At 41.3% G+C, this 72089-nt stretch overlaps 2 protein-coding genes across 5 annotated transcripts; one reads left to right on the forward strand and one right to left on the reverse strand.

The window, feature by feature from the left end:
• Positions 1-3036: 3036 nt before the first annotated feature.
• Positions 3037-10519, forward strand: LOC115108067 (lens fiber membrane intrinsic protein-like). Its single transcript, XM_029631998.2, has 5 exons — positions 3037-3126; positions 4462-4684; positions 7081-7221; positions 8067-8201; positions 10303-10519. The coding sequence occupies exons 2-5, from the start codon at positions 4507-4509 to the stop codon at positions 10368-10370; spliced, it is 522 nt and encodes a 173-aa protein (XP_029487858.1). The 5' UTR covers positions 3037-3126; positions 4462-4506; the 3' UTR covers positions 10371-10519.
• A 1718-nt stretch (positions 10520-12237) lies between these two features.
• On the reverse strand, positions 12238-46987 carry LOC115108068 (GRAM domain-containing protein 2B-like). 4 transcript variants are annotated; one of them, XM_065008936.1, is made up of 12 exons: positions 46875-46987; positions 20861-20995; positions 20524-20584; positions 20324-20396; positions 19944-20047; positions 19427-19525; positions 19018-19158; positions 18748-18832; positions 18133-18213; positions 17805-17904; positions 14934-15041; positions 12238-14393 (listed from the first exon to the last, which is right to left on the reverse strand). In XM_065008936.1, the coding sequence occupies exons 1-12, from the start codon at positions 46970-46972 to the stop codon at positions 14354-14356; spliced, it is 1125 nt and encodes a 374-aa protein (XP_064865008.1). In that variant the 5' UTR covers positions 46973-46987; the 3' UTR covers positions 12238-14353. The 4 variants fall into 4 exon arrangements, with proteins under 4 accessions (XP_064865008.1, XP_029487859.1, XP_029487860.1 ...); XM_029631999.2 differs by lacking the exon at positions 46875-46987 and adding an exon at positions 34167-34384; XM_029632000.2 differs by lacking the exon at positions 46875-46987 and adding an exon at positions 28386-28545.
• Between the last annotated feature and the right edge of the window lie 25102 nt (positions 46988-72089).

Consider the following 72089-nt stretch of genomic DNA (forward strand, 5'->3'; position numbering starts at 1 on the left):
ACTATGCATTCGGGCAGGTAGCATTCTCCTGGCATCCGCCAAACCCAGATTCGTCCGTCGGACTGCCAGATGGTAAAGCGTGATTCATCACTCCAGAGAACATGTTTCCACTGCTGCAGAGTCCAATGGCGGCGAGCTTTACACCACTCCAGCCGACGATTGGCATTGCGCATTGTGATCTTAGGCTTGTGTGCGGCTGTTCGGCCTTGGAAACCCATTTCATGAAGCACCCGACGAACAGTTCTTGTGTTGGCGTTGCTTCCAGAGGCCGTTTGTAACTCGGTAGTGAGTGTTGCAACTGAAGACAGACGATTTTTACACGCTTCAGCACTCAGCGGTCCCGTTTTTGAGGCTGAACCGTTGTTGCCCCCTAGATGTTGTCACTTTATACCAGCACTTACCGTTGACCTGGGCAGCTCTAGCAGGGCAGAAATTTGACAAACTGACTTGTTGGAAAGGCGGCATCCTATGATGGTGCCACATTGTCACTGAGCTCTTCAGTAAGGCCATTCTACTGCCAATGTTTGTCTATGGAGATTGCATGGATATGTGCTCAATTTTACATACCTGTCAGCAATGGGTGTGGCTTAAAAAGCCAAATCAATTCATTTGAAGTATCCACATACACTATATATATACAAAAGTACATGTTACCAACAGATGCATATCTGTATTCCCAGTTATGTGAAATCCGTAGATTAGGGCCTAATGAATTTATTTAAATTGACTGATTTCCTTAAATGATCTGTGACTCAGTAAAATCATTGAAATTGTTTAATGTTGCATTCATATTTTTGTTCAGTATAGATTGAAACAGCATAGTTGTAGAAACCTCATAGCAGCAATTAAAATCCAAAAAGGTGCTTCAGTACACAACAGAAATTAATAAGGAATTTTGGTCGTTCTACGGAAGCTCATATTCCTCTCAAGGGAAGCTCGACAAGCAAAAGCTGGAACGCTTTTTGACAAACTTAAAAACGACTTCATTTATCAGAAAAGGACAAAGCAATTCTAGAACAACCCATTGAGTTACAGGAGATCTTACTAGAGGTGTTCAAAGACTCCAACATGTCTTCAACACTTCCTCCCTCGATGCACATAGTCATTATTGCTTTAAATTCACAAGACCAGGACAGAACCTCTGGCTCCAGGCAACTATACCCAATTTCCCTCCTCCCCTCTGATGAAAAGGTGCTGGCTAAAGTACGTTCTAGTAGACTGTCTAAGGTAGTGGGTATTATCATTAACCCGTCCGAGTCTGGGTTCATACTACAAAGATTTTGTATCGACAAACATAGACGACTGGTCAACCTACAGTAGCCTATGCAGGACAACTTCTCCAAGTATTGCTCTCTCTCTCTCCATGCAAAAAAGGCGTTTGATGGTGTTGAATGGGAATATTTGATGTAGATAAACATATTTTGATTTTGTAATCATTGTATTTAATGGATTAAGACTTTATATGATGCCTCTTCATCCTCTGTGTTAACAGCCTCCTCTCAGAGCCCTTTGAGCTTCAACGTGGGACCAGAATAGGTTGCACATTGAGTCCACTAAATCAAAACCAATTTTTATTTGTCACATGCGCCGAATACAACAGGTAGTATTACAGTGAAATGCTTACTTACAAGCCCTTAAACAACAATGCAGTCAAGGGGGGAAAAACGTATGGAGCAACAATATAATAACAGTAGCGAGGCTATATACAGGAGGTTCCGGTGCAGTCAATGTGCAGGGGGTCACGGGTTAGTCGCGGTGATATGTACATGTAAGTGGAGGTAAAGTGACTATGTATGGATAATAAACAGAGTAGCAGCAGCGTAAAAATGGGGGGTGGGTTGGGGACAATGCAAATAGTACGGGTAGCCATTTGTTTAACTGTTCAAGAGTTTTATGGCTTGGGGGTAGAAGCTGTTAAAAAGCCAAATAAATAAATAAACTATATATTCAAAATAGCCAGCAATGCAGCGCCCCTGGATGGACAGCATGTTCTGATCTCACTCTTAGAATATACTATATTATTAGCCATGCTCCATGTAGAAATATGGTACCCTCTACAAAAGTGTTCCTCAGTTCAATGATTAGGCCAGGATTCAATACAACCGCAGTCACTGCGGTCTTAAAGGCATTAAAGGCAATGTTCCCGCATTCGCGGAGATCGCGTTCACAGTTAACAAAAGCCACATTGCCTGTTACCAGTGAGCGGATTTAATCCCGGTTTTACTCAATTTGGCTTGATGTTCAGAACACTGCAGATAGAAATACAAGGTGTACGCAACTCTCTACTCCACATGATATAGTCCATTTTATGCATTACATTTAGATCTGCAATACTCTGAGCTGCTCTGCATCCTAGCATTACTGCAGAACTGCAGGTGATGGACCATGGCAGGCATAAACCCAATTCATATTCTAACTGGGATATTCTCTGCATTGTCTGTTGGGGCAGTTGAGCCCTCCAAGACCTACCCTAGTGACCAGAGGGTTACCACTGACTAGTGCAGGGTTAGCCAAATCCGGTCCCAAAGAGCTTCTAGTTGTTCCAAGTGTTCAATCCAGCCCTGTTATAACACACCAGGTTAAAGTATTCCATATGAAACTATCAATCAGTGTTACTATAGGGCTGGACCCTGGACCAGTGAGTGACCATGTACTGTACAGCATGACATGCTGACCCTGGATGGTACCCACTACCCACTATGGCGGTAAGGACATGGTGAACCCAGCCCTGGCATGGCTGAATCCGGGTGGTGTTGTGGCCCTCTATCCACAAAAGAGTCCCGTGACGCCGAGGGCTGCCTGCCAGGGCAACCCAGCCACTCTCTAAGAGGAAGGCAGAATAGGTAAGGAGGAAGAGGCCATGAGTGAAGGTGTAAGAAATGCAGATGGAGAGAGCAAGCAAGTGTACAGCTTAGCGGGAGAGAGTGGAGGCAACGGGGTAACGGTGCGCGATAGAGGGATGGAGAGGGAGTGAACGAGAGAGAGAGAGGGATTACCATCATTCACGTTGCACTCGATCATTCCCTCTATTGTACAGGCAGACAATGGGGGCCATGGGTAGAGGGTTTAAAAAGGATAGACTCACGCAGACAGCAAACCACCCAGCACAGAGACAGCAACCAACAGGTATCTGCAAACTTTCCTTTTTTTTTTTACATGGATATAAATGGACTATATACAAAAACACATTATAGCAACAAGAATATGAGGGAACTGCTCTTTGGAGAAAACTCACTTTCTATATTTGGTCTGTTATTTCAGTTATTTCAATCAAAAGAACAAATATAATAAAGAGTATAAATGGGCCAGTTAACATTTGATTTAGCTTTTGGTCTTCGGATGCATTGAGGCTGCTGCAGGAATTGAAATGGCAACTATGGAATATTGTACCCTTCACCATCGTGCTGCCCCGAAGGGCTGGGATATTTCTTCACCATCGTGCTGCCCCGAAGGGCTTGGATATTTCTTCACACCAGATCTTTTCGCATTGCCCTTCCAGCAGGGTTCCAAGCAGCATATGGTGGATGGTTTGGTTCGGCTCAGTAGTTTGGAAAGGGTATTGGTACCCCATCACGCTGGTCACAGAGCAACATGCTGACAGATCTATTGCTCAGCATTAGAAGATTAGTTGTGATGCGCTGGGAGAATTAGTTGGAAACAATGGTTTGAAATCAGCCTGTTCAGCACTCTCATTGACATGCAGTCATTTTGGTTAAGTGCTTTGTTTGGTTTGGCAAAATGTGCAGGTTTTTGCTTTTGTTCTTGGTGGCTCTTGATCAGATAGGTGGAAATATGCATTCAATAATGTTTAAATGACATTTTAATGGATTGGAAATAGAGTTAACTTGAGCAATCTTTTTTGCAAAAAGCTTTGCATGGTGACTAGAAGTGCAGTTGTTGTTAGTGTGCTTATATTTGGGTAGGTGTCACAACCACATGCCATTAAAACTTGATGTGTCCGCTCTGAAGCCTAAAGGTGTTAGGGTTGACTTCCAAATGAAGGCCCTGCTTGAACTTCAAAAATGCATCCTTCCTTCAGTGCTTCCTTCAAGCCTAATCACAGATTAGACTAAACTGCTTTCGCCTATGAAAGGATGTCAGATAAGACCCAAGTAAAGATGCATTTCATAAAATTGAGCGCAAGGCTGTTTGCAATGCCACCGTTGTAATGTTCACCCCAACACATGTCCACCCGTGCCCCCCCCCGGCATTTTTGTTGTTGTTACTTCCTCACCCAGTCTTCTATCCAATGTATGCCATAAGTTCGAAGCGTGGTTCTTTCCTTCTGATCTGTTTCGACAAACAGGTGGTAAAAACTCAACACATCGTACACTTTTTAAAAGTAACAAATGTTATCCTCCACTTCGAGATGACTTTGTTCAAGCTTGTATTGGTTAGAGTGATACATAGTGATGAACTCTTTCAAATCTTCATTTATTTTTCATTTTTACCTCAAAACAGTTGCGGTGCATTTAGGAGGACTGTGCTATCCCAGGCTTCTCCTTGATGCTGTACACTTTAGCAGGAGGGGGCACACTCTGTGGTGTGGCCGCCCTCGTGCTCCTCATAGTCTCCACGGCAACCGACTTCTGGATGCAGTACCGCTACTCAGGCGCCTCGGCCAACCAGGGCCTCTGGAGGTTTTGCATCAATCACAAGTGCCATGCCCACACCATCACTGTGGGTGAGTAGTACAATCTACCTTTAACTAATAATTTAGGATCCACTATGAATTTTTCTTACTTTGAGGGAATTTTGGTGTGCAAATAAGAGCATGCTACCTGGGGTCCATTGACAACAAAAAAGCACTGAGAATCAATGCTAATGTGGCTAAGGCAGATAGTGGCTATGGTTACTTATAAGCTGGGTGGTTTTGAGCCCTGAATGCTGATTGGTTGACAGCCGTGGAATATGAGACCGCATACCACGGGTATGACGAAACATTTATTTTTACTGCTCTAATTATGTTGGAAACCAGTTTATAATAGCAATAAGGCACCTCGGGAATTTGTGGTATATTGCCAATATACCACGGCTAAGTGCCGTGTCCAGGGACTCCGCGTTGCTTCGTGCATATGAACAGTCCTTTGCCGTGGTATATTGGCCATATACCACATCTCCTCAGGCCTTATTGCTTAAATATACATTATTTTTCTTGGCCCATAAACTACTTTCAAGGTAAGGAACCTTACAAGTCATTTTGTATTTTTGGTGAACTACCCCTTTAACCTCAACTTGTGATCAAGAGTCTGTTTTTGGCCTAACCACTAAAACTGACCCTGAACGATAATGATTATGAATAGCCTATAGAGATACTGTAAGGTGAGTCAAATTATAGTTACATAAAACCGCTAACTATTTGGATTTTATGAATCACACATAATTATAGTTACATAAAACTGCTAACTATTTGGATTTTATGAATCACACATAATTATAGTTACATGAAACTGCTAACTATTTGGATTTTTTGAATCACACATAACTACAATACACATGTTGGCCTACATACCAACCTATAAATAAAACACTTTTGATAGCTACGAAGGAGATTTCTTACCAATGCTAATATACTAAAGTATTCAGACCCCTTGGCTTTTTACACATTTTGTTACTTTACAGCCTTATTATAAAATGTATTAAATAGTTTTCCCCCTCAGTCTACACACAATACCCCATAATGACAAAGCAAAAATAGGTTTAGAAATTTGCGAATATATTAAAAAAAGTGAAATATCACATTTACAATAATCAGACCCTTTACTCAGTACTTTGTTGAAGCACCTTTAGCAGCGATTACAGCCTCGAGGCTTCTTGGGTATGACGCTACAAGCTTGGCACACCTGTATTTGAGGAGTTTCTCCCATTCTTCTCTGCAGGTCCTTTCAAGCTCTGTCAGGTTGGATGGGGAGCGTCGCTGCACGGCTATTTTCAGGTTTCTCCAGAGATGTTCGATCGGGTTCAAGTCCGGGCTCTGGCTGGGCAACTCAAGGACATTGAGACTTGTCCCAAAGCCACTCCTGCATTGTCTTGGCTGCGTGCTTAGGGGTTGTTGTCCTGTTGGAAGGTGAACCTTCGCTCCAGTCTGGGGTCCTTAGTGCTCTGGAGCAGGTTTTCATCAAGGATCTCTCTGTATTTTGCTCTGTTTATATTTCCCTCAATCCTGACTAGTCTCCCTGCCACTGAAAAACATCCCCACAGCAGGATGCTGCCACCACCATGCTTCACCGTAGGGATGGTGCCAGGTTTCCTCCAGACGGTTTCATCAGACCAGAGAATCTTGTTTCTCATGGTCAGAGTCCTTTAGGTGCCTATTGGCAAACTCCAAGCGGGCTGTCATGTGCCTTTTACTGAGGAGTGGCTTCTGTCTGGCCATTCTACTATAAAAGGCCTGATTGGTGGAGTGTTACAGAGATGGTTGTCCTTCTGGAAGGTTCTGTCAGTGACCATCGGGTTCTTGCTCACCTCCATGACCAAGTCCTTCTCCCCCGATTGCTCAGTTTGGCCAGGCGGCCAGCTCTACGAAGAGTCACGGTGGTTCCAAACTTCTTCCATTTAAGAATGGTGGGGGCCACTATGTTCTTGGGTACCTTCAATGCTGCAGAAATGTTTTTGTACCCTACCCTAGATCTGTGCGTCGACAATCCTGTCTCGGAGCTCTACAGACAATTCCTTAGACCTCGTGGCTTGGTTTTTGCTCTGACATGCACTGTCAACTGTGGGACCTTATATAAACAGGTGTGCCTTTCCAAATCATGTACAATCAAACGAATTTACCACAGGTGGACTCCCAAGTTGTAGAAACGTCTCAAGGATGATCAATGAAAACAGGATGCACCGGAGCTCAATTTCAAGTCTCATAGCAAAGGGTCTGAATACTTATGTAAATAAGGTATATATATATATATTTTTTTTTTTGCTTAAAATATAAACCTGTTTTTGCTTATGGGGTGTGTAGATGGATGAGGAAAATAATTACATCTATTTTAGAATAAGGCTGTAATGTAACAAAATGTGGAATGTCAAGGGGTCTGAATACTTTCCGAATGCACTGTATATGACGCTGTCCTCTCTGCACAGCCTTCTGGGATGCGACGAGGGCCTTCATGCTGCTGGCCGTACTGAGCTGCTTCGCTGGCGTGGTGCTGGGCCTGAGTGCCTTCGCCAATGGCACCAAGAGCAGGAGGGTCCGGATGGGGGGTATCGCTCTGCTCCTCTCAGGTAAACACCAGGGGCCATATTCATAAAGCGTTGCAGAGTAGGAGTGCTGATATAGGATCTGTTTTGGATTTTTAGATCACAATGAATAACATTACATGGACATGGGGGACCTGATCCTAGATCAGCACCTACTTAGATGCTTTATGGATACCGGCCCTTATGTGAAAAGACAGGAAAGGAGAAAGCATGGAAGGCCAACAGGGGGTTTGCCTTGATCTGTCCAGTTCCTTCAAGGAGAATACACCAGTTTACACAATGGAAGTAGAAAGTATGGTATAGCGGACCAGTCAGGAAAAAATACATAGTGGGGAGAACAAGTATTTGATAACACTGCCGATTTTGCAGGTTTCCTACTTACAAAGCATGTAGAGGTCTGTAATTTTTATCATAGGTACACTTCAACTGTGAGAGACGGAATCTAAAACAAAAAATCCAGAAAATCACATTGTATGATTAAGTAATTAATTTGCATTTTATTGCATGACATAAGTATTTGATACATCAGAAAAGCAGAACTTAATATTTGGTACAGAAACCTTTATTTGCAATTACAGAGATCATACGTTTCCTGTAGTTCTTGACCAGGTTTGCACACACTGCAGCAGTTGGAGTGTACCTATGATAAAAATTTACAGACCTCTACATGCTTTGTAAGTAGGAAAACCTGCAAAATCGGCAGTGTATCAAATACTTGTTCTCCCCACTGTATAGATAATAAATCAGGAATTACATTTTGCAGAATTGTATAGACTTGAACAAACAACATTATTTAAAAAAAACTTCTGTCTTGGCCACATCGACATGTTTCTCTCTTTTGCCCCACCACATTTTCTTTCATCCCTCAGGTTTTCTTGCTCTGTTAGCTCTGGCCATCTACACGGGCGTGACTGTCAACTTTTTTGGCAAGCGCTTCATTGATTGGCGCTTCTCCTGGTCCTACATCTTAGGTTGGGTGGCCATCATCTTAACGTTCGTTGCTGGTAAACTCCTCTAATAAAACCTTTGGTCTTTAAAGGGATAGTTTGAGATTAAAAAACCCTCTGGAGTTTAAGCGGGGTGGGGGGCTAACATGGAATTGTTTTAAGTTGGTCATACCAAGAATCATTTAGCTATTTGATTTGGAGTTTTAGGACCCCTTAACTTATCAAATTGTTTATTTTATTTGGATTTACTGCTATTAGCCCATAGAAACACCGGTGGTGGAAAAAGTACCCAATTGTCATACTTGAGTAAAAGTAAAGATACCTTAACAGAAAATGACAAGTAAATGTAAAAATCACCAGTAAAATACCACTTGAGTAAAAGTCATTTGTTTTAAATAGACTTAAGTATCAAAAGTAAATGTAATTGCAAAAAATAAAAGTATAAATCATCCCATTCTTTATATTAACCAAACTGCACAATTTTCTTGTTAACTTTTTATGGATACCAGGGGCACACTCCAACACTCAGACATAATTTACGAACAAATCATGTGTTTAGTGGGTCTGCAAGATCAGAGGCAGTAGGGTTGACCAGGGACGTTCTTTTGATAAATGGTCCAATTCACGTACTTATGTCCTGCTAAGCATTCAAAATGTAACAAGTACTTTTGGGTGTCAGGAAGTAAAAGTTGTCAAAAATATAAATGGTAAAGTAATGTACAAATACTCCCAAACAACAACTTAAGTAAACTTTACACTACTGAGCAATACATTGAATAACAGCTTTGTACATGCATAATCAGATGGTCCCCAAAAACATTTTAAAGGAAGTTTGTTCTAGATCTGAGATATAAGATCAGGATTTTTTTTGTAATTTACATGCATTTACCCATTTTAGGAACAAAACTATATTCATATATACTTCCATTCATTTTATTTTTTTATCTGGTACCGTCTACCTCTTCCTAGGGCAAAATAACCGATAAGTATGTGTTAGTGTGTAGCCCAAATGGTTCAGACGCTACAGACAGATGTTGCAGATCGGATGTACGAACTTAGAAGAGTCCCATGTTCGTGAAAGTCTCACCTTTCCATATAGGGGTCATAATAGTTTGTGGGCCACACCGTCCAGACGTTTGTGAGAAGACCGATTTTCGGGACGTCTCATGGTCTGACAACACAGCTCTAGCTCTACCACATTTCACTGCAGATGTGGAGGGCGACGTCGGCGGATGCAGTGGATTGAGACGCAGCCCATGAAACAACATGACGCAGCCCATGCAACAACATGACGCAGCCCATGCAAAAAAAAAAAAATCTCTAGCTTAAACTGCTGGATTTTGATGTGGATATCCTTGTTATTATGCAAATTGGATTACTCAGAACCGCAGACAGACTAGGGGGTTAAGCACTTTTTTCTACTTATCCAGAGTGCGTGCAGTTTGAAGGATGTTGAAGGTAGCTTCCAGTAGGTGCTCCTATAGACTTCGTCATTGCGCCAATGCTAGTTAACAGTGGCTCCAGAAACTACCTTCAAACTGCACGCAGCCAGAAAAATGGTATCCATGAGTTCATCGAACTTTAATCTCAAACTATCCCTGTGTTTAAGATGTTTTTTGTTTTTTTTACATCAGCTACATTACAATATACAAGCTGGTTGAGAGAATGCCAAGTGTGTAAATCTGTCAACAAGGCAAAGGGTGATGACTTTGAAGAATTGTTTTAACACTTATGGTTACTACATGATTCCATGTGTGTCATTTCATAGTTGATGTCTTCTATTATGTAGAATTATAAAAATAAAAAAAACATTTTTCTATTTAAAAAAAAAACTTGAATGAGTAGGTTCCCAAACGTTTGACTGGTACTGTACAATCTGGTGTTACTGTTGTAGTGGGGTTAGGATCAGCTACAATCCATTGATTAGCAACACTCACGATCCTTCAACGTACATCTTCTGTAGTTCGGATGGATCCAACTTCTGCCACCAACGGACAGTGCTGTAGATATTGTGTTTAGGTCCCATGGGTTAGCTGGGTTGCAACTAGCTTCAGGCTGTCCAAATTCAGACTTTAAAAGAAGTCCCTCTCAGCACAGGCTCTTTGAAACTATTCCATGTTGTGACTCATCCATTTCATTGTTGCTTGATATATTTCAGGTGTGTTCCAACTCTGTGCCTACCAGAAGAACATTTCCGAACCACCTCCTAACATTCAAGAAAGCTAAATGGAGCACATCTTTTACTTGCACAAAACATAAAAACGATCAACCTCTAGTTTTAGCGTTATCATTGATAGCAATGTGACCACAAGGGAAACTACCGGTGTCCTTTGGCAAAATCTACTTAACAGAATAAATAGGAATATTTGACTGTGGCCTGGTCTCTTTACTTCATTGCTTATACATATCTTTTGATCTGTTTTCCACATCCATAAGCCCGGGGCATGGTTTCAAGCGATGTAATCTCAGGGGGAGGGGGGGGGGGGAGAGAGAAAGAAAGAAAAAAAAAGTCCCCTTTTCAAGTCCCTGTCTTTCAAAGATAATTCGTAAAAAATACAATTAACTTCACAGATCTTCATTGTAAAGTGTTTAAAAACACTTTCCCATGCTTGTTCAATGAACAATAAACAATTAATGAACACGCACCTGTGGAACGGTCGTTAAGACACCAACAACTTACAGACAGTAGGCAATTAAGGTCACAGTTATGAAAACCTAGGACACTCAAGAGGTCTTTCTACTGCCTCTGAAAAACACCAAAAGAAAGATGCCCAGGGTCCCAGCTTATCTGCGTGAACGTGCCTTAGGCATGCTGCAAGGAGGCATGAGAACTGCAGATGTGGCCAGGGTAATAAATTGCATTGCCCGTACTGTGAGAGGCCTAAGACAGCGCTACAGGGAGACAGGACGGACAGCTGATCATCCTCGCAGTGTCAGACCACGTGTAACACCTGCACAGGATCGGTATATCCAAACATCACAACTGCGGGACAGGTACAGGATGGGAACAACTGCCCGAGTTACACCAGGAACGCACAATCCCTCAATCACTGCTCAGACTGTCCGCAATAGGCTGAGAGAGGCTGGACTGAGGGCCTGTTGTAAAGGCAGGTCCTCACCAGACATCAACAACGTCACCTATGGGCACAAACCCACCATCTCTGGACCAGACAGGACTGGCAAAAAGTGCTCTTCACTGACGAGTCACATTTGTGTCTCACCAGGGGTGATGGTCGGCTTTGCGTTTATCGTTGAAGGAATGCGTGTTACACAGAGGCCTGTACTCTGGAGTGTGATCGATTTGGAGGTTTAGGGTCTGTCATGGTCTGGGGTGGTGTGTCACAGCATTATCGGACTGAGCTTGTCATTGCAGGCAATCTCAACGCTGTGCGTTACAGGGAAGCCATCCTCCGCCTTCCTGCCGGCTCATCCTGGCATGACAATGCCACCAGCTATACTGCTCGTGATTTCCTGCAAGACATGAATGTCAGTGTTCTGCCATGGCCAGCGAAGAGCCCGGATCACAATCCCATTGAGCACATCTGGGACCTGTTGGATTGGAGGGCGAGGGCCATTCCCCCCAGAAATGTCCAGGAACTTACTCTTCCACCAAGGCACCTGCGGGGGTAACATCTCACAGCAAGAACTGGCAATCTGGTGCAGTCCATGAGGAGATGCACTGCAGTACTTAATGCAGCTGGTGGCCACACCAGATACTCAGTTACTTTTGCACACCTCTTTGTTCAGGGACACATTATTCCATTTCTGTTAGTCACATGTCTGTTGTTGAATCTTATGTTCATACAAATATTTACACATTAAGTTTGCTGAAAATGAACACAGTTGACAGTGAGTACATTTCTTTTTTGCTGAGTTTATAACAAACATTGTATAGATGACAAAACAAAATAATTTGTCACAAGTACTTCACTCACCTCAGTGGTGCTTTAGTAATGTGTAAAGGCGATATTGGAGTGGTGCGACTATGAACAGAAAGGGAACACAGGAGCCATCAAATACTTTGCTACATTTCCAGGCCAGAAAAGGTTGCTTCCATGAATATGATATGCATGTAACTTCTTATAAAAAAGTACTCTGTGCAACATTTGATTTATTTGTTTAACAATACCAAAACAAAATCTCACGGAGACAAATACTTTGAATTACACAGAATGCAAATAAATACATGACCATAGAATTAAGGACATTACAATAATTTACACTACTTCAATAGTGCAAAACCACACATACTGCACTCTTCATTGGGATTCTTGCATTGTATCCGTTTGAAGAAGTGTGCTGTCTCCTGGTGGGGAAGTACAGGAACTGACAGTACTGCTTTATGGCATGAAGTTGAGCCCAACACCTGACTACAACTACCCAATCATTAGGACATAAGACGTCACTTCAACGCATTTAATGTCTCGTCAATAGAGAAAGTGTTTCAATTTTATGGATATTCTTTCATGTTTTTCGACCAATCATCCCATGTCACGAGAGAAGTTCAAACAAATCAGAGACTGACATATTGCAAAGTTACAAAGTGATGCTCAATGAAAAGTAGAGAACATTATCGCTCCAATGGACAAAGTAAATGGCGAAAGAAAAGCAGGGAACCTGAAACTGTGGCAGGTTGCCCCCACCCCTGAGAAGAACAAAAGTCCTTAGCGCCATAAAATACTAAAGAACAAACACCTGCTTCCCCACCATCTGTCAAATGTGATGTCTTTGGATTGACAGGTTCCCAACTTTTAAAGTGCGCTTGCTCGCTCGCTCACGAGCCATTCTTTTTGCTATATTTTTAAAAACAAATAATAACAATAAAAAATAAAAAAAAACTACAGGTTTGCCAATACATCTTTTTGCCTGCATATTTGTTTTTGCATGTTGAAATAAATTCGACCACATTTATTTCCTTCGTTGGAAATAGGACCTCCGTAACATCGCTTGATTAAAGTGTGCATAATATATCAGTCAAGTATCTGATGTTCCAGATACATGCAATAATATACAATACATTATGGCGCTTCTTAATCTAAATAGCCATTGAACAGTCCCTGAAACAGCCGAACCGGTAGGAACAAGCGTTTAGTCATTGACAGGCCTGTTGAGAACAGAGGTTTGATTCTTTGCTTTTACACATCATCAGTTCATTCTATACAGTACAGAAGTCATCAGATATTAATCTGAACAAGAATAGTATTGGTATATCAAAAACTACTTTGATGATCAAAGTAATAATAAAATAAAAAAAGTTGAACATTTCTACGGCTACAAATGCGACAACACTCAACCTGGTCGTACTTTTTTTTTGTGCATTGAAGATGCATACATCCAGTGAGACTGGAGGGAGTGGCCTCCAAAAGCATTGATCATTAAAACTGGTTTAAATCATGCGAATGCCAGGCTAAATACTGCTGATCTTTAAAAGAGAGGAGAGACCTTCAGGAGATAAGCTCAAAATGGCTGCTCGGCTGGCTGATCCGTGGAAGACAAGATAATTCATTGTTATCATTATGGCTGATTACAAGGAGAATCATTCAAGAGTACCCGCAGATGGCTTAGTAGTGAAAGAGTAAATACAGATAGACTTAACACCGTGATGAAATGCTGAGATAGGAGGTAAAGAATAAAATTAATCTCTGTGTACTCATGCCAAAGACGTGCATCTTTGGTTCTGCATAGCACTTGTACCTTACGGTAGGTGTTAAAAAAATTAAAAGAAGCAGCAAAACGTAGGACTACACTCAATTTGACTAGTCTGCACAGACCACATGCTCATGAAGAGAATACAGATTGGAGGCGCACACGCACGTTTCAGAGTTCTCTTGGAAATCAGAGAAATCGCTTCGTCAATATGATCTGAGAGCAGATGGAGTTGACTACCGCCTCCCTTCAGTTTATTCTGTTTGAGAGTTGGCTTTGGTTCCAAGTCACACAGCAGCTAATTTGTGTGCATATGTGTTGGCTTGGCTCCGCTTGCTGCGAGTTGTGGCTGGCCTGGGTCTAGCTCTCTTAAATATAGCCCTTTGAGTTTACCTGTCTGTGTTTGAACTCATACAGGGAGGTGCTCCAAAAGTCCTATATGCAAGAGGACGACGGGCCAACTCTGGAACACTTTCAAAATTGCTCCTAGTTCTTATAGGACAGAATATCTTCAACACGAGAGCTCCAGTTGGCGCTATATTGTCACGTCCTCCAAATATGAGTCAATCTCTCCTCTGGCCAATCATGGTTGTGTCTTTGTACCTAAAAAAAGAGAAAGGAGGCCATTGAGTATACTTCAAGAACGGTTTGAACACACAATACACCCCACGTGATACAAAAATATTTGGCTTTGAGTCAGCTGAGCTGCACCTCTTATGGGAATTTGAAAGTCACAACTCTGAAAGGGAGGGAGGCAATTTGCATAACCACAAAATATCGTAACTGACATCTTAAAATAATCAGATATCTCAGTTACGCCTGTATAGAACAGTCACACACACACAGATGAGGCATGTCTTCCAACGTGCAGAAGCCTGGTCCAAGATGTGTATATGGTTTAGCCAACTCCTCTGAATATAGCTGTCCTGCCATGAGCAAAGATATTCAGAGGGCTAAAACCCATCAGGATCTGTTGGCACGCAATGAAAATGGTTGTTGTGCTTACGTTCATACATCAAGGATGAGTTTAAATTAAGCAATTGTGGACAAGGCTTGCTTGAGACGTGACATGGTTGCTGGTTGTCCCGCGGTTGTGAACGTTTATGTGGAAGTTGTATTATGGTTGTTGTGGGGTTGTCATACCTGCTCTGTAGGGAGAATTCAGGGAGGGCGCCCAGAGAGGTCAACTGCTCCTCCAGAGCCACGATACGGAGGCCGATGTACCCGGATGATAGCAGCAGTAGTACCACCCTAAACACAAACAATGTTTAGTCACACCCGCATATGCAGCTTAAATTAAAACTCACGGTAAATATTGTCTCGCATCAAACAAAGTTTGCAACAGTCGGACGCAGGCGCAGCATGCAACGTGGGTTTTGTTTTGTTTTGAAACATGGCGGAAGGTAGTGACAGCGCTCAGCAGATTTTTATGTCTTCTAAGAGAACCAAATCTGAAGTGTGGTCGTATTTTGGATTTTACAAGAGTGCGGAGGGAAACTTAAAATCGAAGATGGTCACCCTGTCTGCAGAGCATGCAAAAATAAATATAGATGCGAAAGGGGGGTAACACTTCAAATCTTGAGTCATCTTCGTGACCACCACCCACTACTTTATAGCGAATGCAAGGTAAGTTCACTTTTATCTCAATGCATGATGTGGAGTCTTCAGAATGGGGGGGTCGTCATTGTCTAGCCAACTTGCCGCTTAGCTTATCAATAATGTAAACAAGCTTTCAGTGTTACCTACTCTTCTAAAAACACTACACGTTGTTTGCGTCGTGTCTGCAGACTATTCTCCCATTGCACATGATAACACGTTGTAGTTTAGTCACCCAACCAACATATTTGGTTCATTTAAAATCAGTCAGACGTCGACTTGGTTGTAAGTGCTCCAACAGGAGAAACACTATAGACTCCTATACAAGCCTCCTGTATAAATACTCATTGTATTTATGTAAATTGCGCATGGGATCATTGCATATACTCAAATGCAACACAGAAGATTGTGGGTGTGTAAGTGAATAATAATCATTATAATGTAACACATTACATTTGCTGTCCCCTTGTTGACAGAGTGGGCGTGCAGCAGGTAAACACAGTGATGCTTACTGGTCCCTTCATCATCTACAGTTGTGACAGACACTCCAGCAAGCGCTTAAAAAAAGGCAGGCTGCTTATGCACCCGCATCCAAATATGCTCAAGACCTCACTGCAGCCCTTTCATATTACATTGCAAAGGACATGATGCCATTTCAAATTGAGAGGCCTGGCTTTCTGAGGCTGTCGTGAGGCACGGCAACCTTTATCAAAAGTGAGTGCTGCTAATTTGATTTGTTTATTTATTTGATTTGCTTACTTTAAAAAAAAAGGTTGTGTTTATTTAAACCTGCACTGGGGAAACTTTTACCTCATGGCCACATGGTGCCATCTTTAATTGTTAATGTTTATGCACACAAAAAATGCATAGTGCTGCTAATTTTACGTTTGTTGGTTGTCAATATAAAACTTGGTGAAATGATTTCAATGTGTGTGTGACTACTTTCTGATCATTTCCAACACATTTTAACAATACCCTGATATGAAATGCTCATACTGTTTCATGTCTACCTGCAGAGCATAAGCCTAGAAACGCATTGAATAACAAATCACTAAATGGAACAGAATCCCAAAAACATTCTAAGGAAGTTTGTTCTGCAGTGTCTGTCATTCATTCATATATCTATATCTTACAGATAGAAGATCAGGATTTTAAAATATATTTTAAACTATTTAACCCTTTTTTGGCACTAAACTGTCTCCTTGTATACACACAAAAGTATGTGGACATCCCTTCAAATTAGTAGATCCGTCTATTTCAGCCACACCCGTTGTGGACAGGTGTATAAAAAAAAAATCAAGCACACAGCCATGCAATCTCCATAGCCAACCATTGGCAGTAGAATGGCCTTATTGAAGAGCTCAGTGATTTTTAACATGGCACCATCATAGGATGCCACCTTACCAACAAGTAGGTTCGTCAAATTTCTGTCCTACTAGAGCTGCCCCCCGGTCAACTGTAAGTGCTGTTAAGTTGAAAAGTCTAGGAGAAACAACGGCTGGCTCAGCTCACAGAACGGGACCGTTGAGTATTGGACGCATAAAAATAATCTGTCCTTGGTTGCAACTCATTACAGAGTTCCAAACTGCCTCTGGAAGCAACATCAGCTGTTCGTCGGGAGCTTCATGAAATGTTTCATGTTTCCATGGTCGAGCAGCTGCACACAAGCCTAAGATCCCCATGAGCAATGCCAAGGGTTGCTGGAGTGGTGTAAAGCTCATCGCCATTGGACTCTGGAGCAGTGGAAACACATTCTCTGGAGTGATGAATCCGCTTTGCATAGTGCAAATTGTAAAGTTTGGTGGAGGAATAATGGTCTGGGCATGTTTTTCATGGTTCGGGTTAGGCCTCTTAGTTCCAGTGAAGGGAAATCTTAACGCTACAGCATATTCTAGACGATTCTGTGCTTACAGCTTGGGGAAGGCCCTTTCCTGTTTCATCATAGGCCCTTTCCCGTTTCATCATGGCAATGTCCCCGTGCACAAAACGATGTCCGTACAGAAGTGGTTTGTCGAGATCGGTGTGGAAGACCTTTACTGTCCTGCACAGAGCCCTGACAACAATCCCATCATAAACGTTTGAACCGCTACAGCCGATTTTGTGAGAACGATTTTTGGGATGTCTCATGGTCTGACAAACACCGTTCTAGCTCTGTCACCTTTCACTGCAGATGCGGAAGTGGGACATAAGCGGATGCGGTGGATTGAGACGCATCCAATGCAAAAGAAATTGACATCTCTTGCTTAAACTGACAGATTTTGATGGGGCTTTTTATTATGCAAATTAGATTGGTGGGGGCATGGACAATCAACCTTAGGGGGGGGGGGGGGGGGGGTTAAACTGAGCAAATACAGAGTAAGTGTAGAGATAGGAAGTAGGATTCAGTAAATGAGTGTGGAGAGGTTAGAGGTCACTTACAGTATTAGGTAGATGAAGAGGAGCGTGTTGAGGCTGCTGGTCTCTCTGTGGATGAGAAGGGAGCGGGCTTTCTCCGTCACACTCCACACCCACGAGCCACCTGGCCAAGGAGAGAGGGAACGACAGGGAGTTGGGCGCAATGGGCAGCTTTATATGCATTTTCCATCGCCAAATAAAATCAAGCATTCCCACATGACTAACTGTGAAACGACTTGCTTGTCAGTGGCTCGCTGTAATAAAGCTTATTTTTGTACGGTCACGTGTGTTTCTGTTCGAGTGGGAAAAGGAGACAACCAGGCGCGTAGGCCTACGTTGTGTGTGTGTTTACCTGAGACGTTCTCTAAGGAGCCGTCACTCTGCTGCGTATGCGTGCTCCTATGGCTGGAGCTGCTCCCTTGAGGCACTAGGTCTGAAGAGTAGGAGAAATAACATACACATTAGTCACTCTAAAAAAACATTACCTTGGACTTTGCATGTGGAGGTCAGGCACGTACACAGGCAACAGATAACGGTCACGCGTAGCCGACTAAAACTTTGTTAGTCTACACAATGGGGGTACTTTCAGGGTAGGTAGAACAACGCACCATATCCCTTTAACCTAGACAATACACCATTCATTAGGAGAGAACACTCGCATGTAAAGCTGTATCAGTCTACACATTAGGGACTACAGGAGAGGTTGAACATAAGTCTTAAGATTAAGCACGCTCAAAAGGAAATTCTCCCTTGAAAGGGATTTTTTAATCTAGGACTAGGCTTACTGTGTCCAGGAAACCGGCCCCCAATAAAAATACAATTTGATTTGTGTAGACTTTACAGTGAAATGCTTACTTCACGAGCCCTTTCCCAACAACGCAGAGTTAAAAAGTACTAGTCCAGAGTAGAACCTCCAGACTAAAGGCTGATCTTCTTCCAGACTACTATTCCAGTTAGGTTCACTCACCTGTGTGTGGGTTGGGTGGGGGCGAGTCAAGGCATAGCTTGGGGTCTGACCCGTCCAGCTGGTCTAGACTGGACTGACTGGAGTTCTGGGGAGATGGAAAAAGACTGGGTTAAAACCAGCTTCAAAATGGAGGGAAAAACATCTACAGTAGAATATGAGGCAGTAACGTTAGGTTATGAAGGGCTGTTGTCGTATCTGCAGTATTTTCACTCAGGGATAAAAAAAAATAATTGAACTTTAGGAAGACAAATACTAGTGATTCTAACTTACCACTAGCTTGCCCTGATCAAAGCTATTGTCCGTAGAAGAGAATAAGGGACTGCTGTTGGCACTTCCATCCTCCAGTCGAGAACAAACGGACCGCAGGAGCTTGTAGCATGCCTCTCGGTTCCGCAAAGACACAAACAGGTACTAAAAATGCACACAGGAGCGAGAGAGAGACATTTCAGCTCGGATGCCCTTTCGTCAAACTGGAAAGTACAAGGCTGCAAACCTTTGCCCTTAAAATGAGCCCAGTTATTGAACAGATTAAAATTGTATATATCAGTGGTCAATGGGTGTTATGTAACTCATCGGTTGCCCTCTATTGAAGATTGATAATACAACCACCAGTGTAGATCTTATCATTTGATTAAAGGGATGGACTATGCAGTGTCAATGTGAGCAAGTGACCCCTGACCTTTTCCCCCTCGATGGTGCGGATAGACAGGGCGTTGGGCACCAGCAGGGCGGTGTTCTGCTTCTTCACAATGTGCACGCTGGTCACCGGGATAACCAACTGCAGAAACACACAGAGGAGCAACAGACCTTCACATTACACTAAGAAAAAGGCTTTTCAAACAATAATCAAGTCAGTAGATGTACAAAGTAAAATGCATATTAAGAAACTGTAGGGTTGGGCGGTATCCAGGTTTCCATACCATACCCCTACAGGCCACGCGGTGCAGGGGTGACCCTAACAGGTATTAATAAAAAAATCTGTCCGTTTTTCTAAAAATGTATCGTACACGTATTGCCCAAACCTAATAAACTGTGTGCTCAACTTTACACATAATTGGGAAAGAAAGCAGAGGTACAGGAATACATTTCTCCGTTAGCTACGATGGCCAAACCATCTATTCACAAGTAGGACCAAGTTCAAACCATGTTTTCAACTGAAAAACCTAGTCGCCAATCAAGGGGTCAGGTTTGCTTACCTTGGTGTCCTTGAGCAGCACGGAAGAGTGGAAGCACGCGTGGTGCTCGGTGACATAGAGCCTGCCGTGGTAGGGCACCTCCTTCTGCAGGGCACAGATGTAGGCTGGGGAGAAAGGGAGGACATGAGCATGTTAGTTACTTAAGGCCTTGCAGCGTGGTGACACAGCAAGCACAGGCTGTCGGTCTGACGGTGATGGCCGAAAAGGCTGCCAGATATAGTTTTGTGGCAACACGTGCCGCAGCGTCGCCGAACCATGCTATCGTTTTAACGATTAGCTTACAATATGTCACAGGTCAGGTATGTGATTTGACTGAGAAGCATGAATAGCTGTTTCCATGACATGAGTATTTCACCAATAATATTACAAACATCACTTACCATGTAGCAAGTCTTCACTCTCTGGAATGTCAGGAAACAGCTTGTGGAATGTTTTGTTGTGCTTTATAAAACTCTGTTGAACAGAAGAAAAAAAGCATGACTAAAACTGAAATGTGACGGTGGTTTGAGAAAGCAGTGCTTCATTATTTACGTAATATTCATAAACAAGGTTAAAAAAAAGTCAGAACGAGTGAACGTACACTTTGTGAACCACTGCCTTCAGTCTTCTCAAAACTTCTATCCGCGTCGAACGTCTGAGACCTTTGGAAGACAAAGCATCAGTATGACGTTACGTGAAGTCTGTGGGTTTAGCGAATCCTTGACAGATACTAACAGTCAAACACAGAAGCCTTAGGTGTGACACATTCACAAAAGAGAAAATAAGTGTGTTTAAGCATCTATGGTAAATCTTGAAATCCATATGGCTGCGTTTACACAGGCAGCCCATTTGATATCCTTTTTCCAATAATTGGGCAAAATATCTGAATTAGGCTGCTGGTGTAAATGCAGCCTAGCACAGTACGTCTGTGTGGTTACCTGACGGGGGCTTGTCTGGTGAGGTTTCTGTTCTGCTGGAGCTCCAGTTGGGCCTCCTCCAGACTGAAGGCTTTCCTGGTCTTCACCTTCTTGCTCTCCTTCTTCACCAATAGTCCCCCACTCTCCACCGGGTAGCTGGAAGAGAGAAAGAGGGGACGAGAAGGGTTCATTGACAGGGCAAAAACTGATAAACCGAAACACCCATCATTCTTACGGCCACTGAAGTTTGAGGAGATAGAGACAATAAATAAAATGTTTGGATTTATAGACTCGGCCAATGTCGAACCACGTACCGAATATGAATATTACGTAAATAATGAAGCACTGCTTTCCAAACACGCCGTGTAGCCTAATGCTTTCAGAGGGCTGCCTTAAGTACACACCATTCAGAAGGATATGAATATCACCACTGGCTCAAAGTCAAACCACCATCACATTTCAGCCCCTGCGATTACAAGCAAAATTGCAAAAGGAGTGAAAACCCATTATTTTGTCTTGCTGACACTTGTCACCATGTATAATTATTGTGTTATTGACTGTATGTTTGTTTATTCCATGTCTAACTCTGTTTTTTTGTGTCGCACTGCTTTGCTTTATCTTGGCCAGGTCACAGTTCTAAATGAGAACTTGTTCTTAACTGGCCTACCTGGTTAAATAAAGATGAAATAAAAATGTTAAAATAACAGATAGAGGTCTGGTCTAATAAGTGGAATAGAGTAGTATGTAAATGGTAGTTTGTGTGGACTTGCTGTAAACGTAGTACATTTCCTCAACTCTTGACTAGGTTAACTGCAATAAAGGATCAATGAAAAATGGACAGTTGGAGGCCAAAGGCTTATCTCTATGATTCACAGAAAAGTTGACCATTTGAGTAATCTGCCTTATGGTGACTGTAAAAAACTGCATCAACACATCCTGTGACAAGGCTGTAAACAGATCGTAAACCACATGCTTTCTTGACGATTAACTTACGTTTAGGCTCATCACATATACACTACCATTTAAAAGTTTGGGGTCACTTAGAAATGTCCTTGTTTTTGAAAGAAAGTCACATTCTCTGTCCATTAAAATAACATCAAATTGATAAGAAACACAGTGTAGACATTGTTAAGGTTGTAAATGACTATTGTAGCTGGAAACGGCATATCTTTTATGGAATATCTACATAGGCTTACAGAGGCCCATTATCAGCAACCATCACTCCTGTGTTCCAATGGCACATTGTGTTAGCTAATCCAAGTTTGTCATTTTAAAAGGCTTATTGATCATTAGAAGACGCTTTTGCAATTATGTTAGCACAGCTGAACTGTTGTCCTGATTAAAGAAGCAATAAAACAGGCCTTATTTAGACTAGTTGAGTATCTGGAGCATTTGTGGGTTCGATTACAGGCTCAGAATGGCCAGAAACAAAGAATGTTGTTCTGAAACTCGTCAGTCTATTCTTGTTCTGAGAAATGAAGGCTATTCCATACAACGCTGTGTTCTACTCCCTTCACAGAACAGTGTAAACTGGCTCTAACCAGAATAGAAAGAGTGGGAGTCCCCGTTGCACAACTCAGCAAGAGGACAAGTACATTAGTGTGTCTAGTTTGAGAAACAGACGCCTCACAAGTCCACAACTGGCAGCTTAATTAAATAGTACCCGCAAAACACGGGGCTCAACGTCAACAGTGAAGAGGCGGCTCCGGGATGCTGGCCTTCTAGGCACACACACACGTGATGAGCCTGCTATGGTGTAGATGAAGGCATGAAACATTCAAGCCCATGTCAAAACATACTAGCCCAAGTCATATCCAATAATGGCCATTTCTAGGCTACAAAGTGTAAGACATCATTAGACCTTTCACAGGACAAAAACATGCAACATAAAAGTGCAGAATGAATCTAAACTACAGACACACTACACAACAGGACAGTCTCAAACCTAGGTATTTAGCCTATTTGCACAGCTGTTCAAAGAACTTGCCTGAAAAGCAATCGACAACCAACTTAGCACAAACTGCCGTTTAAAGTCTTACCCGTTCAGATGCAGTCTCCTTGATGACCGAAAACTCATACCTGTTCATAGACCTTATCTGAATAAAAACACACTGTAGCAGCACTGATTTCAATCCATAATTTGCAGCCAGTCAAAAGAAAACCCAACCCGAAAACAGTTGAACAAAGGCCTTCAAGTCTGAACCTGCTACTGCATAATGATGGGTGCGAGTGACTTCTGAACGAGTTCAGCTCAGTATTGCCACATCCTTCCAGTGAAAGCTGATTTTTCTATTATCTAAAAGGAAGTGGCTTCGTGTTGAAATAGTGTGACACGTCATAGTGGGTGACGTAAGGGCACACGCCTTCTGCACTAACAGTCAGCGGAGCAATAAATCCTTTTCCCGTATTTAAAAACACAAGCTGAGAGTAGCTAGGCTAGACTGAAATGAAAGATACAGATCCTTTACATATGATCGTAGCTTGAAGACATAATTACATTACAGTGCAGAGAAAGTCTGAGAAGCCCAGGTGTGTGGTGATGCCAGAGCTGCTCAAACCCAGCCCATCGAGTGTTCTCAGACAGGGAGTAGAGGTTCAAACTTCCTATTCCCCCAAGGCTATGGATCCACAACAGTACAGATCACATGGTATGCCACTTGATGTTCAGCACAAGAATATACAAAATCAACACGTCATCGTTTGCGAAAGCTAGACTTGGGCTCAATCCCAATACCCACCCCAAACAAAGTGAAATGCAGACTTCCTATTCAAGGGGTGATCAAAAAGGCCCATAAAGCTCTGCGTCCCAAGGCTCTAAAGTTGCTTCAGGAAGATGGCTGACAAAAATGTAAGTTATTATAGCTTCATAACAAATCATGTAAAAAACTTTTAAAAAATAAAGTACAGTTCAGAGGAATATGTTAATTAACGTAAAGAAAAACAATGCATACATGTCAAATTTCCCAAAATCGCCATTTAACAAGCTAGCCAACTAGCTTGCTCTTTGGGCATATGCCATTTCTATGAATTGTAATTAGTCTTTGTTTTAGGGACTGCAGCAACCCAGCAAGTCATCTTGTGAAACCCAGAGGATGTAAATAATCTAACTAGCTAGCTAAAGGATTTAATGCAAATTGAATGTCCAATTATGTAAGCTTTCCATGCTGTTCATTAAAAAAATATTTCAAACTCAATAACTAGTCATGGTTCTTTATTTGTAGTGATTTTAGAGATTGAAGATATTTGCCAATGCAGGTAACGTAGCAGTAGCTAACTATTTTCATGCTTATTGTGCAGAGGTTAAAAATACCTGTATGCTATGGCTGTGTAGCCGATTGGTGTATGGACCTGAAAACATTTGGCATAAATAGCCTAGTTCAGAACAGGGGTTTTAATTGTTCTAACTACAATGCTTCCACTGGTTATGACTGAGTGAAGGAAATGTTACATGTCAAACAGCTATGGGATGAAAGTCCTGCTTCAGTACTACTCCACACCGAACCACAGCGAGAAGATGGGTACATTGGTACAGGCACATTGTTGTTTTGCTGTTCTCATTTGTTGCGCATATAGTAAATACGTATTTGTTCCATGGGAAATAAGGAAAGCTATTATTGCCACCACTACAGGCATTGTGAAAAACAAGGCTCGTCATCATTCAATTGTGGTATTCGTTCGTCCCATTAAGCCCAATTTTGCTCTCCCTACCACTAGTTGTTCCGTTTAAGTGCCACTCCCCCACAGAGGGACACTCGAGGGGGGGTTGCCAGAAGAACAGGCTCATGGTGAACAACTATAGTCAAGGTTTTCCCTAGTTAGTCCACTGTTCTATTTGAGATACTGCTGCGACAATCGTTAAAAAGACACTGGGATCCATTGCCCCTGGCAACAAAGGCAGGGCCACCCCCTTGACGGACACACACTTCATAAATCTAAGCCAATTTGATTTGTCACATGCGCCGAATACAACAGGTGTTGACATTACAGTGAAATGCTTACTTACAAGCCCTTAACATTTATTTTTCTTAACTGCATTGTTGGTTAAGTAAAAAAAAAAAAAAAAAAAAAGGAAAATAAGAAAGAAAACTAACAAATAATTAAAGAGCAGCAGTAAAATAACAATAGCGAGGCTGTATACAGGGGGGTACCGGTACAGAGTGAATGTGCGGGGGCACCGGTTAGTCAAGGTAATATGTACATGTAGGTAGGGGTAGAGTGACTATGCATGCATAAACAGAACAGCAGCAGCGTAAGAGGGGTAGCCATTTGATTAGAAGGTTCTATTTTTTTTGCCAAAATGGCAATGAATACACAAGCAACATTTCGAACTGGGATATGTTTTACGTTACACCAGCAAGTATAACTATTTGCCAGAGATATTTTTTCAATATTGTGTTATATCACATGTGGGAAGCTAAAAAAGGCTAGCTATCTTGCTATGTGTTTGCTAGCCACTACTAGCAAGGGAAGGTGACTCTTCGCAATCGCCCCCTTGTGAATGGGAGTGAGACCGGCGAGGATATCATGTTACCAAAAGGTGTCTGGTATTCCAAAAATCCCACTCAACAGATTAGAGCTTGTAGTAAACCTTTACATGATATACATGAGCTGCCACTAATTGTCAACATGCCACTCACAGCTGTACGAAGTTCCAATTACACCATAGCCCTTTCAAAAACCTAGGCCTGGGATATGTCAGTTAGACCAAGTCTCTTCAGAAATAAGGCGGTCTAAAACATCAGTCAAGGACGATTGAGAAATTTAAAGCGAAGTAGACTGGATAACTACTTGCATCACTCAAGCTGTGTAAGTTACTTCCCTGGATGCCATTATCTCACTTCAGTTGGCAAAACCTTCAAATAATAAAACACTTTACAGTTTCAGGAAGCCTGTACCAGTAAACAGGCCTATTAGTGTGGAGGGTTAGGTGATACATGTCCCAGTCATACTCACATGACTAAGCCTGGGTGGGGGAGGGGCTGATATAGGAGTATAAAACAATGAAAGCAGGGTAATGGGAGCTCTTGAAAGCCCTGTGAAATCCCATTCCTTCCTTAACATGTTAGTGTGCAGACCATTGGGCCTGGGAATACTTTGAGAAAAACTAACCTACTTTATTTACAGACAGATCTATAGCCTGACCAAATGTGTTAATGTAAACAGTTGTCTGCATCTGACCAGATCTTACTCTACATTGAATTTACATTTCTTTCATAATACACCTGGCATTGGGTTTCACCTCATGGAGGCATGTTTTTGACGGTTAGATCATGCCACTGTGCTTTTCTTTAATGAAGAGAATGAGAATCTGCCTGTTCTATCTACCCGTTACAGAAGAGAGGAAACATGGGACAGAATGTGTATGCTTAGACTGATGGTAGAACTCGCAGGCCCTGCCACGTAGCACACGAATATGCACAGATGTTGTAGTGTGTGCTTTTGAGCATTGCTTGCCAACCAGTCATACAGTACTGCAGGCTATCAGTTCAGTTTGCTTTCCCAAGTGACGCAGCGGTCTAACACGGAACCCAAACCGGCTGCGCGCGTGCGCCATCGTGCATGCATGTATTTTGTACCCCCCCACACCAAACGCGATCATGACACGCAGGTTAAAATATCAAAACAAACTCAACCAATTATATTAATTTGGGGACAGGTCGAAAAGCATTAAACAAGTATGGCAATTTAGCTAGCTAGCTTGCAGTTGCTAGCTAATTTGTCCTATTTAGACAGCTTGCTGTTGCTAGCTAATTTGTCCTATTTAGCTAGCTTGCTGTTGCTAGCTAATTAGTCCTGGGATAAACAGTGAGTTATTTTACCTGAAATGCACAAGGTCCTCTACCCCGTCAATTAATCCACACATAAAACGGTCAACCGAATCGTTTCTAGTCATCTCTCCTCCTTCCAGGCCTTTTCCTTCTCTTGACATTAGATTGCGATTGGCAACTTTCATAATAGAAGTGCATTACCGCCACTGAACTCGTTCGTCTTTCAGTCACCCACGTGGGTATAACCAATGAGGAGATGGCACCTGCTTCTATAAACCAAATGAGACGGGAGAGTCAGGACTTGCAGCGCAATCTGCTTCACAAATAGAACTGACTTCTCCGCGAGCAGTGTGGGTGCAATAATTGAATAATATAGATTTCTAAATGTATTTGCAACGCGAGCGGTGTAGTCAGCCTGTAAGGTACTGCATCTCAGTGATTGAGGCGTCACTACAGACACCCTGGTTCGATTCCAGGCTGCATCACAACCCGGCCGTGATTGGGAGTCCCATAGGGCGGCGCACAATTGGCCCAGCGTCGTCCGGGTTTGGCCGGTGTAGGCCGTCATTGTAAATATGAATTTGCTCTTAACCTAGTTAAATGAAAAATTAAATCCATCAGGAAAGAATTCTGGACCATCTCACCATCTCAGTCCACTGTACATGTTACATGGGGCTAGTGAGGCCCTAATCACATTTTTCTAATGCAACTGCACATGAAACGCTTGGGAATGACTCATATTCAAGCAACCAATTTGTTGCATGCTAGAAGTTGTTTAAGGGCAATTGTGTTCTACTGAAGTAATTCACATTGTTATACGACATTGTTCAAGGCCAATTGCCATTGAGGTCTGTGCCAGTACAGATTACATGTTCACCTTATTGCCAACACCGTCAGCCGATATTAAATCAGCTGGAATGTATTGTATAGACATGTGAATATCTGACAATCATGTCAACTCTAAGCAATAGGCCTACAACTTTCTATATGTTTCTCTCCATTGAAAGGGCTCAAGTTAACACTTGTCCCATCCTTTGTACAAACTCGTACTACTGGAACAAGGTCCGGACCCTTTGTGGCAGTGTCCCCACCTAGACAAACAAGGAAGTCAGTGCCCCAATTATTATTATTATTTTTTAGTCTCCTATATCTGCTGGCATAGCAGAGGCCTTGAACCTTGGCCCACTACCTACGTGCTGAGAAAAGTATCAGTTTCTTTTCACCCAACTCAGCTAGCCCAGCACTAGACAGATTGAAAAGAAAACAAGACCGGAACAATACCAGCACATCTGTGACATAAGCCTATACAATCTCTTAGGTTGTAAATCGATAGTATGATATGATATCGCTGAATGGTGATAGTAACTTGTCATGTTAATCTGTTCTGACCACAATGTACTGTCTACGAGCACAAGTCCACTGAACAAACAGTGATACCCTCAGTGGTTGTGAACCTGATAATCGTAGGCTAATAGATTGTCCATTTGATAAGCCTCACAGACAAACATGGTCACGACTCTTGAGACATTGAGGACGTGCTCTACTGACTCCCTCTGGTAATGGGGTTAGACAGAGACCTTGATGACTAATCCTGATGGGAGTCAACAGCAGGCTAAAATCAGCAGTCGATACATTGAGGACGTCTGTTGGCGTCATAGTCACAAATGATTCAGTATTGACATTCACTTAGGGTTAAACCCTAATCACTAGAAAATAGGCACTGAATAGGCTGTGGACAGGTGCAGATAAAAAGCAGTGGAAAGCCACGCTTGCCCTACCTCGCCTCATCCCCTGCCCGAGGAGGATCCGCAGGATCCTGGTTGTCCCACTGGCTCTTCCCCCTCTCCATGACCAGCCAAGCTTGTCCTAACCCGCTTCTTCAGTTGCTACAGAGAGTGCCGGTCTGAACACAAGCAGCGTTTGTGAAAAATAGTGAGCTTTTTGCCCTCTGCTCTGGACCCGGGAGCAATGGCAGGCAGTCAAAAGGGTGTAAAGGTCTTTCTAGCTTTTATTGATGCATTTCAAAACGTGGAAGGGTTAGAAGAGCAGCAGCACACAGAGTGGGTTTGAAAAAAAGAAAAAGAAAAGATGGCTGGGTTCCAAGAGGCACTGTCCCTCACGCTGCGTCATCCTCCGATATTTGGTCAACTGGCATTAGCTTGGAAACAGCTGACAGTGGGAAGTGGGGGAATAACACCAGCCTCTATTCTCACTACAGGAATAACACCAGCCTCTCTTCTCAACACAGCATGAAATGGCTTCAAATGACACTGTCAGCTGAATGGCAGTCAACTTCAGAATGCCTGAAGGGAAATGGCTACAAAGCAACGAGTACAATGAGCATATTAAATGGTTGACTTATCCTCTTTGTAGAGGTCATACACAGAACCAAAATACACATGGACAATGGCACCTGTTAAAAATGACACCTTTCAGGGTCAGGAGGTCAAATAAACCCCATAGGTTCATCCAATTTCAGTGCAAGGTCAATAGGTTAAATGCACTGTGTTTTACGACACAATTAGGGTCCTGAGGTAAATGGAAGGGCATTTCCACAGCATAAACCCGTATGCAAATGGCCAGCAGTCTTAAATAAACTCTTATGTAAATCCACATAAGACACCTATAATACAGGAGGTTACCAAACGGGCTGTGAAAAAGTGTCAAATGCAAAAGGATCACTTTTTTTAAGCATGTGTGTGGTTCACATTTCTTCAGGGTAATTACATAGGCTAAATAACATTGGCATGATCAAGCGAGTCGTCAAGACTTGGTGGTAGTGTGCAACAAAGACACAGATTTGCTAATGAGCTGATGAGGTCTTCCGCATCATCAGGCCCTTTTGCTGACCACGTCAATTCAATGACATTTGAAATTGAAATCACTTCACTTGCATGGCAAAAGGTGGATTAAAATATAGCTTAAAGACATCCAGTCAACTTTGTACTGTAATGCCGCCAAGTAGGCAAGAGGTCGCTACCAGCCACTTCTCTGCTGAAAAACCACAGTCCATTATGTAATGTCTGCACACACCATTTTACCTGTGCACGCATTGTATGAGCTTGGACCAACAATAACTCCCTATCGACTTGATGTCTCCCTTTATCCGCTTCAGGTTTAAAAATCACCGGATAACATTTATAGTGACTGCTATGGTCACATGGGGGTGCGAGGGCTTATCGCAAAAAGCTTTTACCAGTGCCATTCCTGAAAGAATCCCGACACCTAAAATACACTTCCTAGTATCAAACAAAACACCCAGCCTTCTAATAAGAGGCTGTCGTTGAGATGAGCATATCAGTTTGTACAGACGATGTGCGGCTGGGCACAGAGTTATGGAACTGGTAGTACACTGTACCCGCATTGAGCGGGTGTACAATATCATCAAGTCTGCAAAAGCAGCTGCATTGCATAAGCTAAAGGGCATTTATATGAGTGGACTAGATACCCCCCCTTCTATGGTAAACAGAGAGCAGTGGTGGGGAAACGGGTTACCCACTGGTCAGTTCTTGTGTTCCCAACATGGCATTTCAGAGCCCCGGGCTGAGAAATGGATCTTACAGCGCAAGGCAGTAAAAAAAACAGCTTGTGCTCCTGGACTTGACATTCTTGAGTCGTGTGTCTGTAATGCAAATTTCTGTTAATGCATATTATTCTAGGCACATGGCTCTGCACAGAATGTGTGCATCTGCCCTATAACTTCAACCTCAAAATGTTCTAACTTTTACATGTGTTATATTCACATGCAAAGACTGGCTTAATTGTTATGGGCCATGACAAATACATCAGTTCAATGAGGAGTATATTGTCCGGTTATGAACAGCATGAATGCACCATCTAGTGGACAACAGAAAAAGTTGTACAGCCCAGTCAGTCATGTGAACTGCAGATTTTCTATCGTCCAATCATATCGAGTTTAGTCATATGCAAAGATCAGATGACTAAGGCTGGGCTTTTTGGAGCTTTTTAAAAGAAAGACTTTTCAGTGCTCAGATTAAAAACAAGGGAAAGTACAGACTCCAAAGCATTCGCACATAGCCAAACCATACGTTAATATTTTTTACAGGGATTTTTCTTCCATATGAAATCCTTAGGTGAGATTTTTAAATTAATTTTAGGGATGAAAAAGTGTCAATTTAACCACAAAAATCAGATATAAATGTAGAAAGGACAAATGGACATATATCCTTTCAGAAATAACATTCACCAAAATAAATGCTAGTGTCAAGGAGAACTGAACATTTAAAAAAATGAGCAGTATTTTATTGTTTGAGCAAAAGAACAGCATTAGCCATGGCACAATTCAGAGAATTGCAGGAGATTTGCTTAAAAAACACCAACAATTTCTCTCAGCTCCATAGAAAATGTGTAGAATTGCGGGAAAGTGGCTTAAAATGCTAAATGTGTCTCTACACCGCCAAGAGGGGGGCCTCAAATTCAGACAGGCTGACAGGGTACACCACCCAAGTCGCCTTTTGATCCAGAAAAAAATCTATTGTACAAAATAACTCCAAGGCTAACAATAGAATCCAAAAAAACAAATCCAATATATCAACACAAGTTAACATCTCAGTAACAATTCCAAGTGACTATGCCAAATCAACTATAAGTCCCAGCAATGGGCTAGAACAAAATAAAGTCAGACACTCCAAGTGATTTGGCCTGTGAGGGAGTCGCTTTGCTCTGCAGCAGAGTGGTCAAGAAAAGACAAGTCACCAGAGACTGGGGCCAAACAACAACAAGCGGCTTGTGGCGTGCCGCCAGGCCCAGGGCTTGCAGAACAGTGTGCGTTTGTGAGAGTCATGTGGCCCATGCATGCAGGGCTCTCGCCACTTCCTCCACGTTCAGCTGACCGAGACAGAAGGCCTTTCTTCCACCATTGCCTCATGATAGTTCAACAGTAGGAAATTCAACAGCAGGAAATTCCCACCACCAGGCAGGAAATTCTCACCTGGCTCCTGGGTAAGCCAGTGTCCACCTTAATGTTCAGATGGTACTGTACAGATTAGTCACGTGAACAACAGTGTTTAAAGACTTGTGTATAGTTTGGAGAGACAGCTAGAACTATGAGGAATTTACCAGAAGTGAAAAGGTTCCCGGGTGAAAAAGGAAAGAACATTTCTTGACTTTGTGAACAAAGTCTAGGAGAGTGCTCATTAGCACTGTGCTGGGAGGCGACACACATGCCCCTTTAACCATAACCCTGACTTAACCATAACCTCAGGTTTAACTATAAACCCCACTCAAGCCTGCAGATGTGGCCCTCTCCCTTTAATTTAAAAAGTTAGGCCTACTCCCATTGGCATGCAAAACAGCTGGTAATTTAGGCCTTTCTTGGCCACTGGTTGTGCACTCCTTTCAAATGGACGCCGGCACTGCAGCCTCTCCCTGTCTATTCCTAGCTTCAATGTAGTACTACTAGACTTACAAAACTAGGTTTCCTTCAACAAGCTTCTCTCGTAGACAAGTCCGTACATGTTATCACTGTACATTAACAACCTGAGAGACGACCCCCATTAATGTCACATTCCATAGCTCGCTAAGAGCGGAGGAGATAGCGGCCCAGGGCTCATGGGGGGGGGGGGGGTGTAGCACGGTTCCTATTGGATGGGGCTTAAACAGCGATATGTTATGGCCTTTATATAACGAGAGACCCCCTGTGGGTGACCCAAGGAGACTAAAAATAGAGTTCTCAAAGAAAACGTGTCCCCGGTATGTCTCCCATACGTGTCCCCGACATGTCTCCTCTGCTGTAACACCGGTCTGTGGTTATTCTCAGAGCAGGATCATCCCTGCCATTAGGAGGATAAGTAAATAGTAGTCTCCTTCTGACCCACATGGAGGAGCAGGAGGACGATGAGGTAACGCATTTTCATCTGCGAGAGGCAATGATGAGATTAAGAACTGTCCAGAAGAACCCAAGCATTGGAACATGAAATGAGTTTCCATACAGCTCACCACACATCGCTTTCAGCTACTTGGTGGTGTAATGCCAATATTCTGGACCTGTTTTGAATGTAAAGAAAACACCTTTCCTTGACTGTAAGCATGTGTATACAAAAACATTGCCTGGATGTTTACCTAGCTGTTTTCCTTTACTCATAATTGACACATTTAAGAAAAAAGATGTTTAAAAAAATAAATAACAGCAACTCTGTGAAATTAATTCCTGATCTGTTGTACTCTGTATCATGACGTCAAAGCATCCTCTAGCTGTAGTACAGGAATACACTTGTCTAAATTGCGACCTAATTACAAAGTGTTACTCCCAAAACTAGCTAGCTAATTCTATAGGAAGTTCTATGCAATAAAATACATTGTTTAAATTAACTTAGGTCCAGCTGTTTGCACAATAATGTTCCTATTTGAGACACTTCTACTAGCTGACAAGCATTTGAGACAGCAGATAAATGATTACCTTTTACAATGTGGTCAATAACTTACATCTTTTACTAGACACAGGATGTCACCTAGGAGGCAGCTAGCTAACTAAACAAAAACATAAAATGCAACATGTAAAGTATTGGTCCCATGTTTCATAAGCTGAAATAAAAGATACCAGAAATGTTCCATCCGCACAAAAATTGTATGTCTAAATTTGTTTACATCTATTAGTGACCATTTCTCATTTGGCAAGATAATCCATACCCCTGTGTAGCATATCAAGAAGCTGATTAAACAGCATGATCATTACACAGGTACACCTTGTACTGTGGACAATAAAAGGCCACTAAAATGTGCAGTTTTGTCACAACACAATGTCACAGATCAAGTTTTGATGGAGCATGCAATTGGCATGCTGACTACAGGAATGTCCAACAGAGCTGTTGCCAGAGAATTCAATGATAATTTCTCTACAATAAGCCACCAACATATTTTAGAGAATTTGGCAGTACATTCAACCGGCCAACCACAGACCACATGTAGACGCCAGCCAAGGATCTCCACATCCAGCGCCTTCACCCGCAGGATAGTCTGAGGGCGAGGGCGTGCTGAGGAGCATTTCTGTTAGTAATAATGCACATTTCGAGATTAAAACGAATGCTGATTGGCTGGACATGGCTCCCAAATGAATGGGCCTATGCCGTCCCAGGCCCATGGCTACACCCCTGCCTAGTCATGTGAAATCCATAGTCTAATGCAGTCATTTCAATTGACTGATTTCCATCTATGAACTGCAACTCAGTAAAATCTTTGAAATTGTTCCGTTTATATTTGTGTTAAGTATAGTTCCCTAGTTGTGCTAGGTTTAACGTTAGCCAGTTCAATTCCAGCATGTTAACGTAGTCCCGCGAGAGTGCACAGAGCGACCCATTACAGTAGCCACCACTCGGAAGAACCTTAACGTCTCAAGTAATAACTATAAAAAGTTATTCAGGGCAAGTGCTTAATGCAACAATATAACGTAACTAATTGTATGTTGTATTGAATTCCAAACGTTGTTTCTTATAAGAAGCGAAAAGCCAGCTAGCCAAGTTAGCATCTCTATTAACACATCCACCCACTGCTAGAGGGCTCGCGGCGTGATAGTGGTTTAGGTAGAGAACAGTTATATTTACCTTTCTTTCATGAAGTGCTTGATTCTAAAGATTGCCTTTTCATCTATTTTTCTTATGAAGGTTTTCAACCTCTCTCGCTTGTTTTCGAGCATTCTTCTGCCAACCGGTGTTCGGGTATAAGACTCGAAACGCCGCTCCACCAGAAATATTGCACGCCGAGTCTTTGGATTTGTTTAGCTTCTGCTTTTTTTTCTTTCTCCAACTCCATCTAGCTATGCTGATAGGGGAAATGAGCTCAAATCGGACGAAGCCTATCGACCAATGGGAGGAGGCAACTTCTTTAAAAAAAAATGATCATGTCAGACCAATTCTCCAATCAAATCGCGGTACATGACTCCTCGTCTCCGCCCATTGCCTTTTATGGGACACCAAACCTGCGTCCTTCTGTTAATGGGTTATCAAATCGAGAGGGTGTGGTCCCTCGAGAGTTCGCCAGAGTCTTTGATGCTATTCCATCTGGAACTCTCATGTCGTTCAGAGATGTTACCAGACCTCACCTTCTTGACCTTCCCTCGCTTAATCCAGTTGACTCTCCAATAAGAGAAATGTGTTTCTCCTTGCTCCCTCAAAACAACATATCTGTATGTGCTTTAGTTCAAAGGGATATTGCATCTATTCCTTAAGTCACAACTTCCTGGAATACATTTGTCAATAATATCTGTTGTGAAAAAAGTCTGGTTATTACCACACAAATACCTGCTTGTTAACAAGGTCAAAGTGGTCTCTTTCAGAATGAACAGTTTTGCATTTATTTTGGCATTGTCTACATTATGGCAAAGATATTTATAGTTTTATAATTGTTAATATTCTTGATGACTTGTTTTTTTATGGGAGAATGTGCTGCTCGGTTTCCTTAACTATAATAAGGATAAAGAAAAACAATTTTACCTCGTGAATCTAATTGTGCAATGGCAAATGTAAAGTTAAATTCACTAATAAAAAAAACACTCTTCCGTGTTTTCTATAAGGAATTTGAGCAGTACATTAAGACCATTCTACATTATTCTAATAAGAAAGCTGATAAAACAATCAATGTGTGTGTATCTTTTAAGGTCATGTATAATCTGTAATTTGTTGTATCCCCTAGCATATGTTATCATCATCTGTTTGTATACTTCTTGTATGTATACTGGTGTTAAAAAAATAAATAAACACATGCTGGCCCTGTATCCAGCGATTGTACCAGCGAGGTTGCTTCAATTAATGATTTTAAAAAGACAGATGTAGCCTATGACAACATACAGTATATAGCCTAGAAAACCACACTTTCGCTTATCAGCAATATTGTGCTGCACGTGTTACATGACATTTCATATAATTAAGTACATATATTTGGTTGTTAAAAAAACAAAAAATGTTTGAAAAAAATATCCTGTCAAGAGGACTGTAATTACAGGTAGTAAGTAGACTATTTTATGACTAATTATGACTTATTACTGCTACTAAGGGCTATGAACCTGGGTTGACCAGCGCTGCTACAGGTCGTTTTTTAATGTGCAAATTCCCAAAACATTCAAATACATTCAAGAACATACCGGCCCTACAGTATATTATGTGCATCCTATGTAGACTGGCTTCTGCTTATACATTGTTGTGGATGTTATTTAAGGGCACTACAGTGTATTCCGAAAGTATTCTGACCCCTTCCCTTTTTTCCCTCCAATTTCTTACGTTACAGCCTTATTCTACAATGGATGAAATATGTTTCCTAATCAATCTACACACAATACCCCATAATGTCAAAGCGAAAACAGGTTTTTAGAAGTTTTTGCTAATTTAATACAAATAAAAAACAGAAATACCTTATTTACATAAGTATTCAGACCCTTTGCTATGAGACTCAAATTTGAGCTCTGGTGCATCCTGTTTCCATTGATCATCCTTGAGATGTTTCTACAACTTTATTGGAGTCCTGTGGAGAAGAATGGGAGAAACTCCAAATTGACAGGTGTGCCAAGCATGTAGCGTCATACCCAAGAAGACTCATGGCTGTAATCGCTGCCAAAGGCGCTTCAACAAAGCACTGAGTAAAGGGTCTGAAAACTTATGTAAATGTGATATTTCATTTTTTAATTTGTAATATATGTGCTTTTTTCTCGTTCATTATGGAGTATTGTGTGTAGATTGATGAAAACTAAAACAATTTAATAAATTTTAGAAAAACGCTGTAACTTAAAAAAAAAATGAAAATTCAAGGGGTCGTAATACTTTCCAAATGCACTGTATCTAACGGGGGCACAACTTTGACTTGGGAATCATGTCCCCCCCACATTCTCAAATTGCATTTTTATCCTCCCCAGTTTTATCGTTGCAATGTGATACAAAAAGCTTTAGGACCATGCGGACTCCTCTGAGCAGTCGGGTAGGCTGTTTGGAGTGTTCAGCAGACTAGATTTAGGACTGCGTGGACACCACAGAGTGGGCTGACAGGCTGTGCGATGGCAAAGCTTCTGGAAGGCTGGCTGGATCAGCACGGTTGAGTTGAGCATAGTTCAGTGTGTATGTGTGGTGCTTTTTCACCGAGCTGTAAAAGCAAGCATGGCAGAAACTGGCTACTCTTTAGTTGGCTGATGTAGCTGGCAAGGTAACTGCTATTTAACTTAAAAAATAAATAATTTAATAGTATTTATTCGCAGTGCTGAGCTAGTATTGTAATTGACAAGTAACATTAGCTAATGTCTCACCCCCTCTCGAATGATGTGAATGAAAAAGATACTCTTGCTAGTAGCTACCACAGCCAGATCAGTGCTAGCCTCTGTCAAGTATCGATATAAATGAACTTGACTAGCTTTCACCAGTTGATGTACTGTTAGAGAGCTTGCCAAAAGTTGGCTAACGTTAGCTATTCTTTACCTCAATCACACTAGACCTGAATCAAAACGATTGATATTCTGATGTTTTTTGTGCAATGTGAGTTTTATTCGTCAGTATGGCAAAATAGCGTTATTGATCTGTCAGTTTCCCTAGCCAATTCCCTACTTTTCACACTGACATAGTAATAAACAGCTGTTCGAATCCCTCCCACTACCACAAGAACTGGTCCCAAACCCAACCGTCCTGCAATGTTATTTTAGGCATGTGAGACGCAGCTCACTTGCCAGCCATGGTGCCAGCAATCTTGTGCCCTATAGGCAATATCAAATGCGCAAAAATAACTTAAATAGGTTAAATGACCAGGGATTCTCACATGGCCTGTAATGGTTTTCCTCCTCTTCGTCTGAAGAGGAGGTGTAGCAAGGATCGGACCAAGATGCGGCGTGGTAAGTGTCCATGGTTGTTTATTTAAAAACATGAACTGAACACTCAATGAATACAAAACAATAACCGTGAACAAAACCGAAACAGTACCGTGTGGCGAACAAACACAGACACGGAAACAATCACCCACAAACACACAGTGAAACCCAGGCTACCTAAGTATGATTCTCAATCAGAGACAACTAATGACACCTGCCTCTGATTGAGAACCATACTAGGCCGAAACATAGAAATCCCCAAATCATAGAAAAACAAACAGACTGCCCACCCCAACTCATACCCTGTCCATACTAAATAATGACAAAACAAAGGAAATAAAGGTCAGAACGTGACATTTACAGACACTGTAGTAAACTACGGTCTAAATCATTTAAAATTGAATTTCATATTCAAGTTAACTGCCACTTGATTCTACACTCATGTAGGCAGCCTACTCTATTTCAATGAGACCACACATTCTAGGCGAACTTGAACTCTCACGTCCAACTAGGAGAGGTAGGCTACTGAATTCTGTTTGAATAATGCAAAAAAAGATGTACTTTTAATAAAAATAGGTAGGTCAAAGTATACAAAGAAGAAAGGAGTGTTTCCAAATGATCTGTAATAACCAAATAAGCTGCCTGCATGCCCGACCCCCACCAGTCTAGTCAATAAGTCAACTCTCTCCCAATACAATTTACTTCCCAATTCACACCTTTAATTTTTTTTAACTCCCCCACACCCCCTGCCAGGTTATGTCCCCCCACTTCTAAAGACAAAGTGGCTCCTCCACTATCTAGTATGTTTAATCTGTATGTGAGAAGTTCAATAGCTTTAAAAGCATTCACTTATGGTAATGTATTTCAACATAACAACCTCTAAAACAGTGGCTCCAAAAGCAATTACATGATGCCCTAAAAAAATGTGGCTAAAAGCAAATAGAGTCAGCTGCATCGAGTCTTAATAGCTCATGAATTCAAATAATTAACTTCAATGGTTATGAATGGATCAAAAAGACTAGTGATTCACAAGACTGCAGAGGCAGTCAAAATGTCAGTTGGTGACTTTTGTCTTTCGACCACAGGATATTTACAGCCACACTGGACTGTGGCCAGTGACCACTGTCCGTTGCTCTCCCTTCCCCCACTTCCTGTGGAGACAGCAACTGCAGCACCAAATGGTCATGATACACTTTTTCTTCTGACCCATAGCAATTCACAGTACTTGCTATTTCACCCTAATTTCTCAACTTTGTAATCCCCTGAGAGCTTTCCTATAGCCTAATACAGGAAGTCCATCTGTCTCCTTATAAAAATGCTGAGATTTTTTACAAAAACCAGCTATGACTCAAACAGACAGTGAAAAGGTTTTCGTGGCAGGCCAGCTCATATGACTGTATTTAGGAACCATCTCCCCAGCCAGCATATAACGTTCTGAGAACCATATGTTTCTTACAGCTTGGTGAGAGTGTGGTTGTCCTGTGGTTATTTTACATACAACCTTCCCAACTTTCTGGAAATGGTGCAGGATAGTTGCTTGGCTTTGGATCATTCTAAGCATATTTAAGGACTTGACATTTGACACTGACTTGACATTTAATTGTCTTATTGGAAATGTTCTAGGATCGTTCTCCAAATAGCTTCACCTTGGGAATGTTCTCAAATGGTTCCCAGAACGTTAAGGAAAAACATTCTTCGGTTATCCAAATGGCTACACCTTGGGAATGTTCTCAAAGTAGCCACCATTTGCCTTGATGACAGCTTTGCCCAGTCTTGGCATTTTCTCAACCAGATTCATGAGGTAGTCACCTAGAATGCTTTTCCAACAGTCTTGAAGGAGTTCTTACATATGCTGAGCACTTGTTGGCTGCTTTTCCTTCACTCTGCAGTCCAACTCATCCCAAACCATCTCAATTGGGTTGAGGTCAGGTGATTGTCGAGGCCAGGTCATATGATGCAGCACTTCATCACTCTTATTCTTGGTCAAATAGCCCTTACACAGCCTGGAGGTGGGTTTTGGGTTGTTGTCCTGTTGAAAATGAAATGATAGTGGGACTAAGCGTAAACCAGATGGGATGGCGTATCGCTGCAGAATGCTGTGTTAGCCATGCTGGTTAACAGTGCCTTGAATTCAAAATAAATCAAATACAGTGTCACCAGCAAAGCACCCCCACACCATCACACCTCCTCCTTCATGCTTCACGGTGGGAACCACACATGCGGAGATCATTCGTTCACCTACTCTGCGTCTCACAAAGACATGGTGCTTGGAACCAAAAATCTCAAATTTGGACTCATCAGACCAAGGACAGATTTCCACGGTCAGTCTAATGTCCATTGCTCCTGTTTCTTCTTATTATTGGTGTCCTTTATTAGTGTTTTCTTTGCAGCAATTCAACTATGAAGGCCTGATTCACGCAGTCTCCTTTGAACAGTTGATGTTGAAATGTGTCTGTTACTTGAACTTTTTTTGGGCTGCAATCTGAGGTGCAGTTAATTGCCGATTTCTGAGGCTGGTAACTAACAAACTTATCCTCTGCAGCAGAGGTAACTCTGGATCTAATTTGCAATCTTTCCAGCTTCAGTTTGAAATTATTGTGTTCCTCTTGCTGTGGTACGTACTCTGAACAACAGTGTCCTGACGATTGAGTGCATTTTCTATGCCAGGTGAATAAGCTCATTGTTATGGATGTATCCAAATAAATAACTTTCACTTGAAAACAACTTAAACAAATGCAAATGCAGCTACTTTGCTGTTATTCTTGCTGCACTTGTTTTTGTTTGAATGTGACTAAGTTAGCCGTGGTTGGCTTGATAGCAAGCGAGGGATAAGAGCGTTGCCAGCCAGTATGGCAGTGGAACATTTAGAATGAACGACTGGGTTGCGTCCATAGATACAGAACAAAAATACTGAACGACTGGGCCGCGTCTCTAGCAACCCTAGATTTGTGTCGGTACTATATATTTTGGAAGGATGAAATGGTATGAATAAATGAATCAAAATAAAGTTGAATGAAAATACATCAATCATTATTTGAATGTGTTGGTAACCCGTTGTATAGTGATAATGCCCTCTAAGCCGTGTTTGGAGGATATATTGGCACGGTGTGCCTGCCCTCGATGAACAACACGTGCCAATATATCCTCCAAACACCGGCTTCTCTGGCATTATCACTTAATTTTTGTATATGCATGCAGCCTACTCAGTCTTACAGAGACTGGACTCTGTTTATCACGTTGATTACGCATCCTTGTGCTTTATTACAAATGCCAAGTCACTTACCCACTATTGCACCTTGTAACAAATGGTGGGTTGGACCTCACTTTATATGCGCATAAAGCTACATTTGTATGTGTTCTACAAAGACTACAAAGACCTTTTGGGTAAACTCCCTCTTTACCTCTGTAGTCTAGTCTCCTTTACCACCAGCAATTACCATACCCGGTCTGCTAGGTGGTTGCTACTTAAAGTCCCCAGGACATTTACAGTATTAGGCAAGACTGCTTTCTCATCTTGTGCACCAGAGGCATGCAATAGTCTACAATCCATGCTTCATCTAGATACGTTAGTATCATGGAATTAATAAAACAATTTGATAGGAGACTGTTACAGAGGAGTGTAAATGCTTTTTTTAGGCTGGATCATGTATTGTTGTTTGTTTTAATTATGTATTGTATTGATTGTTGATGCCTTCTTGGCCAGGACTCCCTTGAAAATGAGACTATGGGTCACAATAGGCTTTTCATGGTTAAATATAAAATAAAAAGAGAACAGAAGAAATTTTTTTTTTTTTAAATCCAGAAAATCACATTGTAGGATTTTTTATGAATTTATTTGCAAATTATGGTGGAAAATACGTATTTGGTCAATAACAAAAGTTTATCTCAATACTTTGTTATATACCCTTTGTTGGCAATGACAGAGGTCAAACGTTTTCTGTAAGTCTTCACAAGGTTTTCACACACTGTTGCTGGTATTTTGGCCCATTCCTCCCATGCAGATCTCCTCTAGAGCAGTGATGTTTTGGGGCTGTTGCTGGGCAACACGGACTTTCAACTCCCTCCAAAGATTTTCTATAGGGTTGAGATCTGGAGACTGGCTAGGCCACTCCAGGACCTTGAAATGCTTCTTACGAAGCCACTCCTTCGTTGCCCTGGCGGTGTGTTTGGGATCATTGTCATGCTGAAAGACTCAGCCACGTTTCATCTTCAATGCCCTTGCTGATGGAAGGTTTTCACTCAAAATCTCACGATACATGGCCCCATTCATTCTTTCTTTTACACGGATCAGTCATCCTGGTCCCTTTGCAGAAAAACAGCCCCAAAGCATGATGTTTCCACCCCCATGCTTCACAGTAGGTATGGTGTTCTTTGGATGCAACTCAGCATTCTTTGTCCTCCAAACACGACGAGTTGAGTTTTTACCAAAAAGTTATATTTTGGTTTAATCTGACCATATGACATTCTCCCAATCTTCTTCTGGATCATCCAAATGCTCTCTTGCAAACTTCAGACGGGCCTGGACATGTACTGGCTTAAGCAGGGGGACACATCTGTCACTGCAGCATTTGAGTCCCTGGCGGCGTAGTGTGTTACTGATGATAGGCTTTGTTACTTTGGTCCCAGCTCTCTGCAGGTCATTCACTAGGTCCCCCCCGTGTGGTTCTGGGATTTTTGCTCACCGTTCTTGTGATCATTTTGACCCCACGGGGTGAGATCTTGCGTGGAGCCCCAGATCGAGGGAGATTATCAGTGGTCTTGTATGTCTTCCATTTCCTAATAATTGCTCCCACCGTTGATTTCTTCAAACCAAGCTGCTTACCTATTGCAGATTCAGTCTTCCCAGCCTGGTGCAGGTCTACAATTTTGTTTCTGGTACTTTGACAGCTCTTTGTTCTTGGCCATAGTGGAGTTTGGAGTGTGACTGTTTAAGGTTGTGGACAGGTGTCTTTTATACTGATAACAAGTTCAAACAGGTGCCATTAATACAGGTAACGAGTGGAGGACAGAGGAGCCTCTTAAAGAAGAAGTTACAGGTCTGTGAGAGCCAGAAATCTTGCTTGTTTGTAGGTGACCAAATACTTATTTTCCACCACAATTTGCAAATAAATTCATAAAAGAATGATGATTTTTTGGATTTTTTCCTTCTCATTTTGTCTGTCATAGTTGAAGTGTACCAATGATGAAAATTACAGGCCTCTCTCATCTTTTTAAGTGGGAGAACATGCACAATTGGTGGCTGACTAAATACTTTTTTGCCCCACTGTAGTTCTTAGAATTAAGAAAACTTTCATACCATTTAATGTTATTATTTCATTATCTTCAAATAACATAAAATATCCATTCTCAGAGTGTTAATCGCCCAGTGCAGTCGAAAACATGATTTTCCTGTTTTATATAAACTCACTAGCAAGTTTATGAAGTACACCACCCCATTCACCAAAATGGATCGCTCCTAGAGACAGTGAGTCATGTGGCCGTGGCTTGTTATATAAAGTAAGCAGGCAGGCAGGGATCCAGTTACTGTTCGATTGAACGTTAGAACGGGCGGAACGAGTAAACCACGTGACTCAGAGCGGGATAATCATCGGCGTCAGGCACACCGAATGTAGTATCTCAGAAACAGCAGCCCTCCTGAGCTTTTCACACACACACACGACAGCATCTAAGGTTTACCGAGAATGGTGCGACAAACAAAACATCCAGTCAGCGGCAGTCCTGTCGGTGAAAACAGCTCATTGATGAAAGAGGTCGATGGAGAATAGCAAGATACCTGCACGCTAACAATAATGGTGTGGTAATGGTAATAATTATGGTGTGAATAATGGCAGCTCGGAACGCACAACTTGTCGATCCTTGTCACGGATGCGCTATTGCAGCAGACGTCCACCCCGGGTTCCACTCCTATCAGCTAAAAATAATAATAAGCGACTCCAGTGGACACACGATGACCAACACTGGACAATTGAGAAGTAGAAAAACATTGCCTGGAACATAACAGCGAGTTCAGTTTACTTAAGTGGCCTGCGCAGTCCCCAGACCTCAACCCAATAGAATATCTTTGGGCTGAGATGGAACGGGCTGTTCGCAGCATGACTGTACCGCCGTCAGATCTGCAGCAACTGTGTTATGCCGTCATTTCAGCATGGACCAACATCCCTGCGGAACGTTTCCGACACCTTGTAGAATGCCCCAAATAATTCAGGTTGTTCTGAAGGCAAAAGGGGGTCCAATCCTGTACTAGATGGGTGTACCTAATGAAATATATTTCCACAATATGAGGTTGGAATAATACTGTAAAATTGTAAAGATTATGACAATGCCCTTATAATTTGGTGTAATGTGCTGACCAGAACGCTCAGGTGCATCCGCGTGCGCCATCACGCTCATGCTGATTTTGTCTTCCCACACCAGACGAGATCAGGAGACGCAGGTTGAAATATAAAAACGAACTCTGAACCAACTATATTAATTTGGGGACAGGTTGAAAAGCATTAAACATTTAAGGCAATTTAGCTAGCTAGCTTGCTGTTGCTAGTTAATTTGTCCTGGGATATAAACATTGGGTTGTTATTTTACCTGAAATGTACAAGGTCCTCTATTCTGACAATTAAACCACGGATAAAAGGGTCAACCTAGTTAGTTTCTAGTAATCTCTCCTCCTTCCAGCTTCTTCTTCTTTGGACTTTATATGGCAGTTGGCAACCAACTTTAAGGTGCATTACCACCACCAACTGGACTGGAGTGTGAACCTCACTTCATCTTTCAATCACCCACGTGGGTATATGCTAAAAAAAACAATGAGGAGATGGGAGAGGCGGGAGTTGCAACGTTTCAAACGTCACAAGCGTCACAAATAGAACCAAGTTCTATTTTAGCAGTGTGGGCGCAATGATTGAATAACATGTATGTGTACATTTATTTTTGCAACGCTCACGCATGCAACGCGAGTGGTGTGGCCAGCATGTAAGAGCGGTTTGAAAAGACGACCTGAAATTTCAGCCTGTTTTGATGGGATGGCATTTTGGCCTGCCTGGTGACATGACCAGGTGGTAAACTAGACAAAAAGAGTTCCAAAGCTCTCTGCCAACAACAGATCGTTTTTCAGTTTTCCCTTCCCACTCAGACCACTCCTAGACAGTTGTAACTAAATTGTTGTTTGAGAAATTGCTCTTTGCTTAAAAGCTATTTGTTTCTTTTTCACAATTTTTATGAAAAACAATCACAATAAGGTACTTAAAGATACAATATGCAACTTCTTGGGTAAGCTGGCCAAATGCAGTTAGAAAGGTGAGTTATAGATCTGCCATTATCATTTAAAGCAAGTCTAAGAAGTGGTAGATTTGTTCTGTGAGCGCTATTTTTTTGTTTTGTACACCAGCTCCAAGCAGCTGAAAATACTGTATTTCATGTTATGGAAAATATATTTCATGGTTTAGATGGTAGTATAATTCTCTATTCACGTTTACTGCTTGTTTTGTTACATAAACTGAAATCAGGCTAACTTTTAGCGACCAGGAAATGGCGGAGCGATTTATGCATATTGCACCTTTAATTGTTACTCAGAAATTATATCATTGAGATAAAAACAACTGCATTGGAGCTTTAAATAAAACCTCCCAGGAAAACTTAAGGAACCAGAGTAAAACATTCTCAGAACTCCCTAAAACCTAAAAATAAAGTTAGGTTGTAGGGAGACTAAATGTTCACTTCTGTTCTCATAATGTAAAACAATTTATAAAATCAGTTTTACCAGTCAGGAAACGTATGGCTTCGTTCCCACAACCAATGTGAAACCAAAAACACATGTTCCCACAACTTCCAACGAACTAAATGTGCTAGCTGTGTCTTCACATAAGGAACAGAGGAGGCACTGTAATGCCACATGACACAGCAAACACTCCACACTCTAGCAATCTGGATGTCCGGCTGACAGGAAAACAAAGAGGGTGCTTGCAGTAGAGGATTAGGAAACAAGGCTTATAATAGAGCTGGGAGAGGTTGATGGGGATATGTTGAGGATATTGTGAAAAGGCATATAATGAAAATAAAGATCAGTTTTCATATGGGCGTAGTGGGGATTTTTGATAATTGCTCAGTGGAGTGGGTTCTTATGAAACATGGGGATATATTGTAATTTTCATTACATTTATATTCTTGTTCAGTGTTTTGGGCCTTACACATTTGATATCTATTTTTCCTACAGCACCAGTCATATTCTAGTAACGGTCAGGGCACAGTTCATCCCAGGCATTTGATTGGATAGGAACAACTGAGGAACTATGTTGCACCAACATGATAGAAAACAAAATACCATGGTAATAGCTCTATAAGACTTTGTTAGTATACAATAAACTGTATAGTCTATCAATATTGACCATGTGAGTCATAAAAATTTACATGCTCATATGATTTTGGCCTACGCAAATAATATTCACGATTTCAAGGAGGAAATAGCATGGGCACTCAGAGAAGGCCAATAGTTTAAAAAAAATATTTTAAACATGTACACTACATGACCAAAAGTATGTGGACACCTGCTCATCGAACATCTCATTCCAAAATCATGGGCATTAATATGGACTTGGTCCCCCCCTTTGCTGCTATAACAGCCTCCACTCTTCTGGCAAGGCTTTCCACTCGATGTTGGAACTTTGCTGCGGGGACTTGCTTCCATTCAACCACAAGAGCATTAGTGAGGTTGGGCACTGATGTTGGGCGATTAGGCCTGGCTCGCAGTTGGCGTTCCAATTCATCCCAGATGTTTGATGGGGTTGAGGTCAGGGCTCTGTGCAGGCCAGTCAAGTTCTTCCCTTCACTGGATCTAAGAGGCCTAGCCCGAACCATGAAAGACACCACGCCATTGGGGCGGCAGGGTAGCCTAGGGGTTAGAGCATTGGGCTATTAACCGAAAGGTTGCAAGTTCAAATCCCCGAGCTGACAAGGTACAAAATCTGTCATTCTGCCCCTGAACTTTCAGTTAACCCACTGTTCCTAGGCCGTCATTGAAAATAAGAATTTGTTCTTAACTGACTTGCCTAGTTAAATAAAGGTAAAAAAATATATAAAAATATTGATGGTGTGGAAAGGAACCCATGCAGGTGCCCACAAAGTTGTCAAAGCCACTAGTAAGGGGTTCTAAAAGACAGCCACCATGGATGCCCACTAGGTTTCCCTCTGAAAAAAACAAACTAAAAGAAAAACACCCAACAACTTAGGATAGGAAGTAAAAATAACATGGAGCAAAATGAACAGGGAAAACTCAGGCTTCTTTCAAACTTAAATAGGCTGCGCTTCAACTCTCAGCTCAGCTGCCGTGAAGCGTAGCTTTCCCCACATCTCTCAAGCTCAAATTGAGCACTGGGCCAGCCACTCTTAAATATCACCTGGGCCAGCACAGGTGAAAAACCTTCAGACCAACGAGATGACAAGCCAGAACAGGTGCAACAAATACTCACCAACGAATACTCACCAACGAAGTGAAACCAATCGGTGCGCCTCATGTGCCACCTCGAAATACAAATAGAAAAAACAAAACCTGTTACAATATGACCCTAAAGGGTCTGGCATGTAGTAGTCAATGACATTTCAGATTTATATATGTGTCACGCCCTGACCTTAGAGAGCTTTTTATACTCTATGTTGGTTAGGTCGGGGTGGGACATCTAGGTGATTATATTTCTATGTTGGCCTGGTATGGTTCCCAATCAGCTCCAATCAGTTCCCAATCAGCTGTTTATCGTTGTCTCTGATTGGGGATCACTATTTTGGCAGCCATTTCCCCTTTGTGGGATCTTGACTATGTATGCTATGTAGACTATGAGAGCCAGAAATCTTGCTTGTTTGTAGGTGACCAAATACTTATTTTCCACCATAATTTGCAAATAAATTCATTACAAATCCTACAATGTGATTTTCTAGATTTTTTTTCTCATTTTGTCTGTCATAGTTGAAGTGTACCTAAGATGAAAATTACAGGCCTCTCTCATCCTTTTTAAGTGGGAGAACTTGCACAATTGGTGGCTGACTAAATACTTTTTTGCCCCACTGTATAGGACAATTTTTTGGAAATTCTGAAACAACATAGTTTGACATTTGTTCACTTCGAAATATAACAGCCTCATTTCAATATTATTAAAAATAGTTTAAAACGAAATGTGTCATACTTGCTTCCGGCATAGTAAAACGGTCTGAGCCTTTGCAACGCTTTGAGGGGATTTCTCATTTCCCAAATTTCCAGAGCATGAATGCTCAAGATTCTCTGCAGTAAAATATTGGACAGCATTATGGCAATTCTTAGTACAATTAGAATACCTTTACCGAATACATTGATCTAGAATAAGAATAAGGGGTTGGCTGACGTTGTAAGGGTCCTCCTCACTATAATCACTTGAAGGCTTGCGTGGTGTTTTAGTTTGCCATTTCCCCTCACCACCAATACTTAGTGGATTGCAGGGCGTTTTAGCCTTTTGCTTCTTAGTGGCATTGGCACAGGTTTTCTGGCACTTCCGAGCAGATTTTAGTTGAGGCTTGGGGAAGGCCAAAAAAACAGCAATATGCAAGTGTAAAATAACATCCAGCATTTTTCTACACACAAACACAATATAAACACAATATAATTTCTACCAAACTTGAAACCAAAATTCTAAATGGAGAGTTTCATACAGGAAAATGTTCTGATCCTTTGCAATGATTCTGTGAGGGGGAAATCGCTCAATTAAGAAGAGAGAAGGAGCCTTGAGCCCTCCTGCTCCAGGGTAAATCCATGTGAGAGACCAAGATGATTATCTGCAATAAAAGATTGGACATGTCAATTGTTTTTACAATAATGTATTTCTCAAATACAATGATCCAGAATAAAGAGATCGAAGGGTGTTCCTCACCAGCATTAGGCTACTTGGTGGCTTGTGCTGCATTTGAGCCTTTTTAGCCTAAATCATTGGGTACAGTGCAAGAAAAAAGTCAGAGTAATCTTAATAAATGGGGGCATTAATTCATGTTCACATTTACAACATAATATACATAGGCATTTTATCATTAAGACATTTAGAAAAATGTGTGTAGGGTGAAAATCCCCCAAAATATTTTGCATTATTTAAATCACCTCCCCTGTCAAATATCTTCATTTTCTCTATGCCACAAAATCTAAAAGGTAGAAATGTCATGTTTTGATCATTAAAATGTACCGCCACTGGATAATCAATGCCATTTCACCTAATGTAACTTTTATGTTCACTAATTTTCTGCAGAGAAGGAGAGATTTTGACCTACATAACACAGCCCACATAGACATTTAATCACGTAGATAACATGGGTGGTGGAGCACGTAATAATGTCATTTATTTGGCCAGCCGGGGTTTGTCCTTGTTCCATCACGCTGTAGTGACTCCTGTGGCGGGCCAGGCGCATGCACACTGGTGTTTCCTCCGACACATTGGTGCGGCTGGCTTCTGGGTTAAGCGTGCATTGTGTCAAGAAGCAGCTTGGCGGGATTGTGTTTTGGAGGACATACGGCTCTCGACCTTTGCCTCTCCCGAGGCCGTACGGGAGTTGTAGCGATGGGACAAGACAATTGAATATAACGAAAAGGGGGTAAAAAGAAAAATTGTGGATGGGTATAATTTGTATGTTTAAAATGTATAATAGTAACTTCGTGTAATTTTGTATACATTTATTGAAAATTGCCCGATGTACTTGGGCCGATTCTGGGCAGTCACTCATTTTGAACATAGGCCGAACCCGAAACCCGATTCCAGGCCGATTCAATCAGTTATGGCTGGGTAGGCCTGCTACGCTATGAAACCACACACTATTGCAGAGACTTTGATATTAATCGCCGCAAATGATATGGTGAAAACAAGGTGTGGGGAGGCAAAGGCACATCAATACCTTTTGTCAGTTAACACTGTTAATCAAAAAACACTGTTGCTAGTAATCAAGAGGAAAATGACTGAACGACTCAAAAACTCCCCAGCTTAAGCTCTCCAAATGGAAATTAGCGGTGAGGGCCGAAATGCCCATGCATTGACTTTTGTTGCTTTACATGTTGGGGGATGCTATTCACGAGGACATATTGTTGTGTTTCACGATTCCCGAGCATGAAATGTCACAGGCTATGTTCAGTGTGTTGCGTATCTATATTGACGGAAAACAGATTCCATGGGATTGAATGGTGGGCGTTTTGCACAGATGGGTCTCCATCTATGGCGGGAAAGAGGGCAGGCCTCTGCATGTGAATGTGTCTCCCTCTGCCATATGGACTCTTTGTATGATACATGAAGAGAAACTGGCGTCAAGAGAGCTAGCACAGAACTCGAAGACATACTGCAGTAGGGTAACTTTGATTGTAAACTACATCAAATTACATCCATTGTGCGCACGCCTGTTCGCAAAACTATGTGGAGATATGGGATCAGAGCATGACGATGTTCTATTTCACACCAAGGCTTGGTGGTTATCGAGGGGGAGTGTTGTAAAGATTTTTTCTCATTGAGAGAGGAACTGTTTTCATTCAAAATGGACGTTAAAAAACAGACTTGGTTGACTTTGTGTAATGAAAAGAAAATGTTTCTCATTGCCTATGTAATAGACATATTTGTGAAACTGAACGAACGCAACACAAGCACGCAGGGGAAATACAAAAACATTCTACAGATGAGTGACCGAATCAGGGGTTTCAGAGGGAATTATTATTATTATTGGAAATAGTCTTTCAAAAGCTAACCATGCCCCCTTCCCTTGGTTGTGCATGTTTCTAACAGAAAACAGCATCAAGCATCAAGTGAGTGTCCCACACAGGTGATGATCGCTCTCCTCCAACGCTTGGAAGAGCACTTTTGGACCTACTTCCCAATCTGTTTGACTGTGATCCTGGCCCAGTTGACATGCCGGTAAGTGAAATTGAACAGCTGATCGAGCTGCCATGTGACCGAATGCATTCACGGGGCACTACGGATAAGAGATGTAATAATGTTTCCTTGAACAAAGGGGGTGGGTGGGGGGATCAAAATCAAAAGTAAAAGTCTGTATCTGGCCTCATTAAGTACTGCAGTGCATCTCCTCCTCATGGACTGTGCCCGATTTGCCAGTTCTTGCTGTGAGATGTTACCCCACTCTTCCACCAAGGCACCAGCAAGTTCACAGATATTTCTGGGGGGGAATGGCCCTAGCCCTCACCCTCCGATCCCAACAGGTCCTAGACGTGATCAATGGGATTGAGATCCGGGGCTCTTCGCTGGCCTTGGCAGAACACTGACATTCCTGTCTTACAAGAAATCACACACAGAATGAGCAGTATGGCTGGTGTCATTGTCATGCTAGAGGGTCATGTCAGGATGAGCCTGCAGGAAGGGTACCACATGAGGGAGGAGGATGTCTTCCCTGTAATGCACAGCGCTGAGATTGCCTGCAATGACAACAAGCTCAGTCCGATGATGCTATGACACACTGCCCCAGACCATGACGTACCCTCCACCTCCAAATCGATCCCGCTCCAGAGTACAGGCCTCGGTGTAAAGTCAGTCACGTGTACTTTCTGTTTAGGGCCACATAGTATTCTAGTATGCTCACTTTTTTTGTAAATTCTTTCCAATGTGTCAAGTAATTATCTTTTTCGCTTTCTCATGATTTGGTTGGGTCTAATTATGTTGCTGTCCTGGGGCTCTGTTTTTGTGAACAGAGCCCCAGGACCTGCTTGTTATGGATGGTTTGGAAATCACTTCCTTTTTAGGTGGTTGTAGAATTTAACGTCTCTTTTCTGGATTTTGATCATTAGCGGGTATCGGCCTAATTCTAGTCTGCATTCATTATTTGGTATTTTACGTTGTACACAGAGGATATTTTTTTGCAGAAAACTGCATGCAGTCTCAATTAGGTGTTTTCCCCATTTTGTGAATTCTTGGTTGGTGAGCGGACCCCAGACATCCATTAATGGCAATGGGTTCTGTAACTGATTCAAGTTTTTTTGCCAGATCCTAGTTGGTATGTCAAATTTTATGTTCCTTTTGATTGCATAGAAGGCCCTTCTTGCCTTCTCTGTCAGCACGTTCACAGCTTTGTGGAAGTTACCTGTGGCGCTGATGTTTAGGCCGAGGTATGTAAAGTTTGTGTGCTGTAGGGCAACGGTGTCTAGATGGAATTTGTATTCGTGGTCCTGGCAACTGGACCTTTTTTGCAACATCATTATTTAAAAAAAATCTTACTGAGATTTACTGTCAGGGCCCAAGTCTGACAGAATCTGTGCAGAAGATCTAGGTGCTGCTGTAAGCCCTCCTTGGTTGGGGAGAGAAGCCCCAGATCATTAGCAAACAGTATACATTTGACTTCAGATTCTAGTCGGGTGAAGCCAGGTGCTGTAGACTGTTCTAGTGCCCTCGCCAATTTGTTGATATATATGTTGAACAGGGTGGGGCTTAAGCTGCATCCCTGTCTCACCTCCTGGCCCGGTGGAAAGAAATGTGTGTTTTTTGCCAATTTTAACTGCACACTTTGTTGTATATTTGTCCACCAACACCACTTCCCAAAAATGTGTATAGCAGGCCCTCATTCCAAATTGAGTCAAACTTTTTTGAAATCAACAAAGAATGAGAAGACTGCCTTTGTTTTGGTTTGTTTGTTTGTCAATTAGGGTGTGCAGGGTGAATATGTGGTCTGCCGTACAGTAATTTGGTAAAAAGGCTATTTGACATTTGCTCAGAACATTGTTTTCACAGAGGAAATGTATGAGTCTGCTGTTAATGATAATGCAGAGGATTTCCCCAAGGCTCCAAATATCGGGAAATATGCCAGAGCTGAGGATGATGTTAAAGAGTTTAAGTATAGCCAATTGGAATTTGTGGTCTCTAAATTTTACAATTTCTTTTAGGATACCATCAACCCCACAGGCATTTTTGGGTTGGGAAGGTTGTATTTTGTCCTGTAGTTCATTCAATGTAATTGGAGAATCCAGTGTGTTCTGGTACTCTTTAATAGTTGATTCTTAGATTTGTATTTGATCATGGATATGTTTTTGTTCTTTGTTCTTTGTTATAGAGGCAAAAAGATTGGAGAAGTGGTTTATCCACATATCTCTGTTTTGGATATATAACTCTTCGTGTTGTTTGTTTAGAGTTTTCCAATTTTCCCAGAAGTGGTTAGATTCTATGGATTTTTCAATTACATTGAGCTTATTTCTGACGTGCTGTTCCTTCTTTTTCGGTAGTGTATTTTTGTATTGTTTTAGTGATTCACCATAGTATAGGCTCAGGTTTTCTAGGTCTCTATGTTTTTGGTTGGATAGGTTTCTCAATTTCTTTCTTAGGTTTTTGCATTTTTCACCAAACCATTTGTTGCTAATTTTCTTAGGTTGTCTGCTTGAATTTTTTTGATTTGATAGGGAGGCTGAGTTGTCAAATATATTGAACTCTCTGACTTCCGACAACAGTGCGTTCAAGACAACAAGGAACTTGGAAATAAACATGCTCCGACTGGTAAAAATAGTTTTGGATGGTCATCCAACTCGGAATCTCGGGGCTCTTTCTAGAGCGCCGACTTTCCGACCTGAAGATCACTGACGTCATGATTTGACCTCGTATTTGTCTGGGTTCCCAGTTGTCTTGAAAGCACCATCACTGCTCTTGTCTGCTTTAAAACCAAAAATCAATCCAAGTTGGATGTGACAGCAGAGATGAGGTGCGCGCTGTCGACCACGCCCCATGGCTTTGAGAAGCTCAGAGGTGACTGTTAATTACAGAATTGTTTTCACATGGCTGGGGTTGCAAGAATTTTCAGATATCAAAAATAAGTTTGGGAACCCCCATGGGATACAGTATAATCAACAAAAGATAGAGTCATTTGCTGGTATTTCCTGATTCACGAGGGGGATAGAAGACCATTGTGTCTTCATCCCTGGGGATCTTGGGAAAAGCCCAGACATGTCAGGGACCACTGGACATGCTGCATCATAGTCCCATTATATTTGATTCATCTTTAAATAAGGCAATTAAATGAATCAATTAGATACACCACTAATGACAAAATAAGTGCTATTCTTGTACCAGTTGGGTGTAGTGGAAACACTAACCAACACACATGCCTCCAGGCGAGGGGGGTTCGAGCCCCGCTTGGCCACTGCCAGTGCCCTTCCTTTCTGTGGCTTTCTTGAGATCTGTCTCCCTCTGTCCTGACTATCCAGTCAAAATGTGTCCTAAAAAAAGTAGATGACTTGTTTCCTAAATTTAGGGAATATCCTGTTCTTTCGGAAGCATACATCATTTTGCAGGACTGGTTCAAAGTTTTGTGAATAAAATGGTAGGTCTTACTGTGATCTATATTTACACCATAATATACAGTGGCAATAAAAAGTATGTGAACCATTTAGAATTACCTGGATTTCTGCATAAATTGGTCATCAAATTTGATCTAATATTAATCTAAGTCACAACAATAGACAAACACAGTGTGCTCCCAAGCGCCCAAGTATAAAGTCTCAAATTAGTATGATATATTACACAAAGACGTGCTCAAGATCATGTTCAGAATTGGAAGGACTTTGATCATTTTGACTTTTGATCGATTGTTACGTACTAAAAAAGCAAGATTGAAAATAATTCATTCAACATTTCCAGAACATTCCAGGCCTGATTTCTGATTGACAGATCCTCAGTTTACTGACCTGTCTTGATAGTAACTGCGAATGAATGCTTTTAACATTGAACAACTCCAATGTGTGGATGAACTTCTAGTAATGTCATAAAAACAGCTGGAAGAACATACAAAATGTCCTTGAGAGAAATCTACTGATCTGGCCTAATGGAGAACCGTTTAGTGGGTCATGGCCGTCCACACTGCAACCTGTTGCTGTCTCAATGCCATCACAGATGACATAAAGATAGGGATTATCTAAAGGGAGGTGCGTATAATTATATAATATAGTTTTAAGAACACCTTTGAACAGATACTATAATATAGAATTTTCCTTTCTTGGGCGGTACAGTTTTTTGTCTTGTAAATGTTCCTAATAATGCTGTTGTTTGTGTACAGTGGGGCAAAAAAGTATTTCGTCAGCCACCAATTGTGCAAGTTCTCCCACTTAAAAATATGAGAGAGGCCTGTAATTTTCATCATATGTACACTTCAACTATGACAGACAAAATGAGAGAAAAAAATCCTGAAAATCACATTGTATGATTTTTAATGAATTTATTTGCAAATTATGGTGGAAAATAAGTATTTGGTCAATAACAAAAGTTTGTCTCAATACTTTGTTATATACCCTTTGTTGGCAATGACAGAGGTCAAACGTTTTCTGTAAGTCTTCACAAGGTTTTCACACACTGTTGCTGGTATTTTGGCCCATTCCTCCATGCAGATCTCCTCTAGAGCAGTGATGTTTTGGGGCTGTTGCTGGGCAACACAGACTTTCAACTCCCACCAAAGAGTTTCTATGGGGTTGAGATCTGGAGACTGGCTAGGCCACTCCAGGACCTTGAAATGCTTCTTACGAAGCCACTCCTTCGTTGCCCGGGCGGTGTGTTTGGGATCATTGTCATTCTGAAAGACCCAGCCACGTTTCATCTTCAATGCCCTTGCTGATGGAAGGTTTTCACTCAAAATCTCACGATACATGGCCCCATTCATTCTTTCTTTTACACGGATCAGTCGTCCTGGTCCCTTTGCAGAAAAACAGCCCCAAAGCATGATGTTTCCACCCCCATGCTTCACAGTAGGTATGGTGTTCTTTGGATGCAACTCAGCATTCTTTGTCCTCCAAACACGACGAGTTGATTTTTTACCAAAAAGTTATATTTTGGTTTAATCTGACCATATGACATTCTCCCAATCTTCTTCTGGATCATCCAAATGCTCTCTAGCAAACTTCAGATGGGCCTGGACATGTACTGGCTTAAGCAGGGGGACACGTCTGGCACTGCAGGATTTGAGTCTCTGGCGGCGTAGTGTGTTACTGATGGTAGGCTTTGTTACTTTGGTCCCAGCTCTCTGCAGGTCATTCACTAGGTCCCCCCCGTGTGGTTCTGCGATTTTTGCTCACCGTTCTTGTGATCATTTTGACCCCACGGTGTGAGATCTTGCGTGGAGCCCCAGATCGAGGGAGATTATCAGTGGTCTTGTATGTCTTCCATTTCCTAATAATTGCTCCCACAGTTGATTTCTTCAAACCAAGCTGCTTACCTATTGCAGATTCAGTCTTCCCAGCTTGGTGCAGGTCTACAATTTTGTTTCTGGTGTCCTTTGACAGCTCTTTGGTCTTGGCCATAGTGGAGTTTGGAGTGTGACTGTTTGAGGTTGTGGACAGGTGTCTTTTATACTGATAACAAGTTCAAACAGGTGCCCTCAATACAGGTAACGAGTGGAGGACAGAGGAGCCTCTTAAAGAAGAAGTTACAGGTCTGTGAGAGCCAGAAATCTTGCTTGTTTGTAGGTGACCAAATACTTATTTTCCACCATAATTTGCAAATAAATGTATGTAACAATGTAATGTCAAAATCCTACAATGTGATTTTCTGGATTTTTTTCTCTCATTTTGTCTGTCATAGTTGAAGTGTACCTATGATGAAAATTACAGGCCTCTCTCATCTTTTTAAGTGGGAGAACTTGCACAATTGGTGGCTGACTAAATACTTTTTTGCCCCACTGTATGTGCTATTATAGTGTGCCGTTTGTTCTCAAGTCTTATGAGCGGGAGTACCCTGAAATGTGATGCAGCCAGTCATGTATAGAACAGAACTATCAATGTGGAGTCACAGTTTCACATGGGTTTTCAAATCAAATCACACGGTTTCATGTGATATTGGTGGTATCCAGGGCAAAGCGTCAGAGGCTCGTGAAGATTAGGTCACGTCTTGTCTAACTAGTATCACACTATTTAAGTCCCATCTGCTCAATCTGTTTTAATGTATGTGGTTCTAGGCATTTATGTAATTTGTCTAATTGTGGAATATTTAAGTAACTGTCTTGTGTTTCCAGATATCTAGGAAATATGACCTATAATTATTTACAATATGAGTGAATTACTTTTCCTTAAAAAAAAGAAGCAGCTTTTATGTGTTGGAATGAAGTGGGCATACCCCAACAACAGAACGATGACGGCGTATACTGGTCATTAAAAATATGAACGCGAGTAGACCGCTGATTGGCCAGCTCATCCTCTTCAGGAGAATGACTTCATCTTCAGGAGAATGACTTCATCTATGAGGAAATAGCAAGCATTTTGTGAACGGTTTGTTTGAGATACAAGTTTGAGCTGGGATTTTTGAAGTGTTTTTTTCTCTCTCCAATTTATGCTTTGACCACAAATACGAGTATAGGATGTGCCAACAACATTATTAACAGAATATTAACTTTTAAAAGTGTCAGCTTGGGTGGCAGGTAGCCTAGTGGTTCAGCCAGTAACCGAAAGGTTGCTGGATTGAATCCACAAGCTGACGAGGTAAAAGTCTGTTGTTCTGCCCATGAACAAGACAGTTAACCCATTGTTCCCCGGTAGGCCGTCATTGTAAATAACAATTTGTTCTTAAATGACTTGCCTAGTTAAATAAATACAAATCATTTCACTAGAAAGTTCATTTAATGTTGTCTTTGACTCAGTGCTCTTGAATATTAAAAACAATCCCGGACAAATACATTTTCTGATTCTATTTCTAATTCTAGGCCTTTGGATAGCAAGCTGGCAGCATTTCACATTACAACCTGCAATAAAGTTCTAGTGTCACTTGCCAGACAGGCTTATACATGTCCTTGAACTAGTGTCGAAGACACTAGGCTAGGCTGAGATACAAGAGTTTAAAGGTAACACATTACCTACAGGTAGCAAATTCAACATTGAGAGAGATTACAGAAGAGAGGTCATTTATTTTCCCAGAAATTGCATTAAACTAACAGTGTTTTAAGGAGGTAAAAATATAAAACTATGATTCGTTGACCACTAGCTGAATCCAGTGTTTTAGTGCTGGGCTGGAGAAAAGGATTGTCCAGTCCAGACAAGATCACAAAATGTTTTCATGAAGTGCTGTCGCTTGACTCTGTTACAACACTGCCCTCTGTTGTTGAGATTTAGATTTTTACTGAACACAATCCTGTTGTCTCTTTTGATGTTGATGACCCTACTGAAATTTCATATAGATTCATCTTTAGACTTCATTACATTTTGGGGGTCTATTCTTCAAATGTATTTGATTTTGAGGAATAGGCCTATTTACTATTTGTACAAGCCATATATCCATTCATTTGCACCACTTCATTGCGTTCCATACAGTGGTAGCTGTTTGTTTTATTGTTTAATGAGATTACATGTTTTGAACTATACTGAACTAAAATATAAACACAACATGTAAAGTGTTTGTCCCATTTTTAATGAGCTGAAATAAAAGATACCAGAAATTTTCCATGCGTACAAAAATATTTTTTTCTGTAGAATTTTGTGCACAAATTTGTTTACATCCACATTTACATTACATTTAAGTCATTTAGCAGACGCTCTTATCCAGAGCGACTTACAAATTGGTGCTTTCACCTTATGACATCCAGTGGAACAGCCACTTTACAATAGTGCATCTAGGTCTTTTAAGGGGGGTGAGAAGGATTACTTTATCCTATCCTAGGTATTCCTTAAAGAGGTGGGGTTTCAGGTGTCTCCGGAAGGTGGTGATTGACTCCGCACATCCCTCTTAGTGAGCATTTCTCCTTTGCCAAGATAATCCATCTACCTGACAGGTGTGGCATATCAAGAAGATGATTGAACATCATGATCATTACACAGGTGCACCTTGTGCTGGGGACAATTAAAGGCCACTCTAAAATGTGCAGTTTTGTCACACAACACAATGCCACCGATATCTCAAGTTGAGGGAGCCTGCAATTGGCATGCTGACTACAGGAATGTCCAACAGAGCTGTTGCCAGATAATTGAATGTTAATTTCTCGACCATAAGCCGCCTCCAACGTCATTTTGGAGAATTTGGCAGTACATCCAATCGGCTTCAAAACTGCAGACCAAGTGTAATCATGCCAGCCCAGGGCCTCCACATCCGGCTTCTTCACCTGCGTGATTGTCTGAGGAGGGTGCTGAGGAGTATTTCTGTATGAAATAACAGTCTTTTGTGGGGAAAATTGGCTGGACCTGGCTCCCAAGTGGGTGGGCCTATGCCCTCCCAGGCCCACCCATGGCTGCGCTCCTACCCAGTCATGTGAAATCCATAGATTAGGACCTAATGAATTTCTACCAATTGACTGATTTCCTTCTATGAACTGTAACTCTAACTCTGCAAAATATTTAAAATTGTTGCATGTTGCATTTATATTTTTGTTCAGTGTACCTTCATGTATTTCCTGCTGACCATTGCTCCTCTGTCTTTTCTCTCTGTGGGCATAGATCCACTTCTGTACTCTGAACTCCCACAAGGTGGACATGCAGAAGCTGTTGGGTGGTCAGATCGGCCTGGAGGAGTTAATCTTTTCCCATGTCAAGGGGGGAGACCAAAGAGGTGGAGGCCACCAAGACAGGACGCCCTCGGGCTGACCATCACTGGCAACGGAGCAGGATATGCTTTCATTAAAGTAAAGACGTACATTTGCAAAAATGACGAGGAAAAACAAACAATTTAATAAATTTTAGAATAAGGCTGTAACGTAACAAAATGTGGAAAAAGTCAAGGGGTCTGAATAGTTTCTGAAGGCACTGTAGATGTGAAAGCCAGAAGGAGGGACTAGAGCAGCGTTCCCCAAACTCGGTCCTCAGGACCCAAGGGGTGCACGTTTTGTTTTTTGCCCTAACACTACACCGCTGATTCAAATTATCTTATAAAAATATAGATTTTAAAAGTGTCAAAATTATTGGCATACGTTTTCAATACTCCGGCACCCTCCCCTTGCGAGGGTAATGGCACTGAGCCAGCTTTTTTCTAAAATGTTTTATGAGAATGGAAAACACATTGGGAGGGATCTTAGGGCATTCCTCCATCAGTCTGCCCTTATGGACTACCCTCTTCAGTTCAAACCACATGTTTTCAATGGGGTTCAAGTACAGACTCGGAGATGGTCATTGCAAAATTTTTATTTTATGGTCAATTAACGTTTTCTTTGTGGATTTTGATGTATGGTTGGGGTTATTGTCTTGCTAGAAGATTCACTTGTGGCCAACTTTCAGCCTCCTAGCATAGGCAACCAGGTTTTTGGCTAAAACATCCTGGTACTTGGTAGAGTTCATGATGAGGTTAACCTTAACAAGGTCCCCAGGACCAGTGGAAGCAAAACAGTCCCATAACATCAAAGATCCACCACTATATTTTATAGTAGGTATGATGTTCTTTCCTGCAAAGGCAACCTTTTTGTGACGCCAAACCCGCCACTAGTTTGCGTGGCCAAATCGCTCTATTTTGTGTCATCTGACCAGCCCAAGTGCCGATGCCATTTAGCAAACTCCAGGAGTTTGCATTTGTTGGTTGCTCTCATTAAAGGCTTTTTTTCTGGCAACCCTTCCAAAGACCCTATTGGCATCAAACTGTAGATTTGGAGAGCTGGTGAGCCGAAGATGCGACCAAGTTTTGTAATTCTCCAACTTTGGCCCTTGGATTTTTATTTTCCTCCAGAACCATCTTCCTCGCTGTGCGTGGGGACAAGATACATGTAAAATCCCGTTGTCGAGTGTATTTTTACCTCGTTTCTATACCAGAGTAAAAAAGGAAGCCATGGAAGGCCACAAACAGTTCCTTAAACTGAGATTAATAGAAAAAGGTAAAATGTTACAGCAGATTTAATTTTGGTTTTATTTCTAAGAATCTTTAAGGGTGGCAATCATTTTGACACCTATCATTTTTAGAAGAAGAAAATATTACTTGTTAAACAAAATCTAATTGTATTAGTATATAAGAATAGCATTTCCCCATTTTTGGGAATATACAAATAGCTCAGTATTTGTATAATTGTATTTTTTTTTCCATCTATATCAAGGGTGACAATAATTTGAGGGGACTGTGTTCCTTCCCTTGCATTTGACTCTTTCCTGTATTACTGGTAGTTACTGTTTCATTACATATTTTTACACTTCCTGATTAGGAAGGGAGTACTGTTAGGACCTCTTGATTTTACAGCATGGTGATAAAAAAGCAGTTGTCTGACTCTGAAGCTATAACCTCTAATTGAACAGACCCACCCACGCACAACACATCATTTCAATGTGGATCATATTTGGTTGAAAGGTTTAGCAAATAGATTACAACCTATATTCACCCACTCAAAAAGAGTCAAAGGTTAGTTTAACTTCCAATGTTTTATCACTGCTTTCAACCAAGTGATCAATACTGTTTGAGAATCTTTGCAGATTATTACAGCCACAGACCTGCAACATCCTGCTATTTTGTGCATGCACGACTTGAATGATTACATAAGAATACATTTATAGTTACAGTCCAGCTAGCACATTTGATTCCTTGGAAGTTGTTGGAACGCATGTTTCTGGTTTCACATTGGTTGTGGGGACGATGCCATAAGTAGCCTGACCTGTAAAACTTGAAACATTATGAGAACAGAAGTGTACTTTTTTATTTTTAGGTTGCAGAAAGGTTCCTTGAACGTTTTAGTCTGGTTCCTTGAACGTTTTCCTGGGAGGTTTTATTAACGCTCTGAGAACAAATGATAGGTTATTTCAAAGTAATAAAATAACACCCTGAGAACGTTTTCTGAATGTTACTAAAGTTGTGGTTTTTATGGACCATTCCTTAATACTCCAAGAACGAAGTGTATAGGTTATTTGAACTTCCTTAAAACTTTCACTGAATGTTTCAATAAGACTTTTAATAATAACACGGCTTATTTTGGGTTAACTTTTTTGAACTCCAAGCACAGATCCAGTAGGACACATTGACATTCATTTTCTTGGGCATTAAAAACCTCTTAAGGATCCGCCCCTTTTGGGTTTTATTTTAATGTGTCCACTTGACCACCTGAGCAAATAAAGATAGAGGGTGCAATGTATGTTTTTGCCTCAGCTATTTTGGCATGCACTGCCCTGAAAAGAACACATGAACTGTAGCCGATCAATTCTGGCAAAGAGTGCAATTGCCTGGGCTCACGAGCCAGGCACAAGAAGGAGAGGAGCAACACATTGGTTGTGTGACTTGCGCATTCACAAGTAACCTCATAGCATTTTAGAAAGTGTTGAGCATTTACATTGTAACTGACGACATGGCTTGCCTTACAACAATATACAGTACAGTATGTCCCTATATAGTCCATGAGCCAGACCCCCACATTTCGGGCTCACTTGCAGGGTTGCCAAGTCCAGCTAAAATTTGTAGCCCAATGACTACTCAAAAGCCCAAAAGGACTGAAAACGAACCATTTTTTTTTTCATAGCAAGAGAGGAGTTGCCATATTTATACAATAAACCGTTTTTCCATAACCTTATTGAGCCAATTAAGGAATATTGTAACGACTTTAGAAGCAAAGTTATTTTTCCTCAATTAAATTGCAAGCTACGACATGATGTAATTAAGGAATTTGAATGTCGCAAGAGAAACGAACATTTGCCCTTATTAAAGTTTTCCATCAATGGATGTCGATTGAACTAATTTGAACGCTACGATTAAGCATTAAGGCACAAGGGGGTGTGGTATATGGCCAATATACACCACGACTAAGGGCTGTTCTTAAGTATGATGCAACACGGAGTGCTTGGATACAGCCATTAGCCCTGGTATATTGGCCATATACCCCAACCCTCCGAGGGGAATTATTGATATTATAAATTGGTTACCAACGTAATTAGAACAGTAAAAATACTTTTGTCATACCTGTTTTATATGGCCTGATATACTATGGCTTTCAGCCAATCAGCCTTCAGGACTCTAACCAGGTTTATAATTGTAAATTGTAACATGTGCGCTGGGAGTCGGGAAGCAAGTTCAGGGAGTGAATCATATAAATACATGAAAACATAATACAAAACAAGAAACAGAACAACACATAGACATCAAACAGAAACAATGACGCCTGGAGAAGGAACCAAAGTGATATATAGAGGGAAGGTAATCAGGGAAGTGATGGAGTCCAGGTGAGTCTAATGACGGCGCAGAGGCCCATAACGATGGTGACAGGTGTGCGCCATAACGAGCAGCCTGGTGACCTAGAGGCCGGAGAGGGAGGACACATGACATAAATAAATCCCCTTTGCACATAACTATAGATAAATCTGACAGGAGAGTGATGAGAGTTGGACAGAGGATCTCAATCTCTGAGAAAGATATTTTCTGGCAATTGTGTTGTTATTATGTGCAAGATGTTAAGACTCCAAACCGTTATAAATGGCCCATTTGCGAGATTGACTCATTTCAATAGGCATAGGCTACAGACTAAAATCTGAGTTTATGATTGCAATTCAACTTTGCCATTGTTTGCTTGGATAAAGGCAGGTAGCCTATAGACCCTGATAGGCCTACATCTCATTTCAGTCTACAGTAGCCTAGCCAAGATGTAGGTAAGATGTAAACTGAACGATTTAGCAGCTTGCTTAGTTCAAATTAAAAGACCCATTTACTCATCATGAATAGTGAGGCGATTTCAAGGTAAGAAGTGCTTGTTTCCCAAATAGCCTGCTGGAATAGGTTACTGAGGAGGGGTCATAATTTCAATCACTGAATTAAATATTAATAATATGTACACTGTATATGAACTGAATATGCTTGTCAACAGCCAGTATTTATTTTTAATCGGCAATTGCGATAGAGCTTTGATAACTTCCAATTTAATTAACTAAACATGTTCATTAATAATTGCATAATAACAACAACAATAAACTGAAGTTATAGGCTAGTTATTGAATTGGTTTGCCAGTTCCAGGTAGGCTACAGTGATATATTTATTGTATCAAATGGTAGCCTACAATGGCATAAAAATGAATAGGCTACTTGATGGTCAACAAAGGTAAATGTAGGCCTATCATTCTCCACATTAATTTCCCCATAAAAAGAAGCACGCGAGGGAGTTCCATAACTTCCATTGCAAATTCACACTCGGGCAGCCCCAGGAGACCAAATAACTGATCATGCATAAAACACTTCGCTTAATACCATTTCCTTTAAACAAAGTCAACATTAGAATGCAGTTTAAACCACCTCAGAGTGAATTTACGTAATGTGTTCTACTGCGCCCAATGTTGTTTTCCAGTGCTTTGTCTCCATAATTTTTTTGATGTGCATCAGTTCTAGCGTATTATTATATATTTTTTTAACGAAAAAAGGGTTGGAAATAGGTGTCTCCATAATGACAATCTAAATAGCCTACCTACAATTGGTAAAAAAAAGTGTTCCCGCTCCTCTCGCTCAGCTGCCAGCCTTACTTACTGCCTTTAAAAAAAAGGTTTCTACTGACAATTGAGATGTACAAACTATGGCATAAGCAAACAATGAGCGGATAGGAGGCAATCCGTAATTTCAATTAAGACATTAATGAGTGAGCTAGGACTAACAGTAGTCAATATAACTATTTGTTCAGCACTTTTGAAATGTACAGCGACAGAATTCAGAACATGGGCCGTCCTCGCGGTATTCTCCCTGTACTCCAAGTCATAACAATAGGATAAATAAAGAGAGCTTATAAGTAGACAATGAAAAATCATGCAATTTGCGATGATGACATTTCTCTAAAACAGGCTATAGGCTACATGTGCACCACCAGAACAAGTCAGAACAGTAGGCTAAGTTACGAGGGGGAAAGGGACGAAATTATTAGTGTGAGGCACTTGGGCTAATAACAACTTACTCCACAACACACACTTAGTATTACTTTCTTTGCTACAGTATACATATCTCCCTGGCATATTACATAATTTATGCAGCATCATACAATACATTTCTGGACACACAGTTGTGCTGTGCTCAATTGAACAGGAAGGTGGCGCTGCGGGCCTTGTGGGCAAATTTTGTCATGAAACTTTGTCATCGAAGTCTGGCATTCTCTGGATTTATGGGGCTTTCAAGACAACTGGGAACAAGGTTGAATTATGATGTCAGTGATCTTCAGGTTGGAGCTCTAGAAAGAGGCCTGAGATCCTGACTTGAAATTCTGAGTTGGATGACCGTTCAAAACTTATTTTCCCAGTCAGAGCTATTTTTTTTTCCCAGTTGTCTTGAACTCATTGAAGTCTGAGATTGACAGCATGGCCAATGTATACAACCTTTTCTGGCCCATGTGTGTGAAATGTTTATCCTTTTAAACTTGGAAAAATACCCTTAAACCCAGACTTGGACCACACACCCTCTCCACAGAATAGCAGGGGAAGCAAAATAGTGATTGCTTTGCAATCCTTGCAGTGAGCCACTTATAACTTCCAAACCACTCATTGTTGAATTTGTGGTTTCCAACTTGTTGTGTAATGTTTATGTCCAATGACCGATGAGCACCGATAAGTTTTATCTATAATTTATCTTCATATGGCAAGGATTGAAAAGGAATTGCCAATAGATTGTCGACATGATTCATGATGATAAGTGCTTGTCTAGCTTCCTTGGCGTTCACGTCACCAACAAGCTAACATGGTCCAAGCACACCAAGACAGTTGTGAAAAGGGCACGACAAAACCTATTCCCCCTCAGGAGACAGAAAGGATTTGGCATGGGTCCTCAGATCCTCAAAAGGTTCTACAGCTGCACCATTGAGAGCATCCTGATGGGTTGCATCACTGCCTGGTGTGGCAACCGCAAGGCACTACAGAGTGTACTGAGTACGGCCCAGTACATCACCGGGGCCAAGCTTCCTGCCATCCTCTGACACCAGATGGTGTAAAAAATCAAATGGCTACCCATACTATTTGCATTGCCCCCCCTTCTACACTGCTGCTACTCTCTGTTATCTATGCATACTCACTTTAATAACTCTACCTACATGTACATATTACCTTGACACCGGTGCCCCTGCACATTGACTCTGTACCGATACCCCCTGTATATAGCCCCGCTATTGTTATTTACTGCTGCTCTTTAAACATGCAACAAATCATTTGACCAAGAAGTGAATATAAATCATTACTACATAGAATTGCAGGACATTTGTTTAAAACAGCCATAAAATCAAGCTTTTGATATGGTGTATTCATGCATCTCAATAAACAATAACCTAAATGCATTCCCATTTCCAATTGCCTACCCTGACATACCAAGCTAGAACAGGCCCTGCATCTCGACCAATAGCCGATATAGGCTAAATATCCCAAGTAGGGCTACAGCAACTTCCGGAGAGGGTCTGGCTCCTTTGGAATCTCCTTCCTGATCAGTATGACAGCTGCGTGGTCCCAATGGTGTTTATACTTGCGTACTATTGTTTTTACAGATGAACGTGGAAATTGCTCCCAAGGATGAACCAGACTTGTGGAAGTCTATAATTTTTTCTGAGTTCTTGGCTGATTTCTTTTGATTTTCCCATGATGTCAGGGAAAGAGGCACTGCGTTTGAAGGTAGGCCTTGCAATACATCCACAGATACACCTCCAATTGTTTCAATTGATGTCAGTTAGCCTATCAGAAGCTTTTAAAGCCATGACATCATTTTCTGGAGTTTTCCAAGCTGTTTAAAGGCACAGTCAACTTAGTGTCCGTAAACTTCTGACCCAATTGTGATACAGTGAGTTATAAGTGAAATAATCTGTCTGTAAACAATTGTTGGAAAAAATACTTGTGTCATGCACAAAGTAGATGTCCTAACCGACTTACCAAAACTATAGTTTGTTAACAAGAAATGTATGTAGTGGTTGAAAAACAAGTTTTAATGACTCCAACCTAAGTGTATGTAAATTTACGACTTCAACTGTATGTAAAATAGAGTCCAATTTGATGATTTAAAGTGTTATATTTGTATATCTTTTGTTTGTGTGTTAATTAATTTGTATAAAATGTTCTTTGACACTTAGAAAGTGATACTACCACAAACAAGTTCCCCATACAACCACCAGTTAGTGCCACAATGGCGCTCATTTGGGGAAGAAATGTAATGAAGTTTTGGGTGAATGTTGTGTGTTATTAAAGCCTGTCTAAGTTACTGCCTAGATCCACCAGCCGGACGACAGGTCCGGAACGACGACTGAAAGAAATTGTATAATATCTGTACATTATAGGAACACCTGAAATGACAAAAGTACATGTTTTGCTTTAGTTTTGAGATTAAGAATCAGTGGTAGACACCTTGCAAGTGCATAAAGAGGTCAACTGTACAAAAGTCATATGCCTGTTTGTTGAAACTATACTTTCAGTTCCTGTTGATACTATGTTCCAGTCTTACAGTGCCTTGCGAAAGTATTCGGCCCCCTTGAACTTTGCGACCTTTTGCCACATTTCAGGCTTCAAACATAAAGATATAAAACTGTATTTTTTTGTGAAGAATCAACAACAAGTGGGACACAAACATGAAGTGGAACGACATTTATTGGATATTTCAAACTTTTTTAACAAATCAAAAACTGAAAAATTGGGTGTGCAAACTTATTCAGCCCCTTTTGTCATGTATTGTCATATTATGTCTTGTTCCTGTTCTTTCTCTTCACTCCGTCTCCCTCTGCTGGTCGTATTAGGTTACCTTCTCTTTCTCTCCTTCCCCCAGCTGTTCCTCATCTTCTCTAACTACCTCGTTCACCCTTTTCCCACCTGTTCCCTTTTTTCCCTCTGATTAGGTCTCTATTTCTCTCTCTGTTCCTGCCTCTTTCTTTGTCAGATTCTCGTTTGAGTTTCTCATGCCAGAACCAAACTATCGTCTCGTTTGCTTCACCCTTGTCCCGTCCTGTCGGAATCTGCCTGTTCATCTGATGCTACGTGTGATCAGGTACCTCTGTCCTCTACGACCCGCGCCTACCCAGAGAGACCAGCAGTCTGTCGCCGCTAACCCAGCTATTCTCCTCTGCTGCTAAGAAGGGGACTCTAACCCAGCTATTCTCCTCTGCTGCTAAGAAGGGGACTCTTTTGTAAATATCAGAAGGACTTTTTGTTTCATTTGTCGCCCTCTCTGCGGGTTGTCTATTTTTGCCATTAGCTACATCTGAAGAGGATCTATGTCTTCCCTGTGTTTTGACATTAAAGGACTCTGTTTTTGTTAAACCGCTTTTGGGTCCTCACTCAAGTGTATAACACCTTTACTTTCAGTGCAGCAAACTCTCTCCAGAAGTTCAGTGAGGATCTCTGAATGATCCAATGTTGACCTAAATGACTAATGATGATAAATACAATCCACCTGTGTGTAATCAAGTCTCCGTATAAATGCACCTGCACTGTGATAGTCTCAGAGGTCCGTTAAAAGCGCAGAGAGCATCATGAAGAACAAGGAACACACCAGGCAGGTCCGAGATACTGTTGTGAAGAAGTTTAAAGCCGGATTTGGATACAAAAAGATTTCCCAAGCTTTAAACATCCCAAGGAGCACTGTGCAAGCGATAATATTGAAATGGAAGGAGTATCAGACCACTGCAAATCTACCAAGACCTGGCCGCCCCTCTAAACTTTCAGCTCATACAAGGAGAAGACTGATCAGAGATTCAGCCAAGAGGCCCATGATCACTCTGGATGAACTGCAGAGATCTACAGCTGAGGTGGGAGACTCTGTCCATAGGACAACAATCAGTCGTATATTGCACAAATCTGGCCTTTATGGAAGAGTGGCAAGAAGAAAGCCATTTCTTAAAGATATCCATAAAAAGTGTTGTTTAAAGTTTGCCACAAGCCACCTGGGAGACACACCAAACATGTGGAAGAAGGTGCTCTGGTCAGATGAAACCAAAATTGAACTTTTTGGTAACAATGCAAAACGTTATGTTTGGCGTAAAAGCAACACAGCTCATCACCCTGAACACACTATCCCCACTGTCAAACATGGTGGTGGCAGCATCATGGTTTGGGCCTGCTTTTCTTCAGCAGGGACAGGGAAGATGGTTAAAATTGATGGGAAGATGGATGCAGCCAAATGCAGGACCATTCTGGAAGAAAACCTGATGGAGTCTGCAAAAGACCTGAGACTGGGACGGAGATTTGTCTTCCAACAAGACAATGATCCAAAACATAAAGCAAAATCTACAATGGAATGGTTAAAAAAATAAACATATCCAGGTGTTAGAATGGCCAAGTCAAAGTCCAGACCTGAATCCAATCGAGAATCTGTGGAAAGAACTGAAAACTGCTGTTCACAAATGCTCTCCATCCAACCTCACTGAGCTCGAGCTGTTTTGCAAGGAGGAATGGGAAAAAATGTCAGTCTCTCGATGTGCAAAACTGATAGAGACATACCCCAAGCGACTTACAGCTGTAATCGCAGCAAAAGGTGGCGCTACAAAGTATTAACTTAAGGGGGTTAGCACGATCCACAACCAGGACATCCCATGGCCATTCATGTGGTGGTCTGCAGCTTGCAGAAATCCTACCAGGTTAAACCACCAGAGGAGGACTGTAATGATGATCCACAAAACAGGACACCATGTGGTCACTCTTGTGGTGGATTGCAACTGGTGGGGGGTTGACAGTTCACATCCTGTTGCAAATCAAACAGAGATCATTCCTCTCCAATGTTCACACAGGAACGTGCATTTGTCTACACAGACGTTTTCCTGCCGAAACTCTAACATGTTCTAAAGCGAATCCTGGAGCAATATTTCTAACATAGAACCTGGGGAATGATCAGAGAAGATCTAAAGAATAATGATGTAATTGCGGTTGTTATTTTATTATGTCATTAAGAAGGAAATACTGTAACTTGAAAAGTATATACACTATAACTACGAAGTCTCCATCCTCTACGTTGTATATGAAATAACGAAAAACAATGAGAGTGTTTTTGTTGAGAGGGATGTGATCTTAGGGAATTGTTTCTATAACTTTGTACAAGTGAGTAGTCACTGCCCCCTTGAGTGAGGTCTGAGAGTGTGTCAGACTGACAAACCTCCCCTTTTGAAGAACTGTATAAAATGAGGGGTTAAGAATGAACATATCAGACCAGAGAGGCATGTAGCTGCAGCTCACGTCCAAAATGGTTTGAACTCTGAAATTTCAACACGGGGTAGAGACGATAACGTCACCTCCCGGACAATCACTGATACGGCTGATTAGCTGTCCTAAGTAAAGCATCTAGAAAAGTGAACTTAAGTGGGACCATTCAACCTCTTTTCTCAAATCACTGTAGTACGCTACTCTCATCACCCAATGGGAACCATCAACACGGCTGGCTAGCCTATCTTCAAAGAGGCAGTTTCAGGAGCGAATGGAAGGGAAATCAATCAACTCTGTAGTTCTGTTCAGGACTACACGACGAACCAAGACATTTACACGTAAATACATTCATGATTTCTTACACGAAACGGGCGGCGGTTCGTTTGCAAAGTATATGGTTAATGTGAGAGTAGTTTCTAAAGGTCCAAAAGTATGTCTCTGTCCCTCTCTCTCTCTCTCGTCCTCCCCATCTTTTTGTAACAAGCTGTAATATTGTGTCAGTCTGCTAGGGATCTGTTTGTAATATATTACGTGTGTATGTTTATCCTGTGTTATCATTTTGTTAGCTAGTAAATAAATAATTATACCAATTTGTGTAGTACTTGAATCATAAGTAAGGCTGAGATTTTTGCAAATGCAGGAGGTTATGACTGTTCAGAATGATGATATGATACAAGGTTATGATTAATGAGTTGACTGTTTATAGATGTAATAGGTAAAGACATTTCAAGTTTAATTCGGGAGATGTAATTCTTTAAAGAACCGCTCTCGTGGTGCCCCAAATTCCTCATGAGGTAATTGTTACATGATTAATTTAATCGGGTAACAATTAAACATAATTAGTTGATTAGACAAATAACAGTCATGAGATTAATGAAAGTAAAGTCATGACACTAGTGAGGACGACGAGCATACAGATGAGCTTCCCAATCAAATCAAATTTTATTGGTCACACTGAGACATTTTCTCACAGTTTGTGCAGAAATTCTTTGGTTGTGCAAACACACAGTTTTATAAGTTGTCTGGGTGGCTGGTCTCAGACAAACCCGAAGGTGAAGAAGACGGATGAGGAGGTCCTGGGCTGGCATGGTTACACGTGGACTGCGGTCGTGAGGACGTACTGCCAAATTCTCTAAAATGATGTTGGAGGCAGCTTATGGTAGGGAAACTAGCATTCAATTCTCTGACCACAGCTCTGGTGGACATTCCTGCAGTCAGCATGCCAATTCCACGCTCCCGTGAAATCTGTGGCATTGTAATGTGAAAAAAACGGCACATTTTAGAGTAGCCTTATATTCCCCTAACACAAGGTACACCTGTGTAATGACCATGCTGTTTAATCAGCTTCTTGATACACCTCACCTGTCAAGAAGATAGATTATCTTGGCAAAGGAAAAAATGTTCACTAAAAGGGATGTAAAAAAACATGTGCACATAATTTGAGAGAAATAAGACTTTTAATAAGAACATTTCTGGTATCTTTTATTTTAGCTCATGAAACATGGGACCAAAATTTACATGTTGCGTTTTACATTGTTCTTCAGTATAATATAACCAACTTTGAAAGCACCAGCTACCACTCAAAATCACCCATATTGTGCCATGTTTTTGGATTGTAACTTTGGTGATGTGGCTTAATTCATGTGAAAATACATATATTTTTTGTGCGACTTCATTCATAGGGAAAATCATTTTTTGTAGGGCACTTCAGCACAATCTTTTAAAAGTTATTAGAGCAATGCATGATGGGCAATGGTGTTCTACACTGCCTTTTTTTGTGTCCCATATTTATTTATATAGAAAAATGTGTTAAAAATCCAATATTGTTAATCAACAAGGTTAATTATAATAGTGTAATAGTAGCCTTACGTTGTTTTTTATTTTTTTTTATTCATTCCAATACTATTTTCTATGCTTGTTTTCACTTTGTGATACTGGTGAACTCGTAGTCAGAAAGGCCCTTTTTTCATTTAGGCAACAGTAGGCCTGTAACGTGTACACTGGGAGTCAGAGAAACAAGTACAGGGAGTAAATTTAATAAATAAACGAACATGGAACAAATCAAGAAACAAGAGTAGCGTACAGGCATGAATCATAGGAAAATAATCAATAACGCCTATATATATTGAAGGTAATCAGGCAGGTGATGGAGTCCAGGCGAGTCTGATGAGACGCTGGTGCGCGCAACGATGGTGACAGGTGTGAATAATAATTAGAGGGAGTATAAGTGACAAGGCCTACACAATTTTCTTCATAACACATTTCCTATTTCATGGAGCCTACATTACACAATTTTCTTCATAAAGAATTCAAGGCTCCACATTTTCATGTACATTACACCATTTCTTTCATAATGCAGTTCATACAAGGATATGTTGAATTTTATGAAGGTTGCCGGATTGTCAGTTTATTTTGCGGTATCGATGAAGGTATTTGATTGGGGAACGAGGATACATTTTTATGATGTGAAATTATAATACACACCATAATACACACAAACACTTACACACATATACACACACTCACTTTGTTTGTACTCATGTTATAGCCAACTCTTCACTTTTGTATGAATTATTTTTAATAAAATATTTGTATCTAGTTGTCATGTATTCATTATCTTTAACTGGTTAAATGTTTGTAGTTTGCGTGGTTGATGATGAAGGAATGATGAACATGGTTAAATAGTCTTACATTTCTGCTTGGTTTAGCTTTTGGTATATTTGGCATTTTTAAACATATTCT

This window comes from Oncorhynchus nerka, linkage group LG24 (assembly GCF_034236695.1).
Source record: "Oncorhynchus nerka isolate Pitt River linkage group LG24, Oner_Uvic_2.0, whole genome shotgun sequence".
Taxonomy (NCBI): Eukaryota; Metazoa; Chordata; class Actinopteri; order Salmoniformes; family Salmonidae; genus Oncorhynchus; species Oncorhynchus nerka.

Coding starts and splice junctions, on each gene's coding strand:
- LOC115108067 (XM_029631998.2), top strand. CDS start 4,507: ATGCTGTACACTTTAGCAGGAGGGGGCACACTCTGTGGTGTGGCCGCC. Junction 4,685..7,080: donor TGCCCACACCATCACTGTGG/GTGAGTAGTACA, acceptor CTCTCTGCACAG/CCTTCTGGGATGCGACGAGG. Junction 8,202..10,302: donor CATCTTAACGTTCGTTGCTG/GTAAACTCCTCT, acceptor GATATATTTCAG/GTGTGTTCCAACTCTGTGCC.
- LOC115108068 (XM_065008936.1), bottom strand. CDS start 46,972: ATGCCAGACCCTTTAGGGTCATATTGTAACAGGTTTTGTTTTTTCTAT. Junction 20,048..20,323: donor GAGTGAAGACTTGCTACATG/GTAAGTGATGTT, acceptor CTTTCTCCCCAG/CCTACATCTGTGCCCTGCAG. Junction 19,526..19,943: donor TGCTGCTCAAGGACACCAAG/GTAAGCAAACCT, acceptor GTGTTTCTGCAG/TTGGTTATCCCGGTGACCAG.